Genomic DNA, 72,089 nt, shown 5'->3' with positions numbered 1-72,089 from the left:
GGTATTTTTCAATCAGTAGCTGCCTTCATGTAGATTTTGTGTCTCATAATTGTATAAATCTTCTCATGTGGCAGGGAGGTGTTGGGAATTCCTCTTAAATCAGAGTGACGTTGCATGCTTTTAGTAGCCATGTGAGAATAGTTTTTCTTTATTTTCGGCTTCCAATCATCAAATCTAAAGGTACGATTTTTTTCAAATTTCTATAGTTTTACTTCAATGGGGTCTTCTTTCTTTTTTTTTTCTTTTTTTTTTTTTTTTCGAGATCTTATTATATGCTCGCTTAAGCTTGATCTTTTATGATTATCCAAGTGCACAAGTTTGAAATATTGTCTGACATTTATGTTCTTTGCTAAACTAAAGCTCATGCATTTAGTGTATAATTTCACTTGATGAATAGGTTGCCTCTTTCATATATATATATATTTATATATATATATATATATATATATATATATATATTATTTTCTTTTCAAACAATGATTTCTAATATCAATATCTAAAATGTCTGTATTTTTTACTTAAACACCGGTAAAAGAAAAGGGTTTTTTTTCCCCCCAATATTTTGATTTTATTATATGCTCGATTAAGCTTGATCATTTGTGATTATCCAAGTGCACAAGTTTAAAATATTGCTGACATTTATGTTGCTGCTAAATTAAAGCCCATGCATTCAGTGTATAATCTCCCTTGATGAATACGTAGCCTCTTTGCTAACCCATATATATATATATATTATAGTTTTTCAAACAATAATTTCTAATATCAATATCTAAAATGTCTGTGTTTTTTACTTAAACACCGGTAAAATAAAAGGGTTTTTTTTTCCCAACAAAGAAAGGGGTTGTTTGTTGTTGAGCTATCCTTAAGTAATTTTTCTGTTTCTCTGAACATTACCGCACATGTTCACATTAAACATGTAAAAATATTTTGTGTAGTGTGTTTTGCGCATAACTGTGTTTGTGTATTTCATTAGTTCACTTTCGCTGCTAGGTATTGTGTTCTTAAGATTTTGCTCTATTGTCTATAAACTGTAACAACACTTCTATATACAACAACCCATTCCATTTGCTAGCTACCATGACCATGCAAAGCTTTTTTGTACTTCGGCAAAACTGCTTACAAGTCACAACCATGTATTCTTATTATATTTTCATGCCTATTATGTTTTTCTTTTTTAATTTCTCATAAATTTTATTGTTTGAAACAATAATTGAACAACTGTTTGGCGCATCTTTAGAATTCTTTTGTAGGGTCACATAACATTATTCGAGTACAGATAGCTGATCCCTTATGGAGAAAGTTTGTATAGTATACCATACATTACCATAGATAGGGTTCTTTATGCTAATGATTATTTCTAGCTTCAGTTTAACTTTCCTGAGCGTTACATCACACGTCACATTAAACATGTTTCCACAATATTTATGTGTGTTGTGTTTTGCACATTATTGGAATTACGAGAAAACCGTTGACGAAATCAAATGGTTTCCTATATGTCTTAGCAAAGAAGAAACTCATATTTTTAAACCCCTTCATTGTCACCATTAAAACCTCAATCACTCTCCAAGATCACATAGCAATGTTCTCTAAAAATCAATTTCACTTTGATCTCAAAATTCAGGTTCGCTCTCATTGTCCTTCGACAATTAATTAAAGTTTGTCTTCTCATGTTAATAGTCAGTATGTACTATTTTGGAAATTGTTTATGAGGAATTTTGATTTAGTACGCATGGGTCAGTTTACATATATTATGAATAATTGATAATTACTGCAATGAGTTTGATGTTATATGTTTCAATAATAACCGTTTTTCTCTATAAATATCTTTGCAGGTCTTCCTATTTGAAATGGTGTTTTAATAGATAGGATTACAAGTTATTCAATTCTCTCTATTTTGCAGTCTTACCAAACAATTTGTTGGTCATGTTTTAGGTTATGTGCTTCTAAAAGGAACAATGTTGACTAGAACCAGTCATCCATGCATGCTGAAGTGTCCATGGAATGTGCTCACTGAATGAGTTTCAAGAAAGTTCTCAAAGATTCTTGAGGGCAGACAACTACATTACTATTCTAATCTTGCTAATAGTAGAGGTACCTTATCTGTTCATTAAACACATTCATTTCTTTTGCTACATTGTCTATTTTTTGTTTTTTGTTTTCTGTCTTTTTCATTTTTCATTGTTAATTCTTTTAGTAAGTCAGTCATAAAAATGTAACTTATATGAAATACACCTATATGGATTTAACTGTTTGTTGGATTAATACCAATGTAGTACACATTGATTAGAAATAAATCAAATACTTATTCGTTCAATAATTTTTTTGGGACATATTGGCTTGAAAGAATGGTTTCTCGAAAGTTAGTAAATAGTTAGATCGAGTGCTTATCTTTAAGCATTAATAACCATTATTTATCTTTTATTAGAATTTTACCATCTAACTTGAGCATTCATAACCCACTGTTCAATGAGAAATATACACTGAGTGAAAATACCAAATTAACTTCACATTATCACGTATCCATTATGAAGGATCATAAGCATGTTTGTCTCTAAAGTATGTTTTTTGCCTTCTTAGCTCAGTGGTAGAGCGTGTGGTTTTAATCACGTGGTCGTGGGTTCAATCCCCACAAATGGCGCAATTTTCATGAGTTTGTACTAATAAAAAAAGACAATATAAAATATTGCCTCTATGTCCTACTTGAGTGCCTTTTCTAACCATTCAAACAAAACCGGTAATTGATTTTTTTATTAGCATCTTGATTACCTAGATGCACACAAATCTTCTTTCTATGACGGATTTATGGATTTATGCATCTTTTTTCCTTTTATGGTTGCACCTAATGGGCTTTATGCCGTATGACAAGGCTATGCTTGCACTAATATATTGTTTCATTGTGTGTGAGATATATATATCAGAAATTTAAGGGTTGGAAATTGATTGATGAAAGATTGAACCCTTACATTAAAACCAATTGTGGCTTCTCATATATGAAAATCTTATTTTAATATGTCATTTACAAGTATAAGTAGAAGCAAAGAGGTATAATTAATTGTTTTCTTTAGTGGGTCCAAATGTTGTAGTTATTGAGGTTAAAAGTAGCAAGTGTTATAAGAAAATGTCAGTGGAGCTCCTTCATGCCAATCTTCTCCACATTGATGACCAACAACGCAAATTTTTACTTTTTAATGAATTTTACTCAGCGCTTTATGTTTGTAACTTTGTTTAATAGCCATAACAAATTATTGGCATTGGGAACTTTGATCAATTAATTTATTGTATGAGTTTCAATATAGTTTGGAAGTAAGATTTTTTATACATAATAATATATATAGGTGCTAGCAATTAAAAATGTACACTAAGTGTCTAAGTCACTAACTATATTCCATACACGGTGTTTTTCACATAGAACTTTTTCCTTGCTTATCTTGTCATAATTAAAGAGATCTATGCTTAAATTGTTTAGGTTATAGACCGTTTGTGGTGGCGTGCATTGATGCAAGATGAAAAGGCTAAAGCAAGCTGAGGTAATCTTGAGATTTTACTTCAAATATAGTTTTTTCGATTTATGCCATTAAGACAAAATTATATTGAAGAGTGGTACATTTATCCACCTCAAAGTTAAGTATTGGGTTTGTTTTTAATTTACGAAGGTAATGAACTAATGATATTGGTTTATGAATGGAATTCATCGTTGAATGTGTGCACGGAATTTTGTTAAAAATATGATAAATATTTAGGCTACTATTAGATTTTAAGTGTAAAAGTTGAAGCCTTGGATTTCACCTACATGAGCTAAAAGTGGAAGGTGACAAGATGGTAGTCTTGTAGGAATACCACTTAAACTTATGATAAGTTGTTATGCAAATCTTGACTCTAAAGAAAGCATATGTTTGGTTGACATTCATGTATATCTCACCAATCATAAGAAATATACCACCACCGAATAGACAATGAGAGCTTATTAAGTTATTAGCAACACCATTCAATCAAGGGGAACCACACATCCCTATATTGTTTCTTGACTTTGTGGAATGTGTGTGTTGTTCAAGAAAATCATATACCTATTAAGCTTACAAAGCTTGGGGTATTTCTAGGATTAGGAAGGTCCTTTGTTGGTTCTACTCGACTTTTATGTTTTTTTTCATCTATCAAATGTTATGTGCAAGATAAGATTACTGCTTCTTTTATACTAAGTTGTGTACTATATGGTGTGGTGAATATATTAATGGATTTTTTTAGTTGTGAGGGCATGTGTAAATAGCTTTGTCGAAAATGTGTATGCTTGAGGTATTAAATGTTATTATAAAAGTTGATTTTTATAAAATCTCTATCAAAGATTAATGTCAGAGAGACCTAACTAAGTAGAAATATGGTGATGTTAATACCCAAGAGGGAGGAAATATTTTAGAATTACAATCTTTCTTTGAGATGCATGAAATGAGAGTATAAATCTTCATAACCTAATGCATGTTTCCTTTAAAATATTTAGATTTGAAAGAATTATCAATGCTACTCAAGAACTCATTTTTGGCTGGATTATATATTATGACACCAAAGTAGTTTTTTATCTTGATGTACAATGCTGCTACTGCTATTTAGAACATGTAAGACTGAACCTCAACCGCTTTTCGAACTCGGTAAGAAAAACTGTAACAGAGTTTTTTTTTTGTTTTGTTCTAAGGGTTGTTCAGTTCATGACTGAAATTGCTTGATTAATGTTTGCCTCTTCGTAGTCTTTTTAAAGTTTCATTTGTGAGAATGTAGGGTGAACATTCATAAAAGGTTGCTAGCCTTATAAATGTGAGTTTGGTTGCAGATCAATATTTAAAGGGTTGTTGTTCAACTCGATACATGTCACACCAATTGAGAAATCTCCAGGCTAACCTTGGCACAAATGCACAATGAGCGTAATCTTTACAGGTTTTGTAATCCCTTTCGATCAATTACATCTACTTTGTTATAATATTACTTGGTATCCTCTATGCTAAGTTGACAGTGTAAAATTATGGTTATTCTTCTTTTAGGCATATTTTCAGTAGATAGTTGTTGTTTCCCCTTTTAGGCATTTTGTTTAGCAGGAATATATTAGTGTCACAAATTCAGGGGGATATGATATGGTGCATATCCATATAATAGCACAATTATCCACTAAAGGAAATTAAAGATCGCCACAATGATCTTTATTCTAGCATTTGATTAGTACAATCTGGTATTAATTAGATTAATGTGGTGCATATCCATATAATAACACAATTATCCACTAAAGAAAATTAAAGATCGCCACAATGATCTTTATTCTAGCATTTGATTAGTACAATCTGATATTAATTAGATTGATAAGATCCTATCAAACCAAACCTCATGAAAGCCACCTAAACATGTCATAGTATAAACATACTCATATATTGCAGTTCCACTTTTAGGAGATTGTGGTTGTGTTACCATATTATATATGTATGCGGTATGGAAAGGTTTGTCTTAGTGTACAATACTTGCTTTCTTTTTTCTATGCCAGTTGTTTTAAGAATAACAACCAACGTCCTTTATTAAAGTCTAATATTCTGAAAATTTGACAGACGTAGTCTGATGTGATATAATTAGATAATTAGGCTGTAGGGCATTATTACCCCCTAAAATGTGCTACTTAAGTCTAGAAGACTAAAACTACATACTCATGCATGCTCAGCACAAAACATACTACGTTAGTGCTAGGATTAAATATTTCACCACATTAAGATGCACCAAGGGCTACATGCTCTGCTCAAAATTACATAACAATTTATTCATTATGCACTTATGCCAATCTACTCATATTAAACATATCTTTATCAATATCATTGCATACAAGGATAAAGACATGGGGTTTGGAAAAATTACAATGTTATATACTTATATGTTATATGACTATCAGTATAAGATTTTCTGAAACTACGAGGTTTCACCCCTACAAAAGCTTTTGAAAAACAATGTACTACTACGCCCTCACACACTCTCGCCTCCCCTTTGATTGCATATCATGTATTAGTTTTTGGTAGGGGTCCACTTTGGGTTTTGCCTTGAATGGTAAGGAAGCATTAGTAAGTTTGTTGTCTATCTTTATGTTCTTTTGATACTCAGATTTCCCATTATGTTTAGCTAATTGCTCAAATGAAGCATGGTTAATTAAGAATACTAATTTTGGTAGTTGTGCAATATGAATTTTAAAACTGACAGAACAGACTCTAGGGATGCAAAGATAACGACAGATCACATGGCTACATTCAAGGGGTACAATGGATTACAACTATTTATGGTTCTACGAGTGCCAAACTATGAAGGATTAATGCATAAAACAATTGTGTGGTATACCATAGAGGATGATTAGACTATGCAGGTGGTGTTTAATATTTTTAAAAAAATATACACTTGAATGAGTTTTTGGTCGGAGTGTGTTAGAGAGTTTACGACTAATGTTGAGATAATTTCTTAGTTATGTACATGTGTTGCTCTGTATGTAAAAGAGAATTGAAATATGTAGTTGAATATGAGGAATTTTTGTGTTTCTGATGATATGTTCAATGGCAGTTCATTTTTATGTTTCCAATAATATGTTCAATGACAATTTTCCAAGGGAACCAATGTGTAAATCCAAAGGGTACAGTTTCAAGATTGTAAGGTAGTATTGTAGTAGTCAGTCATGATAGTATCCTTCGAACAAAGTGAGGGCAACTAAAGCAATGTAGCCCAGATAAGATGTTACAAAGCTCTCTTGACTACTAAAATTTTGAACCATTTCTATGAAATCACTAAATATGTTAGTAGTGGAAATAGTGCATTCAATAAAGCCTTTGTCATATATCCAATGAAGGAAATTTTTCAATTATCTCATGTGGTCGTATTATTTCATTCATGACTCGATTCCATATCAAACATTTTAACCTTGGCTATTTAACTAAAAGATAGAATGGGCTACCCTTACTTACACATAACAAAACATCAATAATCTCTCCTCCCAACCCCTACATATATCTTATAGAGCTTACCGTTTGTAATATTGATCATGGATTTCCACTTGATTCAAAAGTTAATTGGTACTCTCTCTCATCTCCTTAAAATCCCTTAAAATTACAACCTTAAAATCCCTCAAACCACCAGAAAATATTAGTTTGACAAGTATAATTTCGTATTTAAAATGGTGTGTTATCATACATCTTTTCAATATGATCTTCACTTTCCGTAAGTAAAAATTACTTGAATATCTCATAAACTATGCATAATTATGAATATTTTTCATAACAATATAATATAACGACACCCGTTCGTAGAGAGTTTATGTATGAGCTTAGTATGTGGTTTGTAGAATAGATGCTTGAAATTTCTAAACTAAAATTTGGGAATTCAAACCATTCGCTATCAATGACGGTTTCTTCTACAACAATTTTTAAATATTAAAACAAATATGGTAAAATATGGGACACATTGAATATTTCAAAAAAAAAATCGTTTTGATCAAAACTTCAATCATTCAAATATTTTGGAGTTAAATTTTTTGACACATAATAATTCAAAAAAATAAATTAAAAAATAATAATATGAAAACGGTCCCCGTTAATATTGGACACATTGAATATTTCTATAAATATGTGTTTTCATCAAAATTTGAATCATTACAATATTCTATAGTTAAAACTTTTTGATACATAATAATTCAAAAATTAAATTTATAAAATATTAAAAAAAATCAAATCAATTATATAAAATCGGTCCCCGTTTGTTGAACGGGATCAAAAACTAGTTGTATACTGAACTGAATTTCTGAATATCGTTCTCATGTGCTAGTGTGCGAGATCTATCATGTCGAATAGGTGTTTTCCTTAGATATATATTATAGCTATACCCTCTTAGCTCTATTTTTCAGGGCTTCACAGAGTCTCCAATTTTTTGTAAACTCTAATACTAATTACAAAAAAAACAATTCCAAATCCTTAGATATATATTATAGTTATACCCCTCACCAATCTATTTTTTGAAACACTCAAAGAGACTCCAGTTTTTTCCAAACTCTATTACTATTTACTAATTCACGAAAAAGTATGATATAAATAAAGAACCAATCCCATCTAAAGTTTCACAAAGTCTCCAACTTTTCCTAAACAATATAGCTAATTACGGAAAAAAAATATACAAATAAACTAAATTGCTAAAAACAATAGTTTCAACCAAAAATGATTTTCCTAAAACCCTTATGCGACAAAGAATAGTTTCCATACTAATCTCAGGTGAAATTCAACATAACAAAGTTTCTTTCTAGAAAATAACAATTAAACTATGAAAAAACAAAGGAAAAAATAAATTGAGTTGCTTGAACATTTACTTTATGCATTTGTTAACCACACATGTGACTAAGAAAAAAAAAAGTAAACTAATCATAAAATAAGTAACAGTACAGGTGCACACCCAAAACAAATAAAATTGTATTGTATGTACTACATATATGGGCCTAACAAATAAAGTTGGATCAATTTGATGTGTCATCCACTGTAGGATTTAGACATTTAATCATAGTTAAGGATTTTAAAAACTACAATTCCGACCACAATAATTATGACATATTCCAATTAAATTCCTGAATTTTATAATTTCCAATTTTAGCAGAATAACGAGATTCAATTAAACGGACATTGACTTAAATAAATTATATAACTATTTATTTAGTTAAAGTGGACATTGGGATTAAATAAATTATATACCAAACCAAAATAAATTACATGTGGAAAATTAAATTATACAAAAAATAACATAACAAAATATATAATAGAAAATGAAAAAAAAATAACGGCAAACCAATAATGACAAATATTATAAAATATATATAATACTGTATGAAACTAACATCAAAGAACAATTAACGGGAAACATAAAACTAGATGCAAATGCATCGAACTAATCTCAAATAATATTTAACGGAAAATCGAAAATTGGATACACATGCAAGCATTAAACTAATCTTAAAAAGTAATTAATGAACAATCAGAATATAGATACAACTGTATTAAACTAACCTCAAAGAATAATTAATGGAAAATCAAAATTTGGATGCAAATACATCAAACTAACATAAAAAAAATAATTGTCGGGAAATCAGAAACTGGATGCAAATGCATTGAACTAACCCTCAAAGATGAAATTAAAAGAAAATCGGAAACTAGATGTAACTGTATTAAACTAGCCTAAAAAAAATTAACTATAAATTGGAAACAGGATGCAAATGCGTGAAACTAATCTTAAAAAATAATTAACAGGAAATCGAAAACTGGATGCAACTACACTGAACTAATTCTAACAAATAAATTAGATGCAAAGCATTGAACTAACCTCAAGAAATAATTAACGGAAAATTGGAAACTAGATGAAATTCATTGAACTAACCTCAAACAATAATTAAAGGGAAATCGGAAACTAGATGCAAATACAACCTCATCGAATAATAAATGAGAAATCGAAAACTGGATGCAAATGTATTAAACTAATCTCAAAAAATGATTAAAGGAAAATCGGAAACTGGATGCAAATGCATTGAACTGATCTTGAAGAACAATTAACAGGAAATTGGAAATTAGATGCAAATGCATTGAACTAACTACAAAGAATAATAAACAAGAAATCGGAAACTAGATGCAACTGTATTGAACTAACCTCAAAAAATAAATAACAGAAAATCAGAAACTTGATGCAAATGCATTGAACTAATCTCAAAATATAGTTGTGTTATATATTGTGGGAATGTCTCGATAAGTATAGTTTTGTATTTAAAACGGTGTTTATCTTATCTTTTTTCTTATGATTGGAAACACCTTGCTATTTAAGTAGCTTCAATATGAATTTCTTCTTATTAGACAATCTCACATAACTTTAATCAAACTTCTATTATTAAATAACAAAATGAAGTTGAAGGGTTTTATCAATGGTGAGTTTTTTTTTTAATAAAAGTATATGGGGTTTTCATGTTATAAGAAATTTGGATGAGTGATCAATACAATATTTGTATATAATAGTTCTACATATATAGTTGCATATATTTTTCAGAATAATTAATATGATAGGACCCGTTCATAGATAATCTTTGAAGATCCTACATAGTGAGTCAGGTATAATTTAAATAATAATTAACATAAAATCGGGAACTAGATAATCGTTGATGATCCCATATAGTAAATCAAACATAATTTATTTTTATGTCATGTTTGCAATTAAGGACACTACATATGGATTAGTATAAAGTTGGTATTACAAACCAAATTGGATAATTAAAAGGAAATCAAAAACTGGATTCAAATACATTTAACTGAGCTCAAAAAGTAATTAACAGGAAATCAAAAACTTTATGAATATATGATAAACTAAACTCAAAAAGTAAATAACTAGAAATCGGAAACTGCTGCAACTGCATTAAACTAACGTCAGAGAATAACTAACGGAAAATTAGAAATTAGAAATTAGTTGCAAATTTTTAAAAAATATTTTACGTGAAATCGAAAACGGTATGCAAAAATGCATCAAACAAACCTCAAATAATAATTAACGGAGAATCGGAAACTTGATGCAAATGCATTGAACTAACCTTAAAAAATAATTAACAGAAAATCAAAAACCGAATGCAACTTTATTGAACTAAACTCATAGAATAATTAGTGGGAAATCAGAAACTAGGTGCAAATGCATTGAAATAACCTCAAAGAATAGTTAACAAGAAATCAGAAACTGGATGAAATTGCATTGAACTAACCTCAAAGCATAAATAATCAAAAATCATAAACTAGATGCAGATGTATTGAACTAACCTCAAAGAGTTATTAATGAGAAATCGAAAATTGAATGCAAATGCAATAAACTAATCTAAAGACTAATTAACAAAACATCGAAAAATAGATGCAACTGCATTGAACTAACCTCAATGAATAATTAACAAGAAATCATAAATTTGATACAACTACATTGAACAAACCTTAAAAAATAATTAACGGAAAATTGAAAACTTGCTGCAAATGAATTGAACTAACCTCAAAGAACAATTAACGAAAAATCAGAAATTAGATGCAACTACATTGAACTAACCTCAAACAATAATTAACAGAAAATCGGAAACTGGATGCAACTACATTGAAATCAAAAATTGGATGCAATATCCTTGATGAATATTTAACATAAAATTAGAAACTGGATTTAAATGCATTAAAATAACCTCAAAGAATAGTTAACTAGAAATCGGAAACCAGATGTAACTGCATCGAACTACCCTCAAAACATAAATAACCGGAAATTGGAAGTTAGATGCGAACTAATCTTAAAAAATAATTAACAGAAAATCAGAAACTGGATGCAGATGTATTGAACTAACATCAAAGAGTAATTAACGGAAAATTGGAACCTATATGCAAATGCAATGAGCTAATCTCAAAGAGTAATTAACGAAACATTGAAAACTATATGCAACTGCATTGAATTAACCTTAATGAATAATTAAAGAAAATCAGGAACTTAATACAACTACATTGAATTAACCTCAAAGAATAATTAATAGAAAATCGGAAACTAGATGCAACTACATTGAACTAACCTCAAATAATAATTAACGTAAAATCAAAAACTTGATGCAAATGCATTGAACTAACCCCGAAACATAGTTATATTATATATAGGAAAATATAATGTCTCAGCAAATATAGTTTTGCATTTTAAGTAGTATTTATTATAATTCTTTTATTATAATTGGAAATGTCTTGCTATTCAAGTAGCTTCAATATCATCTTCGCCACATTGGGCATTCTCACAAAATTTTAATCAAACTTCTATTATTAAACCTAACAACAAAAATAAGTCGATGAGTTTTATCAAGGTTTAGTGTTTTCTTTTTATAGAAAGTGGCACAAGAAATTTAAATGAGTGATTAATATAATTTTTCTATCTTATAGCTCTGCATAGTTGCTAATATTTTTTAAAATAATTTAATATAACGACACCCGTTCGTAGGACGGGTTCAAAAGCTAGTGTTATCTAAATTCACGACGGTTCACCTGCTCAATTAATAATTTTTTTATTAAAATTTCTTCCAAAATTCTAAATAAACCTTTATACTCCATATAAACACTTTCAACTCTTACAAATACTCTTACAAATTTGTTTCTCACGTCAACTAATTAAAACCCTAATTCTTCATATCTCTTACACATTTCTCACCGGAGATGCAAGTTGAATCCAATTAATGAAATGGAACTCGAGTAAATTAGCACAATCAATATATACAATAAATATATATGAAAATTTGTTTAAAATTTTGCACAAAAATTCTAAATTTAATGTTTGTATATAATATTCGATTTCCTCTAATATCTTATCCATTTTTTTTTTCTTTTTTATTTTGCTTTTTGAAGAAACGGGCTAACTTATCATAAATAAAATAGGTTCTGAGTTTCTGACAATCTATTTATATTGATAACGCATTGTATTTGTGTGGTATGGAGAAAATGCTTACATTGTGCTTGCAAGTTGAAACATCTTTAGTTACATTGTTTATGATGTAAGGGATGGCAATGCAGGATTATTGGGAAAAAAAAAAAGGATGGCATTGCAAGGATTCTATGAGTAGGAGTGTTTTGTCTCTTAATTCTGTTTCTGTGGATACTAATGTAAAGTTTTATTGGATTAAGAGGATGGAAAATTATGACTCAATCAAACCTCTAACAAACATCTAATATAAGTAGGGTTATTAACAAAAAAAAAAAGATGTATGCACATAAATTAGACACATTATTCCGGATGAATCTCAGCCTCTCATTTGTAACAATTCTAAGGAGACTTGAGTTGATTTAAGCATGTGTGCACGCCTCTAATGATAACAAGCTTCATGACATTCGCCAATGAACAAGGCCTTAGGAAGCATAGTATAAAATATCGCGATATATCACGATATATCGCAATATATATATCGAGAAATCAGTTATGGGCATCGAAATATCACGATATGTAATTGGATAAATACAAGTATAAATATCGATGATATCTGAGGATATATCGTGATATTTCGACGATACAGTGGGTATATCGTGATTTGAAAGAAAAGGTTGAGTTGATTACAAACCGACGCTAGAACAGTATCTTCCTACCCTCTCCCACGCCCTACTCCTCCACTCCTTCAACTATAACTCCACCCCATTGTATCACTACTTCTCATCATCATAAGATACGATACGGATAAAGTCTACTACCTTTAAAAATTACTAGTCATTTTTCGACAAATTCCACCAAGAATTCATCTAGTTTTAGCAGTAGAAACTTCACTAAGTCGATACCAAGTCGAAGAAATCGAGGCATTTCTCTGTTTGGGTATGTTAAGTTACTGTAATTCTTATATGAAAATGAGTGTTTTTTTTTAATAATCATTTTTTTTAGCTCGGGACTAATTTTACACATTTTGATATGTACATGTGCAGGGCTCTACTCAAGTTGGAGATGCGAGATCTGATGATCCATTATTAAAAAAGTTTTTAGTGTTCAAAGATGCATTCTGGAGATTCTTAAGGCCACATACAATATGGGGGACTGCATTGGGTTCTGTGTAAGTAGTAATCATGCTAGTGCTTTGCTAAAAACTTGTTTGTCAAACATATATTTGGGCCTTGCTTACTGTTTATGTTAGTCCCCAAAGCAATGATTGTTGTTCATCTGTTTGTTTTTATTGCAGTGCTTTGGTATCAAGAGCTTTGATTGAAAACACGGATCTAATTATGTGGCCATTGCTGTTCAAGGCACTATGTGGTGTTTTTGCTCTTATATGTGGTAATGGTTATTGATATATGCTTGGACACTACTTAGAGTTTTGAACTCTCTAAATTGGTGAAAAAGCAATCAAGGTTCCTTACTCACGATCTTCGTTTCGTAGAGTTGGAATAAAGATTCGAACTAAACTAAAGCTTAGAACAACTACAAATTGGAATTTACAATAAGGGAACTAAAGAGTAAGGAGTAATTATTAATGCCAGATTTTTCCTTCCTATTAATAAAAACATTAAAATGAAAACATGCACTTAATACCGAAATGGAAATTTGAAAGAGAAATTGGAGAGTTAATCCTCCTCATGTGAAACTATCATTAGTGTTGATTTGAAATAGGTTTTGATTCTTCCTAGACTCATAGACAAGTCCCTAACGGAAAAATAGATTTGATCCCTAGCATGCATGGCTCACTAAAGAGCTCATACATGCTAGCAAGTGAAACCAAACAATGACTTATCTCTAAGCTCATTGCTTGATTTCTAACTCAACTCTACACCAACTACCATTTTGGGGTAGGATGTAGAGTTAGTTGTTCTTCCTAAACCTACCAAACCAACAATTGGTTTACCCTCACATGAGTTAGACTAACTCCCCAAAAGGGAAGTTAGCTCATGATCCTTGGGACAAGGATTTATGAACTAAGAAAAACACAAGAGAGAGAGAGAGAGAGAGAGAGAGAGAGAGAGAAGAAAATCCACAACCAAACTCACTTCTATTCTTTCTTAGAAGAACAAGTGTTCCTCCATTAAAACTATTACAAGCTTTTTAATAAAAACCAAAACTAACTTCTCATTTTCCCTAAGGAACTAAAATAATGTCATGTGAGGAAAATAAGTCAAGGGAGTAATTGGAGTGTCCCCACATTTGTCTAATTTCTTCTCCATTTGAGAGAAATCTCATTTCCTCCCACGTGAATTATCAAACCACATTGATTCATTTTTATCTACCACATTAAAACAAAGTGACACCTTGCCTTTTTTTCACTATTAACACCTAATCTAATTTATTACATGCAAGGTGTCAACTTTGCACCAATAATTTGTTATCTTTGTCTTGACATGCTCCATGATTGATGACTCATCCAATCTTGTGGCCCCGCATAGTGGGTCCATTAATGCGATCGATGGCGATTCGGTATTTTTGGGCAGTTTTACAACTTCCCGCCTATGCGTAGAGTTCATCGCCTTGATTGTCTGAGCAGCTCTCTTGTCGCATTCGGAGTCCTGGTTCGAGAGGTAGGAGCTTTGGATTTGATATATCTACGTGGATTTGGAAGAATTCATATATACGCCGTTCCTCGTGCTTTATTTCAGGTTTAACCAATATTTCCATGTTTACTGCAAATACCTGCAAAAGTATGAAAACATATTTATTTCATGATTATTAAACACATAATGAACCAAATTTATATGTCTCAATGGGGTTTCATAATACATTTTTGGGTGCTTATCACACTACCCCCAAACAACACTTTGCTTGTCCTCAAGCAAAGAAGAGACACTAAAATAGATAAGTGGCCAAAAATGTGTAGTCCTAAACTAATTCTCGTTTCGCAGAGTGCGATTGCATTGACCATATGCAACAAGGCCTTAAACCACTAGGAATTCCCTAGTGGACGAGTTATAGCCTCGTGAGAGTTTTCCAGAAAAGATACTCACAAACTTCATTTATACTACAACGACTCTCAGTGATAGAAACTTGTTTCCTAAATTAATCTCAGATATCCATACATCTCCTTAGCAGGGAGCGAGGATTTATTTCTTTGAAACTCAAGTTAATATGTATTCAATAATTAAAACATCTACATATGATTATTCATGCAGTGAACTTTTCATTGAAATATACTAGCAGGGTTGTTTCTGGATCCTTGGAGAGCATACCTAAATGGGTTCTCACGCGGTATGTGTTGAAACACATATTCACTCAAAATTTTCCCACTCAGGTTTTGTTAACTCCAGTGTGCAGTGGGCACACGTTTCCTTACATCTCAATGACAGTCAGAGGAGCCGATGTCGATCAATCACGTCTACTACTTATTATCACACCAACTTACTCCTAATTGAGCTAGAGGTCTTTATTAGGTATTGTGGGGCTTAGGTGATAGTGTATAAGAAAATGGAAATGGATAATCAAAATTCTGAGTATGAGAGAATAGGGTCTTCATATATTTACACTAGAGAAATCCTTGTTTCCTTTCCTTCTTCTAACTGAGTTTTTCCAACCTTGTTCTTAAGCATCTGGATACTAAAGATTTTTTTTTTTTTTTTTTTTTTTTTTTAAAGCTTAAGAACATGATTCTATTTTCCTTTCTTGAAGCAAGTAACTGACTTATATTTAGGACAAGTCTTTCTCTTTATTCTTCCACATTTCATCCTATTTCTCATACTCATCACTTAGGTAGGTTCTTTTATTTGGTTTAATAGATGGGTAAGGAATTTTTGTGGTGAAAGTGAAAGGTTTGATGAAAGGTTCAATGGAGTGACTAGCGGTAATATTTGTAATAGGTAAGAATTTTTAGCTATGTCGATCCAAAGAAGGCCTAAATTCTCGCCTAGGGTTCGGGTGGTGATCAACTAAGTAGATGCATAATTTCCTCTAATCGGAAAAACTACTCCTCTGTGTCATCACACACAAATCACTCATATCAAGGCTTTTGGTTAGATTCTCACAGGATTTATAGTTTAAGTAACTAACCGTTGGTTCCAGAAACTTACTGCTATGTACAATCAATGATACTCAGTACATGAATATTCATGAAAAGATGTATAAACTATTGCGTACGTATTATCTAAAGTTTCTTAAAAACAAATCCTAATTCGGATACTAATGTGAGATTTCTAGACAATTTTCATCATTGAAAAGGAAACAAGACTTTGTCACTAAGTACAATTATTAATATGAAAATAAAAACTATATATAGGCTACAAGATGCCTAATTTTTGCTATAGGTTTAAAGCACCCCCAAACAGAATGATGCTTAGTCCTCGAAGGATCAATAATTAAAGAGAGAAAGTACCTGAGAACCGTGAGCAAAATTAGGGCTAGATTGCTGGAACAGAGAGGTTGGAGATCATAATATATTATTCAGAAAGAACAAGAAAATGTTCAATAGCACACTAAACATAGCACACGATATAATAAACCACAGCATACGAAACATGAAAAACAATAGCACACCAAACAAAAGGTTTAGCTAGATATATGTACAATGGCAAACTCAAGTTTACCATCCAGCAGGACGTGAAGGTCTGGCGTCCTCTTTAAGGAAATGCATTTCCTTAGCATCGCGCCAATAGATAATAGTGTGCCAAATTTTTGCCCATTCTTTGTCTCGGATTCCCTCAAATTGGTCTTCATCTTTTCGTCCTTTGGGTAACATCGAACATGCCGGTATCGGGGGGCGCTTCCATTGATGAAAACCTTAATGGCGAATGATTACGTTTCTTTGGGCACATGGAATCCACCTTGACCCGATCATGAAAAGTAGCTGCAAACGTGGGAAATGTGTCTTCATGATTCGCAAGCGGTGGTCGGTAAAAGTATATACTTATCCGAAAAGTCGCGAGCTCGTTTGGTGGAGACAACACAACCTAAAATGTTAAATAAAGCATGACCCCGAGCTAGTGCACTGAATACGACATGGCGACCTCATTGGCGAGAGAAATGCCAATCTCCCATAATGTTCGAGAGTACAAATAACATTGCAGTCCCCATGTTCATGGTCATGCTTGCTAATGGAATGGTGATATTGCGCCATGGTACATGGCCATCTCCTTCGTTTGATCTCAAGACCATCACCATAAAAGTCGCGAAATGCTTGCTTTGAAAAGAAGCGGTAAGAATTATGATAGATGTAATGCCAAGATGCACGGCGAGGTTCGTGATATGGAAGGTCCAAAGTTAGAGCAAGTTGTTGTTCGAGAAAAGATATGAGGTGTGTCACCAACTTCGGATTGTGAATCCGTCTAAGTAGAAACCATGCGCATGGTTGAATTTGGTGTGTCATCCATATTAGCATAAAAGTATGCAGCCAAACTAGGAGAATAAGTTTGGTCAGGTTGAAGAATTAGGGAAGACCACCCAATGTTTGTGATGTAATCATGGAAGAGATGGCCATAGGCATTGGAATCCATCATAGATTGAAAGGATTGCTCAGGAATGAGTTTGGGAGGTACCATGGATGATGAAGATGCAATGTTTGATGAAGATGCCATGGTGGATGAAGTAAAGAAATGGTTAACGATATCGGCGGCTGAATGGAAAAATGAGTATGTAAGAAAATAGACCCTCCTGTAGCACATGTTAAAATTATATTAGTCACAACGGAAATGATGACAATCCTACTAAGCATTTCATACAAAATAAAACAAAAAGATAAGATAAAATACATAGTACGACGGAAAAACGTAATAACATATATGATTATATACTTATTGACTTAGTAATATCATGGATTCTGATATTGATCTAGGAGATGCATATTTTGCACCAGACTGTTTAGGTCATCTATTTGTTGGCCGAGCTGCATCTGAATGTCCCCTTGGGGGCGAGAGAGTACAGTTTGATTTTCCATTAGGAGAGCATGATTTTTCAAGAATTGAGAATGATTTTCCAAGATCTCTTCTGTTCAACATCATGCGTTGCTTGACGATCTTGGAAATCTGAAGGGTTTGATGATGATATATTCGACGGCGTGTAGTTCCCTCAAACCCATGATGAAGAAGTTTAATGCCTTCCATGGGATTAATAATATTCAGCATGGCATTTTCGTCAAATAAATGGTCAGAATTGGAGCTTGAGGTGTTCTGCTCATCTATCAGAGCATCAGGGGTCCAAAAACCAACGGAGTAGTCTGTTTGAAGTACCTTTATATATGCTCTTTGAAGGGGTGTCTCTGGAGATATTATTGGATAACCCCAACGCATCATAATCTGCGTAACCAAAGTGGGTAGAACTGCTGACCTTCTTGTTTTCTTGGTGATGACGTGCCAGAGGTGTTGGATCAGACAAAAGTCATCTCTTTGAGTTTGCAAAATCCAAAGTAGGTGAAGTTGAGGCTTTGTGACTTCAGATTGGTGTGATGTACCTACCACATTATGTCCTAAACCGGTGGAGCACAACACGTTGATTACGTTTCAAAAGCGTTGAAGAACCATGTGATGTGTATGTTCGACGTCACCATGAGATCTGTAGCTCGATAAAAGTTTTTCGCGGAATCGAATGATGACTCTTGAACAAGGGACTCTGGTTTTAATGGGATTTGAAGTATAATAGGAGATCATTTCCTTATTCAATTCCAATCGTTGTCCATAGGCATTGAAGTAGAATTTTCCATCTTCATAACCGCTAAATTGGTAGAACATCAAAACCAATTCTCGGGAATAACTAGCTGCTGAATGATATAGAAGAGGCGTCCATCCTCGACGTATGATTTCAGTGTCAAAATAAGGAGAAAACCGGCCTTCTTTGAAAGTTTTTAGGTAGTCTTTCTCTGCCGTTATTTTTCTTGGTTGAGCCATTGCTGAGGGAAGGATAGTGAAAATTGTATGAATAAGAATGGCTTAAAAAGAGATTTATAGGCAATCTATGAGGCTATACCAATCTGGAGTCCAAGTGTATTTAATGACCCATGTGATTATGAACAGCATCATAGGGGATCCACAGTAAGTCTTTGTCATGTCGGATATCCAAATACAATTAATGAGATGGTTTAATGTTTAGAAAATCGGAGGAAAGTTTCACGGGGTAGTTAAACTTACGTAATTTCAGAAATGATGATCATAACTCAGTAATAGAATATGGATAGAATAATCGAGCTGCATGTGTGACAAGTGTTATGTGTACCTTGCAGCGTGCGCGATTTTCTCTGAACACGATGTGTATCCATTAATTATTTCGGTGAGTTTTGGATGGCCTTTCTTTTGTTATTATTATTATTATTATTATTATTATTATTATTATTATTTTTTATTATTTATTATTTATTTTATTTTTTTTTTTTTTTTATTTTTATTTTTTTATTATTATTTTTTTTTAGAGAGGAAAAAACGACTAATATACACAACTAATTAATACGGAACTTCTCCATTTAGTACGTAACCCGTACAAATGTGTGAGAATTATTTAACACACCATACTAATATACAAAATGAAAAACAGAAAAAGGGAGGGTTACATAGATCTAGATGTTCTGGATCAAGTTATGCATGAGTGACAAGAGAATAATGATAAACACTGTTATCACGATTAATGTGATAGCCCATTCGCGTTGCTCCTTTTCCCATTGCTCTAGTTTATTCATTATTGTCAAGAAATTGAAAATTTGTGAAGAAGAAGTTGTGAAGATTGAGAGAAGGGAATGAGTGAAAGAGGAAAGGAGAGTTGTATTTATAACTTGGTTTCTGACCGTTGGGCATGTGACCGTTTGGATCAGTCCGTTGGGTTCTGACCGTTGGGCTTGTGAGAGTAGGCCCAATGAATCAAGGAGCAAACTCATATTTTTGAAAGTACTATATTCGCATAACATAAATAATTTCTCATTTAAACCGTCTGGAGATACAAAATTATGAGAAATCAACCGATATATAATAATTTAGCACTAAAAAATAAAAATGCAATGCATTAGGGAAATAAATGACATAGTCATTTTTAAACCAAAGAAAATAAACAGCTACTGGGAATCCTCCGGGTTAGCAGAAGATGAACCCGGGTTTCTACGTCTTCGGCCACGACGAACTTCAGGCTGAGTTGACTGGGCAGGAATGTGGCCTATAGATCAGAAAGTAGCCCGATCTTGGAATTGCTGGCGATTAGCCATCATCATTCTCCGGAATTGGCCTTGGCGATTTTTCATTTCTTCTTTGGAATTCATTGCGGGAAGTAATCATCTCTTCTGGCGAAGAAACATCTTGCGCATACTAGAATTCATGTTCCTCAAGGCATCCATAGGAGTATTGATTCGGCGCATGGTATCTTCATTAAAACAGTGTGGTGGTGAAGGAGGAGGAGGAGGTACGTTATCATGCTCAATGTCATCTCTAGCTCTTGGGTCCCAATGGTCTAAAACACAAGACTCAAAAATTCCAAAATTCTCGAAAGACCTTGTTTCAATGAAAAGAGTAGTAGATGGAACCCTAAGTTAAGCATAAGGTGAGTAACAAGTACAAAGACAAGAGGAGTGACCTATTTGACGGGTCGTAAGAATATGGCCCAGGAAGTGGACCATACAGAAAGTGTGCTTCCTCTCTCTGTAGGATCTAAGCAGGTGCAAGAAAGTCTTGTTCACGCCGGGCGTCTTTGAAGTTCCATGGCGTTGTCGCCAACCATTAGTGGCGGCTAATTGGTTACGACGTCGGCGAATCTTTGGTACACGCGATTCGAGCAGTGTTGTACTCCCCCTCGAAGCATGTCAAACATCAAATCCCTTGTGGTCGGATACTCGACAATAACGGGTCGGGCTATCGAGTTAATCGGAACTGTATGCGGTATTGAAATCAACTCGGCGTGAGTTCACGTTCCATCCCATCCGCCGTAATCCAAAATTCGTCACCCCGGAAACCTCCATTATTATAAAATTTCAACACCAATTCTTCGGAATATTGAGCTGGGATTCGATGCAATAGATATTCCCACTCTCTACTTTCAATTTCCTCATCAAAAAATGGGTGAAACATCCCGGAATTATAGAGATTTGTGAAATTTCTCTCGACTGTAATTCGTCTTCGTGCTGCCATAGCGCGGTATAATTTAAATTTTTATGGTGCAAATAGCAAGAGGAGGTGGAGGAGGTGGTGCTGGAGGAAGGGGGTTGAGGTTGGTGGAGTTTGGCCCGCGTGCGCGGGTCGAATTCACTGCTGGTATGCCGCGCGCGCGAGTGGATGGTGAGGGGACCAAGATCCGTTTTTTGTGGAAGAAGAAGTGAGGGGGGTGGACGCGTGGGCTTTGTACCCGGATCTTGGGTTTGTGGGTCGGGTCAAAATTTTGGCCCAAGTACAAATGAATTACATAAATTCCTCTTATGTCCCGAAAAGTTCGAAATTCCAAGCGTGGAAATTCGATTCGTTTCAACTCCGAATTTAACGGATTAGATATCGAAACGATCAGTATTAAAAATGCCATCCACTAGAATATGAAAAATCACATTCAAACATCATTTTTTTTTTTTTTTTTTTTTAACAATCTTTGGTTTTTATTTATTTATCCTTTATATACAAATGTACAAGTCGAGAAGAGCGTGTTAACAACACCGGAAATCCAAATAAAACAACACATCACAAACGGCTTAACTTCGGGCAACTTTCATGTCGGCTGCTGGCGAACCCAATCCGCCGGTTGTGGCTTATCCTTTATGTTTTGGGGGCCTAGGGTTTAGGACGGTACCATCCTTGACCAATGTGCAATGGTCTAATAATAATATTACCCTTAGTACATATGGTATAGCCTCAAACCGCCCAAAGCGATCACATAGAAAACTGAACGGGGTTGGCCTGGTGGAATCCATTGCCCGTACGAACTAGGAAATATCCGATGGTGCATATCACGACTCTCTTTGGGCACCATGCTGGGTGCTGATAAAACAAAACGAGTATATACATGTTGAGTCTTTTAACGTCAGATCCTCAAGACGAAAGTGAGTCTTTTAACGTCAGATCCTCAAGACGAAAATGAGTCTTTTAACGTCAGATCCTCAAGACGAATCCCAACCTGTGGGAGCAACGGGACGACGACGAAGTTTATCCTGTTGAGCTGGTGTCAGACAATAATATACCTTATACCGGCTCATCTCGGATAAAAGATCAAGACCTGGACAGAAAGGAGTTTGGACAGTTCATACACCACCCCATCCTTTTCGCTTTTCGAGCAAAAGTACTACGACCATTACCAATTCGAGATGGGTGAGATTTGGACCAAATGATGAGTTGGAGTTCGCGAGGAAGAGAATAGAAAAGGGAGGAGAAAGAAGGAGTTGAAAATTTTGGTACCCATTGTTTTCCTGGAGGCACGTTTGCTCGATTATCAGAAGACATTTATACTCAGTTCTGAAGTAGAGTTTTCGTGGACTAAGGTTCCGGTGCTTGCAACCACACACTCTAGGGAATTTTAGAAAAGAAAATAGAAGAGGGCCCGGCTACCCTAATGGCATACTTTTCCTGTTTAAATACATGGAAAGAAGTACACCAGCGAATCTATTAGTCCGCGGTAGACCTGGATCATTGAGAAGAGTCTCTTCGACATCCGGAGAGCGCAACTCATGATAATGTTTAAAGTATTTGGCCATTTACTTGGAATTCGCTACCATCATTTTCGTTTTTCAGAGAGATAGCCCCATAAGGGGTGACAAAGAGAGACGATGAAAGGACCGGACCTCGAAGTTTTTAATTTTCTGGAAAAATGTGTAATCTTGAGTTGTACATCAAAACTTTTTGACCGACTTTGAACTCTTTTCGCAATATGTGCTTGTCATGCACTCTTTTCATGTTGGCTTTATAGGATTTCGAGAGATCATAGGCATCACTCGAATTTCCTCAAGCTCATTTAACTGTAATTTTCTTTTTTTTCACTGCCATGTTAGTGTTATAATTGAGGCTTTTGATGGCCCATAGAGCCACGGTGCTCAAGTTCAACGGCAGATGACAAGGTTTTCCAAAAACGAGGCGATCACGGAGACATCCCTATAGGTGTCTTAAAAGTCATTTATGTATGCCCACAAGGCATCGGATAATCGTAGAGACCGATCTTTTCTAGATGGATTGGCGCTTTTTCCAAAATGGATTTTATTTCTCGATTAGAGACTTCTACTTGACCATTTGGTTTGAGGATGATCTGGAGTTGCCACTTTGTCGCGTGACTCCATATTTCTTTACTAATGATTCAAAAATTTTATTGTAGAAATGTTTTCCCCGTCACTAATTATAGCTTTTGGAACACCAAATCGAGAGAAAATATTTTCTTTTACAAACAAAAGCGACCGTTTTATGATCGTTAACCACGACATGCCAATGCCTCAATCCATTTTGACACATAGTCAACTGCTACAAGTATGTATAGGAAGCCATGAGAATTTGGAAATGGACCCATGAAGTCGATGCCCCATACATCAAAGATTTCCACAATTAGAATGGGATTTAAGGGCATCATATTACGTTGAGTAATGCGACCCTGGCTGGCAGCGATTGCATGCTTTGCAATGCTCATGTGCATCTCTAAACAAGTGTTGGCCAATAAAAAACCACATTGTAGAACCTTGGCGCAGTTTTCTTACCACTAAAATGACCACCACAAGATTGTTCATGGCAGAAGGATAACACATCGTTGTGTTCCCGGTCGGGAATGCAACGGCGGATTAGTTAGTCGAACAATACTTGAAGAGGTAGGGATCATCCCGAAATAGAATTTTCACGGTGGATAAAAACTTTTTCCGGTCATTCTGAGACCAAGATAAAGGAACTTCCTCGGTAACTAAGTAATTTACTATGTCGGTACCAAGGGGCCGAAAAAATAGAGTACAAGTGTTCATCCGGAAAGGAATCACGGATAGGTTCGATGATCGATTATCAACATCAGCGACAAGTCTTGATAAATGGTCGCAACCACATTTTCGCTACCTTTTTATCTCTAATTTCGAGAGTAAACTCTTGCAAAAGGAGAATCCATCGGATCAACCTTTGTTTTGCATCTTTTTAAGCTAATAGATAACGAAGTGCGCATGGTCGGTGTAGACAATAGTTGGAGAACCCACTAAGTAAAGGACGAAACTTATCTAGCGATATACAACGGCGAAACTCTTTCTCAGTGGTGGTATAGTTACATTGAGCTTCATTAAGGGTTTTACTCGCATAGTAAATGACAACCGGCTTATCTTCTCGGCGTTGCCCTAGTACAGCTCCTATAGCATAGTCGCTCGCGTCACACATTAATTCAAAAGGTTTAGACCAATCAGGTGGTTGAATTATGGGAGCGGTAGTTAATGCGGTTTTTAATACCTCAAAGGCTTGTTTGCAACTGAAACTGAAATAAAAGCGGCATCTTTAAGCGGGGAGATTGGTTAAAGGTCTAGCAACCTTTGAGAAATCTTGAATAAATCTCCTATAGAAACCTGCGTGTCCTAAGAATGCGCGAATGTCTCGAACTGTTTTTGGTATAGGAAGTGAAGCAATTTTTTCTATCTTAGCTTTGTCGACCGATTCCGGCCCTTTGAAACGATATGTCCTAAAACTATTCCTTTAGTAACCATGAAATGGCATTTTTCCCAATTAAGAACAAGGTTTTTCTCTTCACAACGTGTAAAGACCTTTTCAAGATTTGATAGGCGACTATCGAAAGAATCTCCATAAATTGAGAAGTCGTCCATGAATACTTCCATAAACCGTTCAACCATATCACTGAAAATATGAAGCATGCGGCGTTGAAAAGTACGGGTGCATTGCAAAGGCCAAAAGGCATTCGATCTATATGCAAATGTACCAAATGGACGGTGAAGCGTTGTCTTTTCTTGATCGCGGGGTCTATGACTATCCGAAAATAACGGAATAACCATCAAGAAAGCAGTAATAGGCATGACCGGCTAAACGCGTTCGAGCATCGATTGATGAATGGAAGTGGAAAATGATCCTTACGAGTGGCGGCATTAAGTTTACAATAGTCAATGCATATTCGCCATTTTATGGGATCTGGCGGAAATGCATTCATCTTTATCATTTCGCACAACCTGTAATGCCGATTTCTTTGGAACTTCGTTAATGCAGGACTCACCCAAACACTATCGAGATAGGGTAAATAATACCCACATCTAGTAATTTTAACACCTCCTCTCGGACCACATCTTTCATGGTAGGGTTTAGGCGTACGCTGTGGTTCACGCGACGCCCCTAGCATTTTCTTCAGTGTATCACGATGGGTGCACACATTAGGTTCAATGCCTTTAATGTCATCTAGGGACCATCCAATAGCGAACGATGTTGTTGAATGACATTAATTAAAGCGAGCTTCACGATCGTCGGTTAATTGTGAAGAAATAATAAGCGGGTGGCGACCATCGACATCAAAGTCATGCGTATTTTAATTCCGAAGGAAGTGGTTTTAATTCAGGGGTGGGCGGAGTGGGTATTAAAGATTCTTGAGGAAGGTCATCATCCATGTAGTAAACAGATTGATGATCATCCAAGTTACTTGACATCACTGTTGTAGGGTCAAATAATGGTACTGACTCTAATAACTCATTTACTTCTTGTGTATAATCATCGTCCTCAAACTCAGAGTCGCTAAAGGAAAGAAATTGGTACACTTCATCTTCAGGAAAAGAGTTTGTAAAATACTCTTGCGGAATGCTGTCAACCCTGTTAACCTCACCATCAATGTCAGGCTCTGGAAGTTGTTTCATCAACTTGAACACATTCACCTCGACCGAAAGATTTCCGAAGGACATGGTCATGGAACCATCTCGACAGTTAATAAGAGCATTAGCAATTGGCAGGAACGGACGCCCTAAGATGATTGGAATGGAATCACATGCAACTTCAGATCCAAAATAACAAAGTCTACGGGATAAAAGAAATCTTGGACTTTTACAAGGGGCGTTTTCCACAATTCCTTTTGGATACTTTATGGAACGATCTGCTAACTGTAGAGTCATGGTGGTAGGTTTAAGTTCATGAAGACCTAGTTGTTTAAATAAATAATATGGAAGTAAGTTCACACTAGCTCCTAGGTCTAGTAGAGCAGTAGCCGTGTATTTGTCACCTAAGGTGCATGGAACCGTTGGTCTACCAGGGTCCTTGTATTTTACTATACCATTGTGTTCGGTAATGGAGGGAAACTGTTCAGTGAGGAACGCTTGTTGAGGAACGTTAGTTCTTCTTTTTGTGGTGCACATATCTTTCAGAAATTTTGCATGTTTTGGTAATAATTTTAAGGCATCGAGAAAAGGTAAGTTTATTGTTAAATTTTGAAAAGTCTCTCGAATTTCAGCAAAATTGTCATCAGGTTTATTCTTTGCCAAGCGTGCAGGAAACGGTGCCTTAGGGCGGAATTTGGCAAAAGGGTCTACTTGCTTGTTTCCTACATTCGGAGGTGTTGACTCTGTTGAATCTGGGGAATCTTCCGTAGGTTCATTCTTAGAAATAGATTCCTTGGAACCCTCCTGTTCTTTTGGTTGATCATCTGGCATACGTATCTGATTGTCGACAGTTTTTCCAGATCGTAGAGTCGTGATTGCATGGACCTCACCTTGGGTGGGGGTGCTTGTACCAGGGGCATTGGTCAGTTCAAAGGCTGTGTTTGCTGGTTTAGGGTTTGGAACTGCTTGTGCAGGAAACACGCCTTTCTGACTCTTTTCTTGCGCCAATTGCTGAAGTGATTGTTGGATAGACGTTAAAATTTGAGACTGTTGGTTCATGTAAGCCAGGAAAGTCTCATTTGTCCTATCCGTAATGGTTGGCGCAGGTTGTGCAACAGGTAGTAGTTCTCGATTATTGCTTAGAAGTTGTTGATTATAGTTGGGATTTGGATTAGCTGGAACAAGGCTGCGGTTGGTCTGATAATTTGCATTAGAATTATTTTGAAATTGACCTTGTTGGTATTGTTGATTATTTCCTTGGCGGTATGGAATAAAATTATTGGTAGGTCGAACCGGTTGATTAGCGAAACCAGGAGGAGCCCCCATTTGTTGGTTATTTTGGCGCCAAGCGAAATTCGGATGTTGTCTCCACGGTGCATTGGGAATGTTGAATGCACATGCCTCCTCCTCTTGTTGAGTAGGGGAAGCATATAACAAGGGGCAATATGCATCAGGATGATCAGGACTAAGACAAAAGACACAAGGAGCGGTGTCAACGTTCATGACTGGTTTTGGTAGTTGATCGTTTACTTGAACTGCAAGGGCATCTACTTTTTTAGTTAGGGATTCTATCAAATTTTTTATTTCGGGATCGGGTTTTACCTCAAAATAGATAGATGTGGCTTTTGTAACAGTATCCTTTGATGATCTAGACGGCTCAGTGTTACCCCAGTGTGTACCTTTTTTCGCTTGTTTTTCAAGAAAAGTATAAGCTTCAGTAGCTCCTTTGTCCATGAAGCAACCTCCGTTCATTATATCAAGAGTTTCTTTTTGATGATCAGACAGACCATTAAAGAATGAACGAACAAGGACAGCTTTTTCTAGTTGGTGGTGAGGACATTCTAACAGAAGATCAGTAAAATGACTCCATGCTTCCGTAAAGGATTCATAAGGATTTTGACGGAAGAATTGAATTTTCTGAAGCATTTCAGTTGTTTTCTTCTGAGTGTAAAACTGAAGCATAAAAGCTTAAACTAGTTTATTCCATGTGTCTATGGATTGTGATTGTTGTCCCGCTAGCGGATTGACGCTTTTTCCGCTTTAAAGTGAATGGAAACAAATCGAAGCAAGAGTTGTTCCTTAGAGGCTTCTTTGGATGATGAAATGTTGTTGCCACTTGTTGAAGTCTACGAAGATGATTATACGGTTTTTCGTGCTCCAAACCATGATATATTGGTAACAAACTGAAAACGTTTGGTGGGATCTGAAAATCACCGACAATGTCCTCAAGTTTGATGCGGGGAAGAAGGTCCTTCCTGTGTAATGATATAGAAGTCCGAGAGGGGCTTCTCTGGCAGTGGAGGATCGTCGGCCATAATGATAGAAGTTGATGGCGAAGAAGGATTGTGATGAAGGTAATTAGCAGAAGAAGAACAATTTTTATTTGAGAACTTACGCAATTGCTTATCGTATTTTTTTCGACGATAGGTATGTTCAATTTCTTTAGTGGAACCAGACCTTAATCTCATGCAAGCATAAAATTAAATCTAACTTACAGAAGGAATTATGAGGACTTGAATTTTATTATTATCTTAAGCATTAGGGTTGAACAACATATGCCTAAAGCTGCCGCTAACGAAAGGAGGAAGCTAGGAATCGTGTGCATAAACCCAACGGCCAGTCACAAGAGAGATATGAGGGAGGATTTCCATGCAAGCACGGTTCTAATTAAGTAACCTCAATCTTTCAAGTTTCCTAGACACCATTGGAATATGATTAAGATTTATGGAATTAAAATTTATGCAAAGGTGGTATTAAATTAATTTTAATTTAATTTTAATTTTTTTGTTTTTTTTTTTTAATTTTATTTTTGTTTTTATTTTTTATTTTTTATTTTTTATTTTAAGATTTATGCAAGGGTTAAAATACAAACATGCAAATACGATCTACTCGGACAATACTATATGTGCATTAGCATGTGAAGGTACTTTCTACTCATAACGATAGCTATACGAATAGGCAAGCTTGTGTCATCGATAATTATTTCCATCGCGATGCAGGGCAAATAAACATCGTAATAATGATATGATATATACGCTAATTTGTAAATCGATATTACGTAAAATATATCAACAATAGAAGGGGAATTTGAATCACTCATGCATTATCTAAATACCTTAGCATCTGAATCAAATTATACATGCGAGAATAGATGACAAAACTAAACATGCAAAGTATTATACCTAAACTAAAATCGACTCTTGTATTGCATAATAAATCGATTTCGACAATACTCATTGAGATTGCGAATGTCCTATAGAGAGCAGCTTTTACCCCGTAGGGTTTAGAAACAACTTACCTAACTCAGATTTTTAACCCTCGTTGGAATGTTCTCCTCTTTCTTGACAAAATCGACTTATTAGACAAGACCGTATACGTATACGTAGAGAAATATCAAACATGTAACAAGAAACATTTATACGTAGAAACACATATACCCATGCAATACGATTACCATTAATATGTAAATATACATTAATATGCGGATCATGTCCAAATAATCGTATATAAATATTTACCGGTAGATATACGAACTTGATTCATACATAATTCGAGGCTAAAACTTAAATAATGATCCATAAATATTTCCTAATACTATAGACATGGCATACATGTAGAAAAACATAAAAAAAAAAAAAAAAAATTACAATAATACTAAAAATTGGAACCTGTAGCTTCGCGTTTTAAGCCCAAAACAAAAGTTTCAATTCATCGACGCGATTAATCCCAAAAGGATTATCGAATATTTCGAGTCTGAGGATCAGATATTTAGGCCTGGAAATGGATCAAGGTAGATCTGGAGATCTTTGGTGGTTGAGCAGAGCAAAACTGAATAAATTAACCCGCGGACGCGGGTCCCACTCGCTCACGCGACTCCCAACCCGCGCACGCGTGTCCAGTATTTCAGAATACTTTCAAATTTTCTCAGAAGTCTTATAATTGTCTGTAGTTATTTCTCCCAGTCCTAACTTTTGGTACCTGAAAGTAGAACGAAATTTTTTTTTGGCTTACAAGTCAATCGCGAGGCAAAAATACGAAAAAAAATACCAAAAAAAACATAAACGAACGAAAATGAAAGGAATGAAGAGAATGGGGGTTCCCCCTTGATGCAACTTCCGATCTTTAGCACACGTTCTATGGCTTTAGAACAGCAGCGGCGCCATTTGATATAAGCTTGGACACTACTTAGAGTTTTGAACTCTCTAAATTGGTGCAAAAGCAATCAAGGTTCCTTACTCACGATCTTCGTTTCGTAGAGTTGGAATAAAGATTCGAACTAAACTAAAGCTTAGAACAACTACAAATTGGAATTTACAATAAGGGAACTAAAGAGTAAGGAGTAATTATTAATGCTAGATTTTTCCTTCCTATTAATAAAAACATTAAAATGAAAACATGCACTTAATACCGAAATGGAAATTTGAAAGAGAAATTGGAGAGTTAATCCTCCTCATGTGAAACTATCATTAGTGTTGATTTGAAATAGGTTTTGATTCTTCCTAGACTCATAGACAAGTCCCTAACGGAAAAATAGATTTGATCCCTAGCATGCATGGCTCACTAAAGAGCTCATACATGCTAGCAAGTGAAACCAAACAATGACTTATCTCTAAGCTCATTGCTTGATTTCTAACTCAACTCTACACCAACGAACTACCATTTTGGGGTAGGATGTAGAGTTAGTTGTTCTTCCTAAACCTACCAAACCAACAATTGGTTTACCCTCACATGAGTTAGACTAACTCCCCAAAAGGGAAGTTAGCTCATGATCCTTGGGACAAGGATTTATGAACTAAGAAAAACACAAAAGAGAAAGAGAGAGAGAGAGAGAGAGAGAGAGAGAGAGAGAGAAGAAAATCCACAACCAAACTCACTTCTATTCTTTCTTAGAAGAACAAGTGTTCCTCCATTAAAACTATTACAAGCTTTTTAATAAAAACCAAAACTAACTTCTCATTTTCCCTAAGGAACTAAAATAATGTCATGTGAGGAAAATAAGTCAAGGGAGTAATTGGAGTGTCCCCACATTTGTCTAATTTCTTCTCCATTTGAGAGAAATCTCATTTCCTCCCACGTGAATTATCAAACCACATTGATTCATTTTTATCTACCACATTAAAACAAAGTGACACCTTGCCTTTTTTTTTTCACTATTAACACCTAATCTAATTTATTACATGCAAGGTGTCAACTTTGCACCAATAATTTGTTATCTTTGTCTTGACATGCTCCATGATTGATGACTCATCCAATCTTGTGGCCCCGTAGATAGTGGGTCCATGTGCGAGATCGATGGCAATCCGGTATTTTGGGCAGTTTTACAACTCCCGCCTATCGTAGAGTTCATCATACGATTGTCCGAGCACTCTCTTGTCGCGATTCGAGTCCCCTGGTTCGAGAGGTAGGAGCTTTGGATTTGATATATCTACGTGGATTTGGAAGAATTCATATATACGCCGTTCCTCGTGCTTTATTTCAGGTTTAACCAATATTTCCATGTTTACTGCAAATACCTGCAAAAGTATGAAAACATATTTATTTCATGATTATTAAACACATAATGAACCAAATTTATATGTCTCAATGGGGTTTCATAATACACTTTTGGGTGCTTATCAGTTATATAGTGGGCATTAATCAGATCTATGATGTTGGTATTGACAAGTAAACAAATACAGAATGATCCACGTTCCTGTTTTACTTCATCTTAATCATTTAATGATACACAGCCTTATATGATATAAGCATCTATTACATAGTTCTTATTATTTTTAGGTTCGATGCATTTTGTTGTTTGTAGGGTAAACAAGCCTTATTTACCTATAGCCGCAGGGGTTCTCTCAGTTCAATCAGCATGGTCCTTGGTCTTATTTTTTGCAGTTGCAGGTGTTTAGATCGTTAGCTTCAACTTTGGTCCATTCATTACTTCCGTGTACTTCCTTGGACTTTTTCTTGGGGCCATATATTCTGTTCCTCCATTTAGAATGAAGAAATATCCCGTTGCAGCATTTCTTATCATTGCAACTGTAAGTTAATGGCTTTTAGTTCTTCTCCTCCCTTTTTTTTTTTTTAAAATATATTTTCTCGTATTTTCTATTCGGATAAAAGTGTTAATCATCTGAATTTCTTGATTATCAGTATGATTTGTAATTCTAATTGAACGATCATTATCTGCTTAAGGAGCAAATAGCTTCATCTAGATACTATTATTATATTTTAGTTGGAGGCTGATAATATTGTCATTACCATGATAGAAATAGTGTGCAATTTGATCATGCTTTGTAAGTCAAACTTACAAGATTTAGCACTGCACACCGCCAATTCAGATAGGTAGCTCACTAAGGTGAGGAGACTACTATTCTAATTGATTATTTGTTATTTTAGGATATACTTCTTTTCACATAAGTCCGACTATCTTATAATGCTACTATGTATACCACAATATGTGATATTATCAACTTACTTGAACTGGAATTTGGCCACAAGAAGGAAGCTAAGGGAAGGAAGCTAAGGGACTGTTACTGTATATAGGTCATTTTCTTCATATCATATAACTACGCCTTCACCACTTAGTGGTCTGCCTGAGTTCTCTCACCTTGGTTGGGGACACTGGTTTACATTGAGGGACTTAGAGCTTGCAACCAGTCGGTTTTTGAAGGAAAACGTCCTTGGGGAGGGTGGATATGGAGTTGTTTACCGTGGTAATTTGATTAATGGGACTCCAGTGGCAGTTAAGAAGCTCCTCAACAATCTGTAAGTTGACAAATGGTTCTTTTTCAAATTATGTTATATTTGTACATCTTTTTTCTTGTCTAAAGATGTATTGCTCTTTTTTTTTTAAAGAGGCCAAGCAAAGGAGTTCAGAGTTGAAGTTAAAGCTATTGGTCATGTGTGTCACAAAAACTTAGTTGGACTTCTTACTTCTTTTAGCTGGATTTTCAAATATTTAATTAATTGCATGAGTTTAATTAGTACTATTGTATTTCTAAGTTCATTATTTGTTTTGTGAATTTTTAGGAATTAGATGGACTTTGTGGAACCGCACTAGGATTTATAGTGAGTGAAGCCATCACCAATACTTGTATTGCAATGATTCGAGATTTCTTGGAAAATCGTATTGAATGTGTTACTCTTATTTGTAAATATGAATTTGTAACTCTTAGAAAATATTTTGAAGTTATATTATTGCATACATGGTTTAACGAATATCTTATTTTTTTCAGTCTTTTGCATGTGTTTACTATTATTTACTTGTCAAATGGTATGAAAAGGCAATAGGGACTTTATCATGGAATTGAGATGTTTGTTTCAATATGGAAATGAGATGTTTGTTTCAATATAGAACAAGTAGTTTTTATTTTTGTAGGTTAAGTGCGTCATAATAAAATAGGGCAGGTTTAGCTGGTTGCTACAAAATATGAGATTTTTTTTTATTTGCAACCCATTAGCAACGATACATAACCGTTACAAATTTAAAAATGTTGCTAAAATTTTGTAAGAAACAAGCATAAACCAGCGTTACAAATAATACGATTATAAAAAAAAAACGTTACAAATAATATTTGCAACGCTTAAAAACCATTGGAAAGTTTTTCTTGCCATGGTTAATAAGCGTTGAAAATTTCAGTTTGCAATGCTTATTAACTGTTGCAAACATTTCCAACAATTTACCCACGCCATATTTGCAACACTTAAAAAGCGTTGTGAAAATTATTAGCAACGGTTTTTTGCCATTGCAAATAGCCTGTTATGGTGTAGTGACCATTCTATTCTGTTTTATTTATGCTTCCCCTATTGTCCCAAATAACAACCTCCATTGAAGGATGTAAAATCCTGGCTTCAACCAAAGGGCTGCAATATGTTGTAGATTGCCTGATCAAGATGATGGATGCGGTTTATGGCAGTGATGGGGAGGATACTAGTAGGAGCATGGTTTTGGCAAGTGATGTAATTGAACACGTCCTATTGACAACTGATGAAGTGGATTGGAGTTGTGTTGGTCGTCTCCTGAAGATGTTAGAGTGTTGGATAGACTCTATAGGCGAGGCATCTATGGACATCAGGGTTGCATGCCTTCACGCTCTCATCATGGATTCAATCACAACAGAAGATCTAATAGATGCGCTATATGATTGAACGCTCAGTGCAAGTGCAACAAGTATTGTAATATGTAGAAAAAAAAAATCAAGATTCATTGTTAAAGAATGAAAAGTCAATGTAATATGTAGGAATTCTGAGGTGTATTTTTGAGCATTAGAGAGTAATTTATATTAAAAGTACGACTGTGAGGGAATAATATATTTATATATATTATGCACGTGTCCAACACGAATCAAGAAAACTCATGGAAGATCGTTACAACATAACACCTCGTCCAGAACGAGGTGACAACCTCCAGGATTCATGATAGATCGTTACAACATAACACCTCATCCATAATGAGGTGACAACCTAGCACATGCATGCAATGGGCAGTAACGCTCAACGTAGCTGTGTTGGTTAAAGCCAAAGCATCAGTCGCGCTCAAGAATACACTGTCTAAAAGCTCATTTATTCTCATCAAGACAAGGACCTGAGCTGACGGAGGAAAGGGGGGAAGCATTGGGTACTTACCTATAAAATAGAGGAGAGGAACTACGTCTGACTTGATTCAAGTTCATCACAAAAACTTGATACGTAGGTAGCTCGTCCCAAAGTGAGCTCAGTCAAAACTCGACCCATCACAATCTTCCCCATTATTCACACTTGTAAGGACTAATCAAATTCAACCTTTACAATGACCACATTCAAAGAAAATATAGTTGATTTTTGGATATTTGTCGATATATCCACGATATTTGCAGTCGAAAATACCCACACAGAGTCTGTGGATTAATACTTTTATAGCATTCAGATGGCATGGCTTATTCCTTTTTATTGAGTCTTTTTATGCCTTTGGATAGTGAGCTCTCCCTGTAGGGGAGCAATATCCTCATTAAGGAATATTGCACACGCGCGAAGCATAAGCGAGCTCAGGACATCGACCTCCAAGACCGATCTGTGAGCAGCTCCCTTCATGTAGGTGGTACGCTTAAGCTCGTTCAAGGATGTCTCAGGACGAACAAACGGCTGGAGACAGAACGCTTCAGACAAAAACACCACCAGGTGTAATCATTACCAAAATCTTACTTGTACTTCCCACCACCGGGAAATAGGGACTACCGCGCCAACTTCCAATCAGCACACAACTCCTACTAAAACCAACCTAACACACTTTCATAATCTCCACCCTACATATGTACAAGAGGTACACGTGTCTCAAAAATCAACACTCATTTAGGCCTATAAATACTACCTACTTGAACTACGTGAGACCTGATTCTTCTCTCCCCTAAAAAATCAAGAGAAGATACGTAGGCAGCTCGCTGAGGAGCGAACTCGGTCTCTCCAAAACCCAAACCCATCCTCTTCTCTTCCTTTGTATGTAAAGAAAAACCTAAACACCCCATTACATTGGCGCCGTCTGTGGTTTCGATTACTTGAGAAATCACTTTCACTCAACTAAAAAACCACCAATTCTCAAGCCCACGAAGCATGGCAAGCCTCGAAGCTCAAGTTCAAAATCTCGCAAACCAGCTGGGTTTAACAAACGAGAGCATTTCCTTGCTAAAGCAAGAAAATGCTGCTTTACGAGCACAGGTAGATGCTTACCAACAACAACCAGTCGGTAACGTCACTGAGAACAACATCAACGAAGTTAATCAACAGATTAACGAATTATCGCAAAGGATCGGCCAGAGTGCAGTAAAAAAGGATGCGACCCAGATTGTTCAAAAAATGTTCAAGACATACCGCGCATCTCCGTTCAGTGCCGAGGTTCTCAATAAACCCTCTCCACAAGATTTTATCCAGCCACGTTTCCCAATGTACGATGGCAGCACGTGCCCTGGTCAGCATGTGGCTTGATACATTCAAAGTCTAGCGCTTTACAGCTCCCCCGAGTTTGATCACCTTCACTGTCGATTATTTCCAGCCAGTCTCAAGGATGGCGCACTTGATTGGTTCTTCTCACTTGAGTCTGATTCTATCAAAACCTTTGAACAGCTTACTGATCTGTTTGCTAGTCAATACGTGCACAACAGACGAAAGAAAGCGGATCTTGACTCACTGTTCCAGCTATCATTCAGGGAAGATGAAACCATTCGCCAATTCTTAGGACGGTTCAAGGCCGAGCTGTTAGGTATGGAAAGCAGCCTGAAAGAGTCTTTTGCCACACTGGCATTTTCTAACACCTGTCGAGTGCGTAATACCGACCTCTCCAAATCATTGATGAAAGAACGCCCAGAAATGTTGTCCATACTGTACGCTCGGGTAGACAAGTATATTAAGTTGCAAGAAAGTTTGAAGTTCCATGGCTTAGCCGAGGACCAGGAGGTGGCAGCGATCTCTGATCATACCCCGCGTGCCAAAAAGCGATCTAGGTCGCTTGCACCAAAGGCAGGTACCTGACCGGACAACAGCAGAAAGTTTGCTGTCTTGACACGCTCCCCCAGTTACATACTGGACAAGATCCAGTGAGCCTCATACTTCCGACCAGATGTGAGGCAACCAATAGATCGACCTGACAAGCCCTACTGCGCATTCCACAAAGTAAAATGCCATTAAACCAATGCGTGCTGGGGGCTTAAGCACTATCTCCAGGACCTCGTGGAAGCTGGTCATATTAAACAGTACACAAATATTCCTGACGGAAACTTGCGCCATAAACTTATGGCTCGCCGAGTACGCAGTCGATCTTCGCCTCGCCGTAACCACCAAGAGGTTCAAGCTCGCCCTCAAAGCAGAGGACGTCCCAAAGACCGTTCTCACCACGAGCGAAGACAACACTCGTCAGATCGTGACAATGCTAGAACCATTCATATGATTACTTTCCCCGATGATTCTGTAACCTCCTCCAGAGAGAAAAGACGTCGTGTCGGCGCTCTTCAGGAAGTGTATCATTTCACTTCACAGGCAGCACATGCTCCGCGAAGCTCAGGTCGCAACTCAGGAGATATCATTTTCACAGAGGTCGACCTCAACAAGGTCTACCTCCCTCACAACGACGCACTTGTCGTCCACGTCAAGATTAGCGACTGGACAGTCAAGCGCGTCCTGATCGACCCTGGGAGCTCGTGCGACATTTTATTCTATCACACCATTCAAGAGATGAGCTTACCCAAATCAGTCCTCATAGATCCGATTGCTCCCCTTTACGGGTTCAATGGCTCCAGGGCCGACCCCGTCGGTGACATCATACTCCCAGTATTGGTAGGGTCTCGAGAAGACAAAGTCAGCTGCAATACACGCTTCAGCGTTCTAGACATCCAGTCGTCCTACAATGCCATATTAGGACGGCGTTGGATCCATCAAATGCAAGCTGTACCATCAACATTGCATCAAGTTCTCCGTTTTCCAGGCCCTAGAGGAATGATGGAACTTCGCAGCAATCAGCTCGAGGCGTATCATTGTAATCAAATCCTGTCAGCAAGTCAGACTGCCAGTGTACCTATCCACACAAAGCACGAGCCCACCAGTTATACAATGGCGAACGACTTAGTCACCGGAGTCAAAGTACAAACTGCATCGCAGAACGCTGGGGGCTCCAGCAAGAAGACTTCTCTCATGTTCAAATGCCCGCAGTCGCTCCAGTAGTCGCTACTTCACAAGCCAAGATCTCAGACGTCAATCCAGTATCCGTCGTTCCATCGATCAAAACCTCAGAGGTCGCATCAGATGTTGTCGTGCCACCATTTACAACCCCGGAAGCCGCACCATCAAGTATCATGCAACCAGCCCCGGTTCCAGAGATCACGCCTACCCCTGTTGTCGTTGCCACAGAGGTCGCTCCAACCTCAATGTCAATCACACCGTCTCTCAGAGCGATAAAGCATTCCCAGAGATCGAATCGCCAAAAGACACATCGCCATCAGACGCAACACCCCCAGTTGCAGAAAAAGAGCGTGTGAATCTAGGAACAGAAGACGACCCCAAGTTCGTCTATGTAGGGGCTAATCTTGACCCCACGGTCAAGGCCCACCTTGTAAACTTCTTATCCATGAATAAATATGTTTTTGCTTGGTCGTATATAGATGTGCCCGGCATAGATCCTAATGTAGCATGTCATAGATTAAATGTAAATCCCAATGCTAGACCAGTTCGCCAACGGCCTCGCCGACTATCCCTGCGATTTCAGAAAGCTATTAACAACGAGGTCGACAAACTCAAGCAAGTCGGTTTCATCAGAAAGGTAGAGTATCCAGACTGGATTACCAACATCATCGCGGTCCCCAAAAAGAATGGAACAGTTTGCCTATGCGTCGATTTCACGAATGTCAATCAAGAAACACCGAAAGATAGTTTTCCCCTACCTCGTATTGACCGACTTGTCGACCAAACCTGTGGTCATGAACTTCTCTCCTTCATGGATGCGTACAATGGATACAACCAAATCCCACTCGCTGAGGAGGATCAAGAGAAGACCTCGTTCATTACAGAGCAAGGAATTTATTGCTACAACGTCCTCCCGTTCGGCCTTAAGAACGTTGGAGCGACGTATCAACATCTGGTAACTGACATGTTCCAGGATATGTTAGGAGATACCATGGAGGTTTACATCGACGACATGGTGCGTCAAAAAGTAAGAAAGCGGTGACCACCTCACTCACCGCCTTAATGGCGTTCTCCAGAGTCGCCCGAACTTCGAATGAAGTTGAACCCAGAGAAATGCCTCTTTGGAGCGTCCTCCGGAAAGTTTCTAGGATATCAGGTGTCACAGCGAGGGATCGAAGCAAATCCAGACCAAATCCGAGCGTTCTTAGACATGCCCGATCCACAGACAAAGAAACAGATACAGAAGTTGTCAGGCATGGTCGCTGCACTCAACCGATTCATATCCAGGGCGTCAGACAAGTGCCGACCGTTCCTCCAACTCCTCAAAAAAGGTGAGCAGTTCTCATGGAACGATCAATGCCACCAAGCATTCGCCACTCTCAAAGAGTACCTCACCACGCCTCCCGTCTTAGCCAAACCAACAGATGGAGAAACACTGGGGCTCTATCTAGCAGTATCAGACTTCGCCATCAGCTCAGTTCTCTTCAAAGAGGAGAACAACTTAGAAAAACCGATCTACTTTACAATTAAGACTCTCACGCCAGCTGAAAAGAATTATTCTTTCATTGAACGAGCCATACTTGCTTTGTTGTATTCGGCAAGAAAATTCAAGCCGTACTTTCAAGCACATCCGATCAAAGTACTTACCGACCTCCCCTTGAAGAAAATCTTCCACAAAGAAAACAAGACTACTCGTATGGTAGTATGGGCCGAAGAGCTCGGTGAACACCACATGGGGTTTGTACCTCGAACTTCTCAGAAAGGTCAAGTCGTCGCAGATTACCTAGCAGATTTCCCTATCGATGACCCAAATTGGGAACCAGAAACGGAGCTCGCAGACACAAAGGAACGTATCAAATCAATCTGGTCTCTCTTTGTAGATGGCTCTAGCAACCCCGGAGGGAGTGGCATCGGGGTCGTCTTAGTGTCACCCAATGGAACTATGGTAGAGAAGTCAGTTTGAATCGACTTCGCAACTTCCAACAACGAGGCGGAGTACGAAGCATTGATTATGGGACTTCGTATGGCACTACAGCTCGGTGTACAAGAACTTCAAGTCTTTAGTGACTCGCAACTGGTCGTTCGCCAGGTTGCAAAAGAGTACACTACCCATGAAGGTAACCTTTCGAAATATCTTCAAGTCGTTCATCATTTATTGCCTTCTTTTAAGAAAGCTACCATACATCATTTTTAGCGTGACGAGAACCGTCACGCAAACAGTTTAGCTTACTTAGCCACTTAAACACCGAATTGCGTCCCAAGACAACTACTCATTGAAGTAGTCGACCGACCTGCATACCAAGTCGAGCACACCCTAGCAATAAGCGATCTATTCCCTCTCTCCGCCAATCAGTTGAGTCAAACATGGATGCAGCCCATCATAGACTACATCCAGCATGGCACGCTCCCTGTAGAACGTACCAAGGCCAGGCAAATCCCATATCAAGCACGCTGTTATTATTGTTTATTTCATAACAAGTTATTCAGGAAATCTGCTGGTGGACCACACTTGCGGTGCATTACTCCAGAACAGGGTCAATTGATTTTTGTGGAAATCCATGAAGGAGAATGTGGAAATCATGCCGGAGGTCGCTCTTTAGCCCACAAAGCAATTTCCCAAGGATACTTTTGGCCCCGTATGCAGATCGATGCCAAAGCATACGTCCTCAAGTGTATAAAATGCCAAACATTTGGTCACAACATCATCCAACCCGCTTGCGAGCTGATCAGTATAGCGAGCCCATGGCCATTTCACATGTGGGGCATGGACATCATGAGACCATTCATCCCACAGAAAAGCACTGGTTTCCGCTTCGTCTTAGCTGCAACCGACTATTTCACTAAGTGGGTCGAAGCCATTCCTTTAGCGCATGTCAAAGAATCACATGTCAGAAATTTCATCTGGACTCACATCATCACCAGGTTTGGTTTGCCACATACACTAGTGATGGACAATGGCTCCCAATTCAAAGGCAGAACAGTTAAAGAATTTCTAGTCAAGTGGAAGATCGTTCATGCATTTTCTACTCCACAGTACGCTCAGAGTAATGGTCAAGCAGAAGCCAGCAACAAGGCAATCTTAGAAAATTTGAAGAAAAAGATTGAAAAGAACAAGAGCCAATGGCCGAATCAGTTGGAGAACATCTTGTGGGCTCATCGCACCACGGCTTCGGTCGATCTGTTTGAATCTTCATTCTCCTTGTGTTATGGCACAGAAGCCGTAATTCCCACCGAACTGACAGTCACTACGACTCGGTCAGAGCTCGTAGAGACGGGACACAATGACTCCGTCTTAGCACGAGAGGTCGACTTTCTAGAAGAACGGCGTGACTTAGCCGCCATCAGAATCGCATCTTATCAACAAACTCTGAAGAACTCCTACAATAAACGGGTCCATCCTAGATTTTTTCAGCTTGGTGATCTAGTGCTAAAAAAGACGCAAGACGACTCCAAGTTAGCACCTACATGGGAAGGCCCATACATCGTGGAACACGTTGTTAGCAATGGAGCATACTGGATAAAAACCCAAGAGGGGAAATTGTTACCTCGCCCTTGGAATACTTATCTGCTGAAAAAAATTTATCAGTAAAATCACTGATGTTGTATATTCCATTTTTCATTTAGTATAAACTCAAGGTTAAGTTTCTTATGTTGCCTATTACAATCTACTCCATTTACTTGCATCGAAAAGTCATACAATTCGCACCGGAAGAACGACCAATACACTTACATGGTCTAATGCTCTCAGCGAGCAAAACGAGAACGCTCTCCATGAGCAGACAGCCCTCTGGAGCTTACAGGCTCCACAGCCTCTCCAAGTCTTGTCAAGTCGAGGACCTATATTTCTAGGATCGACCAAGCGAAAGCTCTCCCGCGGAGCGGACTCTCACGGAGCTTATAGGCTCCACAACCTCTCCAAGTCTTGTCAAGTCGAGGACCTATATTTCTAGGATCTACCAAACGAGAAAGCTCTCCGTGAGCAGACAGCTCTCTGGAGCTTACATGCTCCACAACCTCTCCAAGTCTTGTCACGTCAAGGACCTATGTTTCTAGGATCGACCATACGAGAACGCTCTCTCGGAGCGCGACTCTCGGAGCTTCGGTGGACCCTCTCTGACCTCTCCGAACCTCATTTCGTCGAAGAACCTATACTTCTAGAGTCGACCATACGAGAACGTTCTCCATGAGCATTACGCTTCTATAAACCAACACGCTCTGCCTGAGCAAAACACTCTCTTGAGTATTACTTCTAAGCTCAGATCAATGCACCTAGTGGAGAACTCTTAATTCTAGACTCACATTATCTAGAATGCTCCCAGCATTTCTTCTCTTATAACATGATGAACAAGGAAGAAACCGCTAATCACAGGCAAAACGTGTCTCTAATCTAAGTCTCAAGTTCCTCAATTATTTCAAGCCACATGCATAATAAGCAGGATGCTAACTACAAGCAATTAAGCAGAAACATGCATTCTGAACACAATCAGTAGCAATACTTGGCCAACGCCACAACAACTAGATCCACCGATCTGCTGGGACTACCCAGGAAATCTAGATTGGTGTCTATTACAAATTTAACAAAAGCATCAAACTGCCACTTCCGTGGAAACCAGTTCTCTGTACCAAAGTAGTGAACTGCTCAGGCAAGCCTGAAGACACAGCTCTATTGTTAACTCTCATATAAGAGAGGAGAACGTAAACAACACTCACAATTTTTCAATGAAATAGACAAGGATAGATTGCATCATCAAACATCAGTCAAGACATGCTTATCTTTTGGGGCCGCACTAGTAGAAGCAGTATGCCACGCAGATCTCAGCATCACGCGCATACCTTGCCCTTGCTCCTCGCGCCCGATTCGCTTTCTTCAAGGCGTTATACTTTCGTCAGGCGGCATATTCGGTATGAGCCATGGTATATGCCTTCGTATTGCTTTCTGGCGCTACCCCTTGACATTTTTTGGCATATGCAGTCACCTTAGCTAACTCCCCCTCTAGATCAGTCATAGCCGTAACCAACACAACGTTCTCGGCAGCAGCGATTCGATACTTGATGGTCATCACCTCTAGCTTCCTTTTGTCAGCCCCCCACGCAGCTCGCATACATCCCAGCTCGACGTGAGGGTTATCATCAGTCTCAATGTTTTGCATAACATCTTTCAATTTATCATACCCTGCAAGAAATTGCGCATATGAAGTTCAAGATCAAAATTGCCCTGGAAATAGACACAACAACTTAGCGCATAAGGAGCTCACCAAACAAGCGGCCATATCCATCGTCCCTAACAACGTCTCCATATCTTCATCTTTCACCTCCACCTTGTCACCATCCAAAACGATCCCCTTCAGAAGGCTAGTCGCTATGGGTGCCGAGTGGAAGCTACAGTCCGAGCGTTTCACTGACGCTTCTTCCCCGTCTTCCCCAGGTAGTAGAATTCGCTCCCCACATCCCCGCATCACGGGGACAAATTCTCACTAGCGACTTGGCGACCTTACCTCAGGTAGCTACGCTCCGCAGCATGACGATCAGTGTCGCCTACTCGCTGTGGCGACCTAAACATAATGCCACCAGCCGGACTACCAGCTCTCCTAGGTCGTTTGTTGCCCTTGGCTCCTACAGAAATAGCCTTCCTCTTACCACGATCACCGTGCACATGAGGATCGAACTCCATCTCCTCCATTATCAGAGGCGAAGTCTCTCTCATACTCCCTTCTCCTCTCACATATGGGCGGCACCTTGCCATGATCAAACCTACGAACAGAGATAACACCGCATGAGTTAAAACTATACACCAACTCCTTCTCAAAGAGATAACATTCAAAAATGAAAACAAACGTACCTGTAGAAGCAGCGACGAAGGTAGTGCACAGCGATAAGGCAGAGAGGAGCTAAGACAAGAAGCCAAGCAAATACCTTTGATATTCTACGAACAGTTTTACTTATTAGGTAACGTCTTTTCCCTAAGCACATCATAATTACCTTGAGACACCAAACGTCAGGCCACCTGCCCGCCATTATTACGCTCCTTGAACCGCTCATTTTCCTACATGTGTCACACACATGAGGAAATACTCCCATTCTCGGCAATGAACAGAACTCCATACGTCCTACTCTATGTGCAAATCACAGCGATCTAGTAACCTCATTACAGGCGGCACCTAAAGCGAAAGACAATTTAACGATAGGACGCTCATTCAAGCCTACAGGTCACTTGGAGGGAAACAGGCAACGAGCATAGCATATGAGCAAAAAATGACCTGTTCAGACAGGCCACAACCACAGTTCGTTCTTTAGCCGAGTTGCTGAGCCTACTCAGGAAATCCAACCCGGCTAAGCAATATTCATCATCACATGGTTACCCCAAACCAGTACAGGATACCAGATCGTTCAGAGTGGTAGCACATAAAAGCAAGAAAGGCGAACTGCCTAGGTTACCCCAGGAAACCAGCTCTATTGTATCACAGCTTACAACCAAACAGATTAACAAGACAAAATTACAACTCGCCATCTCTAGGCGCAATAACTAGCTCTCCAGCCACAAGTGACTCATCAATTTCAGCATCCCTCCCGTCAACCACAACATACACTCCATCCAAATCCAAACTCATAAGCACGCCCGGACCACGGCGGCCTTCATTTCGCGGTACCGCGGCTTTCGGCGACCATCGAAGAAGCGAGAACACTACCGACATCTCCCTGCACCTGTTCCACTGCGGTACGAGACATCCCACGTGCATGCTCCTCCTTCAAAGCGTTATAGTCCGCTTCCAGCTCAATAAAGTCCGCATCCAGGTCGTCATAGGCCTTCGTAGCGTCCTGAGTAACCTTCTTGTAGTGCAAGGCATACTCGTTCAGCCTCCCAATTTCCACAGTCGCTGCAATGTCGTTCTCTTCAGCACCCTGTAGTTTTAGCCTCAGATCTTCCGCCTCGGTATCCTTCAGCATCTTGGCCAGACTCAGAGCTTGGTGTGCTTTCTTCAGGTCTTCAAGCTCCTCACGTTCCATCTTAGCGGCGTCTTGAATGTTTTTCAGCTCGTCTGACAGCTTCACCACAGCTTCTCTATCTGCCTCCGCGAACTGAGCAATCTCCTTCAACTTCTGAAACCCACTTACAAGCTGCAATTGCACACATATGTTAATAACCAGGTCCGCGATGGCGTACATAAAGCTTAACGAGATACATCAAAAGGGGGACGGATCCGCATTACCCGGACATTGCGCGATTTCCATTCGCCCGGGTTATCGGCCGGCCCTCTGTCATCCAGCTCCTTACGGTTGCCGTCCAGAGCTATCTGTTATAGTAGACAAGCCGATACCTTACTTTCGACACGGCTTCTGATCGGTTAAGCCTCCGCGAGTTCGTTGAACCCCGTTGTCGTCTAAATACACAAACTGTGACTCTAAGTCATCAGCAACCATAACAAATTTTCCACTCGCTTTGCAGGGACCCTTCGCTTTCACCAGCGGACTGGGTTCTCGCACCGCAGGAGACGGACTAGACCCCGCCCCAAAGCAGGCCAAGTCCATCACCTGCTCCGGTCGCACCCGACTCCGGCGAACAACCGTAGCACCAGCCTGACCACCACCAGAACCGCCCCCGCACTGGAGCTTTCCCCAAGAGCATGTCGCGCTACTTTGGCAACTCGGGCAGCATCTTGCTCAGAGGCGTCATTTCTTCTCTTCTCCGACCTGCTCCTTACACGAGGGTTGAAGACCACCATCTCCAACTCTACAAGAGCATCGATCGACCCCCCTTCAGGACGGGAGCTCGACCCACCAGCCCCTGAAGCACCACCTCCAGAGGGTCGTCTATGGCCGCCACGAGCCCGGTTCCTATCTTCCCACGTTACTAAGTCACTCGCACGCATCTCCATCACCCCTCTCCTAGTCTGACCTCGAGCTCGGTCCTTTTGAGCCTTTCTTTTTTCTCGGATCGCAGGCCCACCCTTTTCCACAAAGAAATGAGCAAATTCGGGCAACTTCGCTTTTGTTTTTTTCGCTTTCGAGTCGTCCCGGCAAGAAACCTCTCTATCTCCCCACGATCAGTTCGCGTTTTCACAGAAAAATCTACAGACAAAGAAAAGACATGGGCCAGTTAGAACAACAGTAAATCACCAAGTAAAGCGACAAAAGAAAGACATTCCTACCCACCGGATATGTTACAAATCCTAGTTTGCAACCTACATCCACTAGCACAGTAGTTGCCAACTAACAGCAACGACCTCTTTGTCCAGGCTTCGTTGCTTACACCGTCAATCACAGCAGAACGCGTCGTCATCGTTTGCAAACTAAAGTTCAGATTACCAGATCGCCTCACAACATAATGCTCAATTATGTCGGATCCCTATGTGGTATTCCCCACTCGCATTCAACAGGTCGAACACCCTAAACAGTCGCCAGGTGTTTCCAACAAATTGACAAGGAGACTTCCAACAATGAGCCAAGAAGTCACAAACCAGTTTCGAGAACGGTATTTGCATATACGCTCTCAGCTGGCCCTCACAGATGATTACCCCACCATTCGGCGGGTTGTACTCCTCACTACATACATTTTCACTCAACCGTGGTTCATATATCTCTAGATCGGGAACGTTGATCCCATAAGCTGCCCTCAGTTCGGGGAACGAGCTCGCAGCACGACGATCCACCGTCCTAGGGGGCAACTCACTTGACGACGAACTCTCCCCTTGACCTGACGTACTAGCCACAGCAGCTTCCGACCCAGATCGTGTATTACCCTCGTCTACCCTAACTTCCTCATCCAACTCAACCTGAATGCCAACACTCACCGATTCTTCATTATCATCCTCATACTCACCACAACTTAATGAAACCTCCCGAACCTCTTCCGATCGAGTATCATCAGAATCAGACATTATGACGTCTCCTTCGTATCAACTACTCAAGCTTAAACCCTACAACCTAACACTGACCTATTTACTCAACAACTCGCACTTGAACAAGAGGAAAGCAAATTGAAAATGAAAAGGCAGCAGCAGCAGAAGCACTAACCTGAGAAACCCTAGCTTGCGTTTTTGCTGGAGAAGGAAACAGAAAATACTTTTTCGAATGTCCCAAATTTGATTTTGTACAACCGCCCGTTCAGTTACCAAGAAGTTAAGATTACAGCCTATGCTCTAGCCCGCACACGTGTTCCAAGGACCTATCTTCTCAAAGTTCCGAATAATGCGGTGACACGTTTCTTTACCAACTGCTACGATTCTATCACGCGCCAATCACGTGCCAACTTCCCTTTCCCGCCAAATCATCATGCCACACGATTCAAACTTTACGGCATCTCAGTCGGATCGTCCACCATAGCTCGCTCATGCTCCACACGTTCTTCCAGTTTTTCTCTCAGCAGATCGTTTCCATGGACATAAACAATCTACTGAGAGGGAGCTGTGTAGGAGAGTAATATCCTCATTAAGGAATATTACACATGCGCGAAGCATAAGCGAACTCAGGACATCGACCTCCAAGACCGATCTGTGAGCAGCTCCCTTCATGTAGGTAATGCGCTTTAAGCTCGTTCAAGGATGTCTCGGAGATCGAACAAGCGGTGGAGACGAACGCTGAGACAAAAACACCACCCGGTGTAATCATTACCAAAATCTTACTTGTACTTCCCACCACGGAAATAGGGACTACCGGCGCCAACTTCAATCAAGACACAACTCCTAGTAAAACCAACCTAACACACTTTCATAATCTCCACCCTACATATGTACAAGAGGTACACGTGTCTCAAAGATCAACACTCCTTTAGGCCTATAAATACCACCTACTTGAACTACGTGAGACCTGATTCTGCTCTCCCCTAAAAAATCAAGAGAAGATACGTAGGCAGCTCGCTGAGGAGCGAACTCGGTCTCTCCAAAACCCAAACCCATCCTCTTCTCTTCCTTTGTATGTAAAGAAAAACCTAAACACCCCTTTACACTCCCCATTTCATTTTGTACCTGATCACTTATATTTTGTCCCTCTAACTTCACATTTTATACGCTGATTGCTTGTTGCATATGGTCATATGGAGAGGTTTGAATCTGCTCTAGATCTCTCGAGTAGTTAACTAGTTCAGTGCCATCTCAAGTGTTCTTGGTTTGCAGTAGGAATGTTGAGGCCTGCATACATAGTGCAACCTCCCACCATTGACAATGTCATGCCGATCGGAGTGGTGATCTACATAAGCCATATGATAAAAACGGTATACAGTCACATATTGCTTATTGTCTGCTAGAAGGTATTTTGGCAAGACACAGCTTACTCCCTCCAGGAATATGATTTGCTGTCTCTGTCAACATACCAAACAAACTGTTAAGTAATGGAGCCAGATCACATGCGGGTTTCCAATATGAAATTGGAAATATGGAAACCGCCAGCACCTAATTGGAAACCTTGTACAACACGCACGGTTTCAAGTTAGTTTTGGAAGCGAACATCTATCCTTCTCCGAAATGGCATGAGATTCTAAATTGGTTTTGGAAACCAATTAATTCCTCACATCCTTGGTTCTCTATAAATACCTCACGCTATTTGAGAAGTATGATCACACATTAGAAATAAACTTGAGAGCATAGATTACAAATTGTGTGAGCTATTTTGTGAGTGTTTTGTGTGAAATTGATTGAGAGAGAGATATTAGTGTTTGTAACTACTTCTTGATAATAGTGAATTATTGTGCACTTGTGGATTAAGGCAATTGCCTAACCACGTATATCTGTGTGTTCCTCGATCTTCTTTGTTTATTTCTTCTGAGTTTTCTAGATTCTAAATTCGCCGTATTGGTTGGGATAGATCCCTAACACAAACACAGTACTATATTTACAAGAAATTGGGCTAGAGAGTCTCATTTAAAAAAAAACAACTCAAAAGCCCCACCAATAATTATTTTGGGTTTTAATACCCCCTGGATTGTTTTTATCTGCGCAAGTGTTTTTTTATAGAAAATATTTAGAATCTAAGCTTTTTACTCGAGACCAGGCTGCCACCTATTGTTTTTTAATATAATTTATTCTCTTTTTCACCCTTTCAATATAACTACATGTTGATAAGATAACTACCAGAACAAGAAGAGTGGATTTTGGATTTGAATAGAATTTAGATTTATAAAGAATAAAACTAGTGTGCACAGGAGAGAGAGAGAGAGAGAGAGAGTGGTGTATTGAATCTAGGTCACTCATAACAGCAAAATGTACTGGTGTATTGCTCCACAGAGTACTATCCAAGGGCCTAGAAGCCTGCGTACGAGTAAATAACTTAAATATATGTTTTAAAATGTTGAGTTTCAAAATAACTTAAATACATTTAAAATTTATGATTTTTTTAAGAGATTATGAGAGAGGAAATCTTGTTGTTTCACATATTGTAGAAGCAGTTGCAAATAATTAAATAGGGTATTTTTGTTCATTGCTTCCAAAAGTGGTTAAACATGTGTCAAATTTTGGTTTTGGTCAAATTTGGGTGTAAAAACTAAAAATATTATGCCTCTGTCTTAGGAGTCCAAAAAATTCTTAACAGACTCCCTTAAACTAATTTTCTAAATCGACAACCTAACTACTAACCAGAAGTTTGTCTTGGTTCCAAAAAATCAAAAGATTATGTTGTCCAAAAAATTGACAAGACTATGTTACAGTTGCCTTCATAGAGGAGAATACATTGGAGCTTTCTTAGTAATAATATCTTTGTTCGATGATAATATGGGAACAAAGTACCCCCTAAACGTTTACTTATTTTGTAGAAACTATCAAGTGATCTTATGATTTTTTTCCTTATATCTGCTTTGCCTTTTCTAACTTTTATTTATGGATATAAATTATACAAAACAAAAAGAATTAAGTAGTGAAAAGACCTTCGAGCTGCTTAGAGCCTTTGTATATTCAAGGAATCCATGTAATGAGTCTTAAGTAATGTATGCATGAATGAATCTAAATATGAGTGCCAAATCCCTGTAATGAATAAACATATGAATATAATTTTCTTAGTTTTTAGCAGTCCTAATCAAATAATAGTCCTAATGAAATAGCCTAATCAATGAAGTACATTTTTTATGCTCTTGACCCAATCAATTTAGGGTTAATTTAGGGTCAATAAATATCTATGGGAAGATCTATATACTTATTATCCCATACTTATTCTTTGTCTCTTTGGGAAGTGGGAAACGCACACAACTAAAAAAAAGGCTTATAATGACAGCTAAAAGCTGTCATGAAACAGATTTAATGACATTTTTTCATTAAAGAAACAACCGTCATAAAAGTTTACAAAAACCGTCATTAAAATTATGACGATTTTGGTAAAACCGTTATGTACCTCAATGATTATATGTCAAAAATAGGGCTAAAACCATCATAATAGGAGAAACTTTTTTGACGGTTACATTGGTAACCGTTATCAATTGTGGTGCAAACGTCATAATTTTCTGTAAACACTGTCAAGAAAGTTGTTCTATTTGTGATGGTTTTTCAAAAACTATCATAAAAAGATGCATTTTTTGGAAAAAAAAATTATTTTGAAATTTATTTTATACCCTGAAAATTGTAGAAATCATTTATCATGATCACCAATGTAACAAACTCACCAATTCATGACCCATTCACAAAACATAATCCATTAATTAGCTAGCAAACATTGATCTCCACTACAAGTAATTGACTTTCATAAGATTATCAATATATACCATTGTAACAGACTTTATACATGCTCATTCAAAACTTTAAAAAAAAAAAAAAACTATTCATATATGTGAATATGTGAGGTAACTCTCGGCCTCTGACAAAATGAGTCTGCCATCATCACCCTCTTCCGCCCATCCTTTGAACTTACACACACTAAATGAGATTAATCTGGTCTTGAGGTGTAGTAAAACTATGATCAACAAAAAAAAGTTTCTTAGAAACTGTAGAATACTCCAACAAAAATAGAATCCACACAGCCCTAAACTTCAAGTAAGACTTACACATTTAGTTAGCTGGTTCTTGCGAATTCGGAGTTTGTGCTTTGAGCCCATAACTAGCTAGAAATGAAGTTGTGCCTAAAATCTGTAAAGTACACATCTAATGAAACTATGTGAACATAAGGTAGACATAAGGTCTAAAAATTAACAATCACATGATATGATTGAGAACAAATCTTTAAGAATAAAAATTGGCCTAATCAGTTATTAATTAGAATTGAGCTATTAAAATACAACATCGTCAAGACCACTACAACATCATGAAGAGCAGATTTAACTTTAGTATGAATTCATGTAAATGAATAAAATGACAAGGAACAACTAAAACTTGTAAAAATGTTACTACCAAAGAAGCCATACATATATAATATGACTACGTATTACAGACTCTCAAAATAGAAGCTAATTCACCAAGTCTAATCAAGAAAAGACATATTAGAAAGCTACTAGTAATAACTCAAGTCCAATTAGAGCAATGAAGTCACCCACCTTTAATTTACTAACGCCAAATCATTAGAAAACTGAGGGGCTGGAATCCATGTGCTTCTTCAAATCTAAGTTTCAGATATCAAACGCCAGATACAAGTATCTTTCAATGTGCCTTACATCTTGCAAACTGTGTGTAAAAAAAACATCAGAGACAATATATTTAGGGAGAGTAACCATAATCATAAGAACACTAACAGAAACAAAAAATAGACTAGTCTAGAAAAAGCTAACAGTTTTACAAACGACGAAGTCTCAATAATCAAGTACCAGTTGAATGCATTTCCACAATTAAGGATTGTGAATGATGAGATGACAATAAATAATTTAGCTAGAAGACACATGACATGGATCCACACTCTATTATCAGGGGAAATATGGAATTGCTTGCCCAGCCAGCTCCTTAAAATTTCGTCAAGTAAGTTAATAAATAAAATAAAACGATAAATTCCATGCTTCCTTCTTACTGTCTAAGTAGCACAAATAAATTTGACCAAAGAGAAATGATTTGAAACAAAACCAGACCAAGAGCACAATATCTCAACTAAATGAACCTTCATTGCATCCACTCTTCTATCGTCAATTGACAAAAACGAAGATATATGCTCAATGAGAATCAATCAGATTGAAGGAATTAATCTTCAAGTAAAAGCGGATCTAAAAAGCAGTTACAATAAACTTAAACCGATTCATATATCTACGTTCAAAGAAACGCATAAAAGCACAAATTCTAACACAAAGAACATATTTGAAACAAATGAGAAATAAAGACAGAAAAATACCAAAACGGATTACCTTAAGTTTGATATCATCATAAAGATAATCAGCAGACAACAAGAACTCTTAACTTGTCATAAGGATAATCAGTGACAAGCTCATGCATGTATGTAAACATAAGAATTCGAGGAAGGTGGTGTATGCATTAATATATATATGTTTAGTGTCTAACAAGTTCACTACTTGGTACAACTTTGAAGTGTTTAAGCTTGGTTACTACATAGTGGCTACTGAAATTCTATAGCATTTAAGCAAAGCATGGCGGGAAGGGATCAAGTATCATGAAAATCCCCAATGAAACATAAGAAACATACCAGCACATACTTGCCATGTCTTGAGCTGGTCTCAGGCTGAACCATGGCTAAGGCTAAGCTACACAAGACGAAAATGAGGTACATATATCTTTACATCACATTCACTAGAGTCAGAGTAACCAAAAGGACAAATGAAATACTACAAACACTCATCAATAGTGAACTATTTGAGCAGTATACTAACCTACCCTATATATGCTAAGATTCAATTCTTGAACTTGGTAAAAGAAGAATGCAAATTCGAATAGAAGTGGTTGGTTTGTTTACGTGGGATACACCTAGATAGGCCAAAGGAAGATATTAAAATCAAATGCATACGAACCAAGAGAAGAAAATACACAAATATTTTATTAATTTAATTGAACTGATCAATAATCAATTTCCTTTCTTAATTGATTAATCAATCCATTAATTAGCTAGCTAGACTGCACTACGACTGAATGAAACAAAATGCAACCCCATCTGAGCGTTTTATCAGACATCTTGTGCACAAAACAGAAGCTTGTGTAGAAATCCCAACACACACCCATCCATATTGTAAAATTAATTATACAGTTATACAATAGCTGTAAGAGTTCTAAATTTTAATTTTTAACTTGATATGTGAATTAGAAGTGCATAAGATGAAACATATTAGACCATTTCAAAATTTGCTTGTATGACCCATTAGAAAAAATTGACCATATCATGCTTATGGCTAAAGGAGAATGAACTAAGATTCTAACAACGTAATTTTTTTCCGACTAAAAACCCAATTTTTTCAGTCAAATTGGGGGGAAACCAGATTCAAAATATCAACTTTTATTCCTTAAAAACATCAAGAAGAACAAAATATGGAAAAGAATATTACTTGTTCACAAACGTTCAGCAAAAATTGGAATCCTTCTTAGCAAAAATCAGACTCCTCTAACAACTAGGGTTTGAGAGTAGACAATGGAAGAGGAAGATGGAATAGTTCAGGGTTTTGTGCAAAAGTTCAAGGGAAGATGAAACTCTTAAAAGAAGGGTTCGAGAAGAGAAAATGGTTTGAGAAGAGATGGAGTCGGGGGTTTGCACTTTTCAGTGCTTTGGAAGTTTAGTTATAGAATTTATTAGCTAAAACTCTTTCGAGTCTCTACGGTTGACTCTAAATACCAAAATCCAAAACCAGCAGCCTTATATTATTGACGGTTAACTGATTCGTTTTATTTTTTGGTTTTTTTTAATATTCTTAACCGTTCAATTGATATCCCAAAAAATTATGGAAGGTGTTGATGGTTTATTACATTACTAACTTCACTATTTTTGTAAACCCGTCATTAAATCATAAGATTTTCATGATGCCTATGCGAGACACTCAGACACAATATGATGTTGCAACAACCGTCATAAATTCATAATATTTTCTTGGCGCCTGTGTGAGACACAAAATGATGTTACAACAGCCGTTATAAATTCATAATATTTTATTGGCCGCGGTGAGACCACGACATGATGTTGCAACAACCGTCATAAAAATATCACCAAGACACCTATCTTGACGGTTTTCAACAAAGCCGTCAATATAGATTAAAAACAAGTGTCATAATATATTTGTTTTTTAGTAGTGGCAGGTCCCCATAACAAAACACAAACCCCAATTCCATTTGATGACCACACCTTCAGTTTCCTATAAATCCACCACCCAAAGCTTGGAGATATATTATTCACTACTAGACCTTAATCTTTTTCTACTTTTACCACACCAAATCTTCTTTTTAAAGTTTGCAATAAAAATTGGGATGAAAAAGCGGAAAATAAAAAAAACATACGCTACATGCAAACTTATGGCATGTTCCCAATTAACCACGTGTCCCCTTCTTACTCCAGTTAATAAGGGAACTAATAAACGGTTATTCTATTCTTAAACCGCTTACTAGGGTAATTTGTAATACTTTGCAAAAAACCGAGACATGAGAAAATGGTTACAGTAACCGAGACATGAGAAAACGGTTCAGTATAAAATCCTTAAACAGAGTCATGGAAACAGTTTATGCCATGCAAAGTAGAAACAGACAACAGATCAAACATACAATGGTGGCCTCTTCGTTTACTACACACAACAACAACAACGGAAAGGAGTTGCATACAAATATGTAGGGAGAGGTTCTTAAACGTGATCCACTCCCATTTGTCCATAAGTCAAAATTTGTGTCCCGAGAATGGGGAAGCCTTACAAGTCGAAATTCCTTTGTAATGGACAACGCGTTACTGACGGGATCATTTCTTGGTTACCTTATAAATACTAACAAAAAATGGGAATCAACAGTATCTTTCGCATCCAACATTGACAACAACCCTCCTATTCCAACCCCCAACACTGAAGTACAAACCGTACGGTATATCCATCGATGCGTCTTCAATGCAAGGTATTGTTCTCTTGACCACATCTTACGAGAAAAACCAAAAATATTACGTTTGCAAACCAACGACAAGAGAGGTCTATCAACTCAATACTCCTAGGGTTAGATTCTTTACAGAATCCCCTGGAATGTTGGTGAATTCAATGGAACCATTAGGTTTCACTATAGTTCGACTGTCAAATCCTAACTTCAACACTGTAAGGCCTACCCGAGCTAATAAAATGAAGCAATCTATCATCATGTATGTTGAATTGTTTGATTCTTGAAGTTAGAAATGGAGAAGGTTGAACGACTTGGAGTTGTCATTTAATGATGAACACATCAAGAAGTAGCCCGCAGTGGCTGCAAAAGGATCTCTTCAGTGGTCTCTTTATGATGCATGCATATTGGTATTTAACATTGCCTTCAAATCTTAGGTGAGGATTGGGCTACCGCAGACTAAATTCCCACCAAAGTCGTACAAACTGTTTCAGTTTAATGGTACTATTGCTATTATGTTCAGGTTCTGGGCGGGTAAGGACAACATTGCTACTGAGAAATTAGAACTTAAGGTTTTACATGAATACGACAACAGGTTGTGGAGTGAACCGAGGACGTATTCGTTGGACAAATTGTATTCCTCTTTCCGTCACCCGTGTTTCGTCAACCTACTCACACAAAATATTGCAGTTTTTTAATGGAACAACAAGATCCTTTGGTACAATTTCAGTGTAGACAAGTTGGTATTTGTCAAAAAAATCCCAACCATCGACAATCACTCCATTCTCCCATTCATGTCAGACTTCACTGCAGCTCGGTTTAACCAGTAGTTGATGTCACCGTTCATGTTATATTTATCGGAGCTTATATTTTATTTAAAATTAAGTAATATCTTGTAATGTACTACATATATTTAGGGTGACATCAATCTTTCTAGTTTATGCAAGTGTTGATGTTCATGTTACCTTCAGAATTTATGCTTTGTAGGTTTATGCTTTCTGTGTCAGTAATGTTTATTACCTACTTCAACCTATTTCTGACGAGAAAAACTTACAAAAACTTATCACCATAGTTAACACACAAATTTAGGTTTGACAAAAGTTCCTAAGAAGGACAGTACTACCCGCAATGTAGTAATTCAACCACAAACTATACCGTCCAAAAACATAGGTACACCTACAAAACATAACTACAAAGAGTACTCAACTACAAAGTCAATTATGGTTAATCTAAAAGTGAACACTCATAAAAGTCACTCCTTCAAACTTGCACTTTCTTGAATCGGACCTTCTTGAATTCCTCTTCATTTATCCCACAGTCTATTAAGTCCTTCGCTAGGGCCTTTCAGAGGAAATACGGTTGTTTTGTAAACATAATAGGCATATGCCTGATAACACAATAGGCAAATGCAAGTACATACATGTATCATTTTGTTTAGCACACTCTACAAACACAATTTCCCAGTCCTTTCCCAACTGCATATCTAGCATACACTTTGTATCGTGCAACAATATGCCAACAGGCAGCAGCACACCAAGTGCCTTCAACTTCGAATTTAGGTCGCTTGCCGGTGTTTTCGAAGAATCGTACACATAACATGTCCATGTCAAGAAGTTGAAGACAACAAAGACCCAATGTGTGTTCTTCCCCACGTTTAACGCCATAATTAACCCGTTTGATTTCAAAACATGTGGCACATCTCCGTTTTCTTGAACTAAATCTTTGAATGTCATCTTCTGACCGAATGAGAACAACAACCCATATTTTGAAATCTTCTCTTCAATAGTAAGACATTTCTCATCCAGTATGCCCACCACTTGTTCATACAAGTTCAGCAAACGTACCTGTTTTCGAATTAAAATAAAGTAACAAACATATATTTAGCACTTCTCACACCTGTCAAACCAAAAAAACAAAGGATGTGTTCATTTTAACAAATACCGGGAAGAATGTCTTAGGCAAAATAGTATAAGTATCAAAACCGGGTGTTGTATGTGGCAATACCACAGACTTCCTTCCGTAAGCACTACTAAAAATCTGGCATTTTGCCGCGGCCAGGCCCCGTGGCTAAAAGCCCCAATTTCGTGGCAAAAAGCCTTTTGCAGCGGAAAAACCTTTTGCCTCCACCGTGGCAGTATATGGTGTGGCAAGTTCCTTTTTGCCACGGCTAAAGTGGCCGCTACTAAATGTTCCACTTCTTGTTGCGGACTTCTTGCTGCAAAATGTATTGTCCATTTGAACGATATTCTTATTTTTTCCAAAAGTAATTATCATTTTGTCACAGCCGCAAAAGCTATGAAACATTAAAATTGAATATACATCTTTCCACGACTTGGCCGCGGCTAAAAGTTTTTTTTTTTTGTATTTTTTAAATTCATTATTATTTTTGTTTTGTTTTTGCACCATTTAATAATCCAACAAAAAACATATATATGGTACCTCAAAATAATTACAACAATAAAATACCACAATTTCCATTAAATCAAATAAGTCTTTGATTGTCAAGTACAAAATCTCATGAAAGGATTGGGGCAGTAGTGCAGGCTCGGGAAACAGAACCTTTTGGGGATTGTCTAACCGACTCAGGGCTGTTTGATCTGAAAGCTTCCGGTTGTTATTATACGTGGACAAATTATGGTACTAGAGCTAATAGAAAGTGGTCAAAGATTGATAGGGTGCTTGTAAATATTGAGTGTACTTGTGCTTTTGCTCAGGCGACTGTTGAATTCCTCTCTCCAGGTATCTCTGATCACTCTCCCATGTTGGTGCATCTTGTGGACTTGGAAAGGGGCAGAATTCCATTCAGATTCTGTAATTACTGGGCTCTTCACAAGGATTTCAAGGCGGAGGTGCAGGAAGTGTGGGGTACTGAGGTAGTCGGAAGCCCGATGTATATATCAGTGTCAAAGCTGAAGTTACTCAAAAATAGATTGCGTGGATGGGCAAGGAAGTACATGTCTGATATACACATCAAAACAGAGGCGGCAAGGGCTGATTTGCATTGTATACAAAAAGAGCTGCAGTTGAACCCGCTGGATGACCAGCTATGTGTAAAGGAAAAGGGAGCTAGAGAACGCTTATGTAATCTTATTGAGATGGAGTATATGGAATTGAAAGCGAAGGCAGACAATGACTGGCTCGACTATGCAGACAAAGGAAATGCATTCTTTCATCAGGCTATCAAAGAAAGGAAGAATAGAAACAACATCTGGATTGTTTCGGACATGAATGGGGTAAAGCATGAAGGAGTTGCTCAAGTCTCAAATGCTTTCATATCCTTTTATAAAGAGCTGATTGGAGTCTCTTCTCAAGCTGTTTGCTCTGAAGAGATGTTGGATGGGATACCAGTGAGGGAAGTTATTGATCAAAGGACTACTGAGATACTCTCTGAAGACATAACTGATGAGGAGATCAAGAAAGCTCTTTTCTCTATGGAGGATTCAAAAGCTCCGGGGCCAAATGGGTATACAGCTTTTTTCTTCAAGCATTCATGGGATATAGTGGGAGGTAACTTCTTAAATGCCATACAGTCCATTTTCAGGATCAACAGAGTACATAAAGGTACAAATGCCACTTTCCTTTGTTTAATTCCAAAGAAACCTATTGTATCCAAGGTTGATGAATATAGGCCTATAACATGTTGTAATGTCACTTACAAGTGTATTGCCAAGGTTCTTAGTAACAGGATGAAGCCTCATATGGATCAGTGGATTGAGCTTAATCAGTCGGCCTTTGTCCCTGGGCGTAACATACAAGATAACCTTCTTTCTCGCAAGATGAGCTCCTCGAGGAGGATATGCGAGAAAGCATGGACCAAAGAGATGTACTATCAAAGTAGATATCCAGAAAGCTTACAATACTGTTAGTTGGGAATCCATGCTCCTTGTACTTAAAAAGTTCAAGTTTCCTCCAAAGTTTATAACTTGGCTTTTTATGAGCTTCACGTCCCCTCTCTTCTCTATCTTGATCAATGGAAGCCCATATGGATTCTTTGAGGGAAAAAGAGGGTTAAGGCAAGGCGACCCTCTGTGCCCCTATTTCTTTGTGCTGATCATGGAACTTCTGGGTGGTCTGTTAAAGCAAGGCCTCTCCTCCAAATCTTTCAGCCCTCACTCAAGATGCAAAAGGCTTGCTAGAACTCATTTGAGTTTTGCAGATGATGTTCTCCTCTTCTGTAAAGGGGAAGCGCAGTCTATCCTAGCGGTCAAAGACTATATTGATCAATTTTCAGCTCTTTCAGGGCTCCAGATTAACATCATGAGAACATCCATCCTTACTGGAAGCATGTCAAAAGATGATGGAGTAGCTCTAGCAGGGTTACTGGGTATTCAGTTAGTTGCTCCCCCTATCAAGTACTTAGGCCTGCCTCTCACAGCTTCGAAAATCAATGCAAAGGATTGTCTTCCACTGACTGAAAGACTCACTGTTAGAATGTCAAATTGGAAGAATAGAGCCTTGTCCTATGCAGGCAGATTGCAGCTCATACAGTCAATTCTTTCGTCTTTTCACATCTATTGGGCTAAGACGTTCATTCTCCCAGTGAGTGTGCTTGACAAGTGGCTAAGATATGTAACAGGTTTTTATGGAGTGGAGTCTCGATGCAAGCAAAAATGCATAAAGCAAGTCATGCAACTCTGAGGTTGCATAAAAAGCAGGGTGGGTTGAGCATCATTGACCCTAGAGTGTGGAATAGAGCAGCTTACTGTGGGCTTGTGTTCAAGGTGGTGAGTAAAGAAGAGACTTTGTGGACAAAATGGACGTGGGAATATCACATTGGAAACAAACATTTCTGGTCTATGAAGATTCCACAGATCGCTTTCGTGGAGTGGGCGTAGTATCCCAAGCCACGTAAAGATTGCACGGAAATATATAAAGTGCTTGATCGCAAATGGTGAAGATACAAGTCTGTGGCATGATCCGTGGATTTCGTCTAAGCTACTGATCCATAATTGTCAAGCTAGAAATATGCTCCAGGTGCCTGATGATGCAAAGGTGAGCCTCCTTATTACAAATGGCGAATGGAATGGGCTGGTTAGTCTCCTTCAAGACAGTGAACTAAAGACGAGTATACTGCAGACCTCTATCAATGTAAATCTTGAAAAGGATGTGGTAGTCTGGAGCCCAGCTAGCAATGGTAAGTTCTCCACCAAATTTGCGTATGTGGCTCTAATACATATGAGACAAAGAGTTGCGTGGTACAAACTGGTAGGGAAGTATCTGATGCGAAGCACTCCTTCATTGCGTGGCAACTCTTTGCGGGGTGCTTGGCTACACAAGATCGGTTGATCCACGGGAAGATTATCACTCAATCTAGGTCTTTGCCTCTGTGGAAACCAAGCTGAAAACTCAAAGCACCTGTTCTTTGATCTGCGAATTCTCCCAAAAGGTATGGGGCTGCGGTGAAAACAAATTTGGGACTAGTATTTACCAGTGCAAGAGTCAAATCTTGAATGGTATTGTCTCTCGAGAATTACTCGATCAAACTCTACCGCCCGATTGAGATAATTCGGACATCGACCTGCGCTACGGTTTATGGGATCCGGAATGAAAGAAACGCCGAAAGTTTAAAAGCAAGACCCACACGGATGAAGCGATCGCCAGAGATATAGTAAGCGGGATGAGAATTTACTTACAAAGGGTGATAAAAGAAGTCGACGATTCTGGGCGGAAACTAAAAACATGATGACTGCTCTTGGGATTGAACTCTTGGTTAAGCGAGAAAAAGCCGATACAAGGACATTGGGTAAAGCCACCGGTGGCACGACAAAGATTAACTCGGATGGAGCGCGTGAATCTTTCTTTGGAGCGGGATATGGGGAGTCTTGAGAAACCATGAGGGAGCACCTTTGATCGTGTTCATGGGAAATACCAACCTCAGGTTAGTGATTATACGAAGTTAAAAGGGATCGGCGAGGCTGCTAGCGACTTGCTACATGAACCGTAAAAAGGATCATGCCGAGTCGGACTCTTTGGCGGAAAGCAAAAATGTGATTAATCGAAAGGAGGACTGTCCTTGGTATTGTTGGGACCTAGTAGAGTCCATTAGGAAAAGCATGCGTCTCTTTGAGACAGTGGTGGCAACCCATGTATACAGGGAGATGAATAGAGTAACCGATTGGCTGGCCAAGTCTAGTACAATAAAGGATTGTATATATCCTGGTGTGAAGCTAGGTACTTTTTAACACTCCTCCACTTGTCTATGAGCTTTTTGTAATAGTGGAGGAGGATGCAAGAGGTATGATGTATCAAAGAGTTTAAGCTTATACAGGTTGGGGTCTGCCTAACCCCTAGCTGTTTCAAAAAAAAAAGTACAAAATCTCACTTGACCAATAAATAATAACTTGGTACGACGGGAAAAAAAAATACATGAAACAAGCTAAGCTTTAGTTCTCTGTGTCAATGACATACATCCACTTCTTCATATGGTTGGGTCTTTCAAGTCATCCAACAATCAGATCCTAAATCAGTGACACCTCATCTTCTTTATACTGCAACCACATTTAATATAACAAAGATCACTCAATCAGTAGCAAGTTTTAGAACCACACTCAAAAGATCCAAGGCAATTCGACCCAAAGTAACTTCCAACTTGCTCTCATTAAACTCCCACGAACCTGAAACACGGTGTAAGTATTTTAGAAACTAGATGGCAAGGGATTACTAAGTGAGTACCCTGATGGAATACAATCTTAGAACTCAGACTACAATATCATGTTTTAGATATAATAGAACATGTTTATAGCCTTTATCAAAAGGGGAGGACTAACTCGAGAACAAGAGCATACCCGTCTGATGAGTTTCAATGATTGCCCTGCATTGGGCCTCAAAACTTTGTATGACAGAAGTCCATCAATATTATCTTACACATAATTGAATAATCTAAAAAAAAAAAAAAGAAAAAGAAAAAGAAAGTAAGAGTCCAAATCAAAGCAATGATCTAATTAAACAAAAAAGGCGACTACATACTCTACATATATTGGGTGATAGCCATTGGCTTTTAGTTGTGCAACACATGTATATATGATCAATGATACATATACCGAAGTTGGACAAAAAATACAAGCAACATAAACCTTGAATTTAACTGAACTGAATTTACTACTCAAGTTCTATGGTTAGAATAGAAAACACATACTAAGGTCTCAATAGTCGTAGAGCCCCCATGAATTTATCTTACCATTCACTGAAGTGAAAAAGCTTTGGGTATCCTAAACTGAATTCATGACCAAACCATAGTACTAGTGGGACTCAAGTACTTCTTTGTATGAAGACATTTAAGAGGAATACCCTTCTCTATCAAGTTTTCTGTCAGCAATTTGATTACACAAGAAGTTGAATTTTCAAAAGCCAAAGGATATGAATGAGTATAAAATAACATTGTATCAACCATACTATCCGCATAGTGTAAAAATAAATATTGACCAATAAACATCAAGGTGATCACATCTTAAAAGAAATATAAAGAAAGAAAAGATATAACTCTTGCTAAAGCAAAACTAGCACTGGGATTGCACTAATATTAGCTTAACAGGTCCACATTGTAATTTTTTCGGAAAACTATGACTCTTCCCTTCTCCCTTTAATTTTTGCGATCATTGCATGAGTGGCATGCACTTTACAAGGCCCTAAAGTATTATCCAATATTCCAGATTCATTTATAATTAAAGGTTTGTATCCACTTGAGTGCCGTCAAACTTGGGCTCATAAAATCAAGCTATCCTGGTCTACAATTTACAACCCTGAGACACTACCAACCCTTAGTTCACATGAATGCATGCAAAGGTGAGCATATATAGTTCAACTGCAACCAAGAATGTGGACATATCACTTAGTAGCTAAGCATATTCATGGACACAAGTTTCAACACATACAAGTTCGCATATGGACATTTTGAGATAAAAACATAGCTTAAATAATAGACACTTTCAACACATAAAATCAATTATGAACTTTTTTAAATAACAAACACAAACAACTTAACCAAAACATGGACAACAGGACAGGGCTAACATGCAAACACAAATAAATCAATAGGAAATTATACTGAGAACCAAATCGAAATCAATTTGACTTAAATCAATTCAAAGCAAACAGTAAATCAGTTCATATGCAAACTCAACTAATTCATTGTTCACAATCAATCTCATGCTCAGAATATTCTTTGTTCTGAAGAAGATATACTTCCATCGGATAAAAATTCCTGCAAAGACCAAAACATTGGTTAGTACATAATCATTGGTTGAATTCAAAGCTGAAAGCCACAGAATTAAAGAAGATTTTAACTTTTTTCTATGGAAAAATGTGAACTTTTTTTTAACTTTTTACTTACATTTGACACATTAACATTTTACCTAAATTGCTCAATTGTTATTCTAAGAAATAACCACAACAAAATACGCCCACATGAACACACAAAAAAATTGAGGAATCTCCAGCTGAAATTAAATGGGTTTGGTGAAGAAAAAAAATGAATTGTAACACAAGGATTGGGTTACCTGGTTCTAAAATCGTAATTGAATCTACTAATCTTCCACTTTCAATAAAAGGGCTTCCAAATATGAACGAAGAATTGAGTTTTCTGATGCTATTAGATGAAGATTTGAGTAGTGAAATATGGAGGTTTACTAAAAATTGTGGATCAGATGTAAGGTTACTTTCTGTCGCCATGTTTTGTTTTGAGTAAAAGAAATGAAACCCTAACAAAAATGTTTTTTTTTTCTTCTCAAAAGGTCAAAATCATTGGGCGCTAGAACGAAATAAAGTGCGGGTCCATTTTTATCCTTCTTAGTTTCATTTCTTTCTATATAACAAATTTAAAAATTACATTTTGCCGTGGCTAACTCGACCTCGCCACACAAAGTACAACATCTTGCCGCGACCTAACTACTTACGAGGCCGGAAAACCTCAGAGTCAGCTGAGATGTCCACAGCCGCTGCGAGAACCTATGATTTGGCCGCGAATGATGACAAGCTGTGGAAAAATACAACATTTTGCCACAACTAAGGACGGTCGCCGCAAAAAGTACCTTTTAGCCTCAAATATAGTGGCCGCAGTAAATAACTTGCTGCAAAAAGCATTTTTTTTAGTAGTGAAGTAATCCACCGCCTAAGCAACTCCAAGTAGGTAGAAATCAATTTCAAACACAATAAAGGTGTTATTTAGATATAGGCTAACCTAACATATAGCTACAAATAATTACTTAGTAGTTAGGAATACTATAAACCTAATCATTCAGCCATTGTTTGCCCTTGAGAATGTAGAAGGTCGCCAAATCTAATTTTAAATCATTACCATAGTGTATTATATCGGAAACCAATATCCTGCCTTTTAGTGATTCCTTCTCCAACTAGTACTCAGTGGCATAATCTTCTGAAGTGATGCAGTTCACACTTTTATCCCATAGCTTAGCGGGCGCAGTTACTTTAGAGCTTTTATTTATGAAGGGTCCTTCACCCAACCAAACCAGGAACTCACGTATCTCATTAGTTTCGACACGTTTAATCGATTTAGCTCCAATTCTTGCAAAATCAATAAAAACACACTAATTAAATCAAACAAATTAAATAAATGGACTAACTAATATAAAATTGGGTGTAAATTTTATTTAGACCGGTTAAAATCTCTATCAAGTTTTTGGCGCCGCTGCCGAGGATTCCAGTGGTACAATTGAGTTTTAAAGTTTTATTTATCGTGATTTGAAGTTTAAGTTTAGTCGTAGTTTAATTATTTTTTAGTTTTCGTGTTTAATTTTGATTTTCACAGGCAGTAAGCAAATATTTTTTCTTATAAAGCTATTAGTCGTGATTTTCTTGTGGAATTTTGGGAAGTTTCTTGTTTGTCGTCACCTGGCGTCGCAAATAGCCCTCGAAGGCTCACGCCGGAGGTACGTCTCTATCTTTTGTGGGGTTGAACTTTGCTTGCTTTGTGTGTTTTGTGTGTTTTTATTGTTTCTTGAATTTGGGAATGTTAATTCACATTTGACCAACCTTAGGCATCTTGCATTAGGACAGGTTAAGCCCGTTCACTAAGAAAGCTCATCTAACACGTTTGTCGAGTGATTGGGCTTTTAGCATAAGAGTTGGCACCTGTGATTCGAGTTTAGGAGCACATATATTCATCATTATTTAAAATTCAACTGCATTTGATATAATTGGTTGATATTATTTGTCGTCATTTGTTAGAGTCTTAGGAGTAATTTTAGTTTTGCTAGTATGTCGTCATATAGAGTCTAAAAAAAAATGGACGAAGGAGGCAATAATAACGAAGTTTTTGCCCAAGTACCTAGATCTATTAAGGAGTTCATCTATCCCACTCGAACAACTCAACCGTCTTGCATCGTTCCTCCACCAACCAATGCTAATCATTTTGAGTTAAAGCCCAATCTACTTGGGCTACTTCCTAAGTTTAGGGGAACGGATGAGGAAGATTCGTATCTTCATGTAAGGGAATTTGATGATATATGTGGGACTATTAAGCTTCAACAGTTTAGTGATGATGCTATAAAATTGAAGTTATTCCCTTTTTCCCTGAAAGAGAAAGTGAAGAGTTGGTTTCACACTCTTTCATTTAATTTTATTGCGACCTGGGAAAAATTGTGTGTTGTGTTCTTAAAGAATTTTTTCCCTAATCATAAGGCAACTGCTTTTAGAAAAGTAATTTCATCTTTCTGCCAAAATGAGGGTGAGTCATTGTGGAAGTGTATGGACAGATTCAAGGACATACTCTTATAGTGTCCTAACCATTACCTTGAGAAAGGTAGACTGGTCCAAATTTTTTATGAGGGCCTTGATTTTAATTCTAAGGCCATGGTTGAGACTATGAGTACAGGAGATTTTTGTGATAAGACTGTGGATGATGCATGGTCGTTTTTAGAAGACATTGTTGAAAAGGTTTAGCAGTGGGAAACTAGTCGTGAGCCTAAGAAAGTTAGTAGTAATATTACTAAAAATGTTTTGTTTCACGTTGATAAAGATTTTGATGCGAATGCCAAAATAGCTGCCTTAGTTAGAAGAGTTGAGGCTCTTGAACTAGAGAAGGAGACAAAATCTCCAGCTCATGTTAATAATATCGAGGCCCCTGGTTATCTTTTGTGCGATAGTCTTGATCACGTTATTGATAATTTCCCTGGCGTGACTGCACAAGTCAATGCCTTTAACACATACCAACATCCAGGCAACAATCCCTTTTCTAATACTTATAACCCAAGGTGGCGTAATCACCCTGATTTGTCTTGGTCTAAGGGTATACACCAGGGAGGTCCAGTTAATTAGTAACTCAAACCCAGTGCAACATTATGCACCCCAACCACTTACGCTTTCAACTTTAGAGGAATCCCTTGCTCAATTAGCACAAAACACCATAAAGTTTCAGGAAACAACCTAACAATTTCAACAACACACCCAACAATTTCAAAAGGACACCCAACAGAGTTTGCATTCAAACTCACAATGTATTGCCAGTTGGAAATTCAAATGGGTCAGCTTGCAAATGCTTTGAGTGAGAGGGAGAAAGGTAATTTTCCTAGTCAGCTAGTAGCTAATCTAAAGGGTCAATATGATATAAGCTCTAACTTGAGCCAAGGGCACCACCATGAGCAAGTAAAGTCGATTACTACACTTAGGAGTGGTAAACATGTTGATAATAAGGTTGAAATGCCTAGGGTTGAGGTTAGGTCTGATTTGGGAGAGCGTGAGAGTGAATAGAGTAATGTTAGTGGTCCTCATGCTAGTGAAGCTGCTAGGCAACCTTTTATTCTTATAGAGTCTAGTCCTGTGCCACATTATATACCAAAAGCTCCTTTTCCTCAAAGATTGGTTCAAACAATAAAAGGAATACAATCTAATGAAATTTTGGATGTTTTTAAAAAGGTTCATATAAATATTCCACTTCTTGAGGATATTAAGCAAATTCCTGCCTATGCCAAGTTCTTAAAAGATTTATGTACTGTGAAATGTAAGATGCATGTGCAGAAGAGAGCATTCATCACAGAGCAAGTAAGCTCAATCATTCAATACAAAACACCTCCTAAGTTTAAGGATCCAAGTTGTCCCACCATTTCATGTGTTATAGGAAGTTATCGGATAGAGCAAGCTTTAGTTGATTTGGGAGCTAGTGTTAATTTATTGTCTTATTCTGTCTATGTACAATTGGTGGGGTTGGGAGAGCTTAAGTCCACTCCAATAACATTACAACTAGCTGATAGATCTGTTAAAATCCCTCGTGGTGTTGTTGAAGATGTTTTGATTCAAGTAGATAAATTTTATTTTCCAGTGGACTTTGTGGTTCTTGATACTCAACCTGTCTAAAATTCTAAAGGAAATATTCCTGTGATTCTTGGTAGGCCATTTTTGGCTACAACTAATGTCATTATAAATTATAGATGAAAATCTCTTTTGGAAATACGACAATTGATATCCATAAAAACAATACTAGATTTCTCTAACTTATTCTTACGTTATCAATTATTTATTTTCTACTCTCACATATATATTCATGCAATATATAGAGTACAGAATCGTTTCACTCTTAACTATCTAGACTTAAACAAATTCAACTAATCAAACACAAGGAAACAGTGGTGAGAGCAATATTTATGAATGTGAATTTATACTACAAAACTAAGTATATGAATTTAACTTATACTAATTTAACTAAAGCAATTGAATATGACTTGAATAAAATATGGAGAAAAATAGAGAGAGAGATTGAAATCCACTTTTTAATTTAAACCCTAGTTTATATATTTTCACACAAAGTTAAAATATAAAGACTAGACCTTTAATGATCCCTAATTACTTTATACTATCTCTAGTCATAAACTAATTAGCATGGGAGAAAGCTTGTTCCCATTCTCATGGCAAACTCACTATTATCTAGTTTAGGTTAAACTCTTCTTATTTTTAAGTTAAGAAAAACCTAAACTTGAAACCCTAAACAACAATTCTATACTAACAAATCAAGTCCTCTTAAAGTTTCTTTCAAACTCCCTCTAATGGGAGGAGTTTAGCTTTGATTCATGGGACTATCATGAACAAAAGAATGAAAAGAAGACATAAAAGAAAGAGAAGCAATTGAATTGAACAATAATAATAACTTGAAGGTATTTTAATGGAGATTTTATGGAGGCTATAATTATAAACCCTAATTACTTAAACTATATTAAACTAAAGAAATGGGAGAGAGAGAGAGGAAGAAAAAAAAAAGAACCCTAATTTACAACTAAACTAAAGAGGGGAGTAGCCAAATTTTATTTAGCCTTAACCCTCTTTATATAGAAGAGAGTTAGGTTTAGAATTTCGTGCATGGGCTTTGGAGCTATGTTTTGGGCTACTAAATCAAGCCCAAAACCTAATTACTTAAGTCCAAAAAGGGTTTTTCTATGGGAATTTACTGCAACACCCTTTTTGTCCACTTTTACTACTTTTATTGGGTCAAGACTTGTACCATTAGAAAGCTCTTTCTGAGTCAGTCGTTTTGACATATAATAGGCCCAATTCTGAGATCTGAGTCCAAATATACAACTTGCGGAAGTTCTATTGACTTTTCTGCTCTTTTTCTACCCACGTTGACTTTGACTTTTCAGCTTTAAAAAGACATTTCTCCTTGAAACTTAGGCTTTAATCATGTAATTTCTCCAGCAAGCAATTTGACTACTTTCTCTTGCAAAAGTGACGTATTTCTTCACATAATTGATTCTAAGACCTGAAATACACAAAAACACTAAACATTACTAACTCTTATTTATTATAAACGTAATTGGCCTAAAAATAATATTATTAAGGGGTTGAAACTACAGTTTTGGGCTCTTATCAACAATCGAGCGTAATGTTTTTGATGTGAACAAACAACTTGGAGAGTTCAAGAATATTTACAAGGTTAATATGGTTGAGAGTAATAGCAAACAATTGGGTAATGATAATTCATGATATTGATTTTCTTTCAAAGGATGATCTTATGTTGTCTTATAAATCCCTGTCATTAGTGTATCGTAATCCAATTTGAATTTCTCACGGCAAAAATAAATGTTAACATATTATTAATGGTTTTGTGATAACAATTACATAAAAGAGACTACATAAATAACATTTAGTGTACATAAATACTATGTACACTAAATGTTTTGATCATATGAAAATACTTACAAAACTTTGCTCCAACTTGTTTGCATATCAACTAAGTTAGGATCACTTAATCTCGATGTTTCTTCTTTGATTTTGTAGAAAAACCCTAGGGTTGGTTGATAAAATTCTGGACCCCTAATTCTATCATATAAACTTCCATGAAAGCCTTCAACTTTACTTTCACCTTCGGTTTCAATTTCGGTTTCTCCATTCACCTCCACAACCTTCACTGATTCGCTAATATTAGTCGATTCAAAACAACCACAACCATCTTCTCCACAACCACAATCTTCACGAAAGTTGTCAGAATAATCTTGCTCATCACTGCTACTAACAATGTTAACTATTTTCTTTATTCTCCTCACCATTACCGTCAACTGAAGATCGAGAACTAGAGACCGCACGACACCCTTTGCGTTTTTCTTTTCATACGAACACTCTCTTTAAACTCACGACCACTCCTTTTCCTTTCCCTTTTTTGTTTAATAAAAGGCAAATGATAAGGAGAGATTAATCTCTCCTCCAAATGGAGCGCACATCAACATGGGCCATTAGATAGTGTGCACATCTCGAGGACAATGAGTCAGCAAAGGGCATGAAAACAAAACACTTCAAAAAAAAAACTTTCGAAAAATAGAATAAGAAAAAATTTGGCTATCTTCTCCTCTTGCTCTACTCTTCCTTCCAGGTCTCTTTCTCCATTTAAACAAAAACACATCAACCATCAATAGCACAACCACTTCCCTCCATATTTCTTGTTATTACACATACTTTCAAAAAACGTTTAATTAACTCCATCGTACTAATTACCTTTGAAAACTTCACTTGTCGAGTTCTTTCGGTGTGAAGCAATTAAGAGTGCTTCAACTATGTGTTAAGAACCCAAGAAATTAGTCTTGTGTAGTAAGTAACAAAATCAACAATCCGAACAAATTGCAATTCTCACAATAAGAAGTGATTTAGTTTTTTTTTTTTTGCAAACTCCCTTTTATTAAATTGGATCTTAGTTTGCTAGATTAATAAGAAGTGATTTAGCATTAAAACTACTTCAGCGATAGATTTTTACCAGAGAAAAAGTTCAAAGAAAGAAAGAGGAAGAAGATGAGGGCATTAAAACATTTCAAAGTCATTTTGGTATTTTTATTTCCATTTGTTCTGGTCATATCAGTTGTGGGCCACAAAACAGTTTCAACTTAGTGAAGCTTTTTTAAGGATATGATATTTCTCTATCTAACGGCTATGTGACTAGATCTCTCCATGGCGAGATCAATCTCTCCTCATCATGACTCTTAATAAAATGGTCAGTTTAGTGAATGGGTATTTTGGTAACCTCCACTATTTAATTAGGTCGATTTTATTTATTTTTTTAGTTTTTTTCTTACGGTTTGACTCGGTCAACTAACTAACTGTTGACCGACGGAAAATGTGGAGGGTATCGCAAAAGAGGTCTTCAAATGTGGGGGGTATCGTTTTTTTTTTTTTTTTTTTTTTGAGGGGGACTCTAATTTCCCATCTAGTGGGGGGAATCCTGATTTGCTCATCTAGGGGGGGGTGGGGGTTTGTTTAATTAACCCTAAATTAAAAATAGATGAGCACAAAAAATATCATAGTAAATTTGTACCTCGTGGACTGTATGTTGAATCGTTGAAGTTGACATAAGAAAAACGTTTTTTGACCTTCTCATTAATTATCTTTCGATAAAAATTTGGATTATGAAATCCTAGAGTGCACCATATATAGGATTTCAGCTTTAGACTTAGAGACAGATTTGGAAACAGATTTTCGGCAATGGTTTTGGTATGGCCGGACTTGATTGTATTATGGAAATGATTGTATTATGGAAATTGCATATATGTTGCACACTTGCACGTACGTAGAAATTGTGGGTGCTAGGACGATTGATGTGGAATTATGATATCGATCATATCGGACTTTAAAGCCTTAAAGGTTGAATGAATACATTGATGCCAAATATGAACGAACGAATGTAACACAAAAGTTGTAAAGAACCATGTATTGTCAAATATGTGTCAAGTTAGTACACAATTAACAGTAGTACATTTTTACAAATTTGAAGGTGACATCAAGAGAAATCATAAAAGCTTGCTCGCAAACTCTTCAGAGGCATCCACCTTAGTAGACAGTGAAGATCCTGTGAGACTTCGAAGTTCAGATAAGCTTCTACCAAGCTGTAGAGCCACTTTCATTTCAAATACTTCCCCATTCTCTCTATTTTCCAACTGCTTTTCTAGTGTGGACTCTATGGTTTCTTGCAATAGTTGGAAAGAGCCAGCACAACCCCGGTACATTTCAAATACCATTCCAATTTGTCCGCCGTGCTCCATTGTACTTACTACACTAGCCAATGCTCCACCTACGATAGCAAACGCTGAGGCCAATGACCCATGAGAAGAAGATCCAACAAAAGTAGACCCTAGTGCTGCAATACCAGTCAGCAGAGGTCCTGAAATTGCCAAAACCTTGTTGATTTTCAAGATCAATTTGCTTAATCTGACATACTCTGGGGTGTCCTTCCTTCCCAACACTCTAACAAGTTCCCTCATTTCGTTTTCAAGATTTTGACTCCAGCCATTCCTTCCAACCTTGCCTTCAGACTGTTTTTGTTCTTCTTGTTGTGGCCACCAAACAGAGGGCTCTACTGTCTTGGGGAACTTTTCGAGCATTACTCCTCCAAGTAAAGGAAGTGGGTATGCCTTGTCCAGCGCTAAAATCTTACTCATAGCGTTCTTGATATCCATAGAAGAAGCATTCCCAAGAGAAAGTTTTGTTTCGAGCTCCCTACGTAGCTGTTTGAACAATCTAACCGCATTCCGTTGTTCTTCAGCCAGTTGGGACGGCTGGATCTTGTTCATCACCAACAGCATCCCTGTTGCTGCTGAATACAATAAGGCAGACGACAACTTAAGAGCTAAAAGTGACGTCCCCGTTCCAGCAATAGATGCTATTCCTGCCATTGTTGCTGCACTGATGGTTATGGCATTGATTGATGTAAGGAGAAGACTGTTCCAGTTGTTCCGTTGCTCTCCAATATTAGCATGCATTTCTATTCTATCCGAAACGGACTCTAGAATGGTATAAAGCTCCGCAACCACCAATGCATTGGAGGTTTCATCATTGTCCCTTCCACTAGTACTAGTTTTCGTATCTTGTTGAATGGTGGTTGTGGTTGTATATCCATTTTTCATATGTAATTCCTCTATCAAGTTTCTAGTTTGGATCTTGGGAAAAGAAAGGTGCAATTGTCGAAGTTTAGGGGCATGTAGAGCAGCTTCTAT

General features: G+C 37.5%; 1 protein-coding gene and 2 long non-coding RNA genes across 6 annotated transcripts in view; 1 reads left to right on the top strand and 2 right to left on the bottom strand.

Annotated features, from left to right (window-relative positions):
• The first annotated feature begins 31,767 nt into the window (after window positions 1-31,767).
• On the top strand, window positions 31,768-33,327 carry LOC147498332 (uncharacterized). 2 transcript variants are annotated; one of them, XR_015194280.1, is made up of 5 exons: window positions 31,768-31,813; window positions 31,950-32,175; window positions 32,681-32,902; window positions 32,993-33,038; window positions 33,167-33,327. It is a non-coding gene; the product is annotated as an uncharacterized LOC147498332 (long non-coding RNA). The 2 variants fall into 2 exon arrangements; XR_015194279.1 differs by lacking the exon at window positions 33,167-33,327 and having other exon boundaries at window positions 32,993-33,154.
• A 17,047-nt stretch (window positions 33,328-50,374) lies between these two features.
• Window positions 50,375-53,478, bottom strand: LOC147498331 (uncharacterized). Of its 3 annotated transcripts, none has more exons than XR_015194277.1 (3): window positions 51,225-51,865; window positions 50,739-50,820; window positions 50,375-50,647 (listed from the first exon to the last, which is right to left on the bottom strand). It is a non-coding gene; the product is annotated as an uncharacterized LOC147498331 (long non-coding RNA). The 3 variants fall into 3 exon arrangements; XR_015194278.1 differs by adding an exon at window positions 53,163-53,478 and having other exon boundaries at window positions 50,436-50,647; window positions 50,739-51,351; XR_015194276.1 differs by having other exon boundaries at window positions 50,436-50,647; window positions 50,739-51,865.
• Window positions 53,479-70,781: 17,303 nt separating this feature from the next.
• Window positions 70,782-72,089, bottom strand: part of LOC147498330 (F-box protein with a domain protein) — a 1,485-nt gene continuing 177 nt past the window's right edge. The window contains exon 1 of the mRNA XM_086560361.1: window positions 70,782-72,089. This exon is cut by the window's right edge and continues 177 nt beyond it. Coding sequence (XP_086416487.1) covers window positions 70,887-72,089 — 1,203 coding nt within the window. The 3' untranslated portion in view covers window positions 70,782-70,886.

This window comes from Coptis chinensis, chromosome 5, assembly GCF_015680905.1.
Source record: "Coptis chinensis isolate HL-2020 chromosome 5, ASM1568090v1, whole genome shotgun sequence".
Lineage (NCBI taxonomy): Eukaryota > Viridiplantae > Streptophyta > Magnoliopsida > Ranunculales > Ranunculaceae > Coptis > Coptis chinensis.
The sequence above is the reverse complement of the archived record's forward strand: the minus strand, read 5'-3'. Positions and strand labels throughout refer to the sequence as shown.